The 57,434-nt window shown below is 39.8% G+C and overlaps 1 protein-coding gene across 1 annotated transcript; it reads right to left on the bottom strand.

The window, feature by feature from the left end:
• Positions 1-19,644: 19,644 nt before the first annotated feature.
• Positions 19,645-51,967, bottom strand: LOC107293370 (DNA (cytosine-5)-methyltransferase 3A). The gene is made up of 3 exons (XM_015822519.1): positions 51,734-51,967; positions 35,715-35,819; positions 19,645-19,941 (listed from the first exon to the last, which is right to left on the bottom strand). The coding sequence occupies exons 1-3, from the start codon at positions 51,800-51,802 to the stop codon at positions 19,645-19,647; spliced, it is 471 nt and encodes a 156-aa protein (XP_015678005.1). The 5' UTR covers positions 51,803-51,967.
• Between the last annotated feature and the right edge of the window lie 5,467 nt (positions 51,968-57,434).

The following is a 57,434-nucleotide window of genomic DNA, read 5'->3' as shown; positions in this document are numbered from 1 at the left end:
TGGGGCAATAGAAAATGCTATCCTAGAAAAAGGGTCATACATAGTTAACAGTCCAGCAGCAACAGGTCACAGGTCACTCCCCCCATAACAGTTTCAAAACCACATTGTACAGAAGCAAAGCATGTCTGGAGGTGTGCATGAGCAAATACAACTCTATGGCAGCGGGCACACGCATGGGAGGATGTGAATGCATGTCCGCGTGTGCACATCCACACGCCTAGCACACAAGCCTGGTATGAAGGCCACATGAGAGACAAGCCGCCTCCCCCCAAAACCCCAAAGGTGTGCCACGAACCTTGTCAAGCTGAGCTGCCGCTGGGTTATCAGTCTGTGGGAGAAAGGTAAAGGAGAGGAGGGAGTTAGCACACACAACCACAGCAATCAGCACCTCAGATGCCATCCGCCACCTGCCCCAGGTGCAACAGGGCAAATCTGATGGGCTACCAAAAGGCAAAGCTTTATGGTGCCACTTGTTCTGCTTGAGAAGGAAACCCTAATCCATCTCCTTTGCTCCCAGATGATGGGTGACAGGATTATAATGTGACTCACTCATGGCTCTTCAGATATATGCTATGTTTGTCCAGCACAATAGATGTGAGGTGTTTGCACTGGATGGAGCTGTTTGAAGATCAGCACATAACTATTGTGCTAAGTGTCATTGTATTTCTGCTTTTAATCATTAATGAAACATTTTCTAGTCTGATTTTTTAAAGAAAGGTATACTGTAGAGAACAACACTTATGATAACTTTAAAAATACTAACTCTCCCATCATTTCTTTTTCAACAATTAAAAAAAAGCTGAACTGTATAGTCATGTTACAGAACTATTAACACCATAATACAAATGTTAACGTTATAAATTATGTTGATATGTCCTATATCTTCTCAAATTTTCTCTAAAGAAAAGGTAACACTAGACTGCAGTGTTACATCTGTAATGTTTGTATTTCAGCATTAATAGTGTGCTAATATATTCACACAATAATGCTAATTTTTAAAACCTAATCTTTCTAAATACTGCTATTTTGACTATGATTAAAAGGGATTTCTGGATTTTTTAAAAAAAACTAAACATTATAGAATTATACTAATATTGTACTAATGCTCTCATTCAGAAAAAAATAGTCAGGAAATAATTAAAAGATTAATTAAAAGAATAGGGCCATTGAGTACGGTAGCACCCCTTTTATAATAAATATGCTAGGCTGGATTTTTCTAATTTGTCACTGCCTGTACCAAATCCCCTTAACAGTACGAAAGGCAAATGAGTAGACTAAAACACACTACAAAGATTATGTTCCATTTGCTTTTAACTGAAAGAACGCGAGCTTTTCTAAAATTCAAGAAAACACAGAAGAATTATGAGGAAAAGATAGAATGAGAGTAACAGGATAGTGGCACCGTGCTGATCTGTCCTAAATTCAACCCAAATAAGTATGCAAGATCTCTAAGCCTAACTATTGCCCTCTCAATGGAAGCAGTTCCACATTTTGCTCTGGCTATGTGACTGAGATGGTCTCAGAAGACCAGGCCATTAGGTCAGAAAGCAGCTTGAATTTATCTTGCAGTCTTGTTTAAGGACTGATGATGTGACAGTTATTCATGGCTTATGAGCCGAGAGCTACAGCTCAAATTACTGTTAGTCTAAGAATGCACTTCCATCTCAATGTGCCCTGCGGCAAGACTATTATTTTGGGGCACAGCAACGTCTTCTGGAGGACTGCTCCTTTAAATTAAAGATGTTCTGCAAAGGCTTATCAACAAAAGTCAGTTAAATTTGTACTGGACAACAGCCTTGAATAGAGTTGCATTGTCACACTATTAAAAATAAAACAGATGGACCTCTGGAAGGGTAGTAATACACTAAGAGTAAAAAAGAAATGAGAAAAAATGGATACAGAGGGACACGTATTTCGTGCTACCTGTGGTGCAAGTCTCAGAACAATCATTGAAGCACCATTTTTATCTGTGCTGGGTTACCCATCCTCTACTAAGTATCCTTTGTGGACTCCATAGGCAATGATTTCTAGGAAGTTCCTCTCCTAATCTTTGTGTTTTCATAACCAGGCTTTTTAATCTGCTAGCAACCTATGCACTTTAGGCTGCATGATCCAATGGCATGCTTTCTTCGAGTGAATATTGAATTAAACAACTGGTCGACCCACATATTCTTCCCTTCTTATGGCAGATATACATTAAGATCATTCCAGAAAGAAAAAAAACCGTATAAAGTTCCCATACATTATACATACTTTTCTATGAACCTTAATGCAAAATGTTGTCAGGATATTAATTTATGATATATGATATGATATGATATGATATGATATATGATATGATATGATATGAAATTATATTTATTTATTTATTTATTTATGAATGAATGAATGAATGGTGGCATAGTGGTTAGAATGCAGTATTGCAGGCTAATTCTGCTGACTGCCAACAGTTTGATCCTGACCAGCTCAAGGTGGACTCAGCTTTCCATCCTTCTGAGGTTGGTAAAATGAGGACCCAGATTGTTGGGGGCAATATGCTAACTCGGCAAACCGCTTAGAGAGGGCTGTAAAGCACTGTGAAGCGGTATATAAATCTAAGTGTTATTGCTATTTATTTATTAAATTTATATGTCACCCTTCTCACAGTTGGAGGTGACTCCAATATCCAATAAGCTTGGGGAATGTACATTCCGCAAATGTACTGTGTATATTCTTTGAAGAATAGGCACATTCTGCAGTCAATGCACGGAATCATCATAAAGTTCATTTTTAGTTTTGCTCCAAGGAGGGAAACTTTTGTTCATAGGCCCTACACTTTGCTATATTCTCTCTTTTCCCTCCCCCTTTTAATCCAGTGCACAAATATGACGCTCTACTTTCCAACTGTTCAGGTTTCCCCTGATGAATAGCCTTGGGGTGAGAACCAAGATTCCCTTCTTCTGAACAAATAAGTAATGGAAGAAAGAATAGCTGCAGCAGCTTTATTTTTCTGATGCTCATCCATTTTAAAAATCTGACACTGGGGGTATGATTGGTGGTGGAAGTTAGCCCCTTTTTTGCACTACTTCCCATAGCTTTTAAGCTTAGGAAAATATCTGTCCTCTTTCTTCTCCCCTCCACATCACTCAATAGAATGGCAGGGAACAGTAATCAGTGGGGGAGAACTGGGGGGGGGGGGGCTATAACTTTAGCTGAAGTTTTTTCTGTCCCCACTGCTCAGCTGCTCCCTGTCCATTAACTGAGCAAAAGAGGGGGAGATTAACTCTCTCCTCTCCCCTCACCTCTAATGCGTCTGTTCAATTTTTTTTCTTAAGTTTTATAGCAGTATGTGAAGAATGAAGGAGAGTAATTTTTAGCAGGATTGTGAGGAGAAAATATATTCAAAATGCAACAGAAACATTTATATTCCACAAAGCCTGTGGACAATGTAGAAACAATCTCCATGAGGCAGAATGACCAGTTATCTTATACATTGTTTGACTGTGTGTGTGGTGTGTGTGTGTTATTTTATGTATGTATGTATATATATATATATAATATTGTTGTTGTTGTTGTTAGTTGTGAAGTCGTGTCCGACCCATCGCGACTCCATGGACAACGTTCCTCCAGACCTTCCTATCCTCTACCATCTTCTGGAGTCCATTTAAGCTCACTCCTACTGCTTCAGTGACTCCATCCAGCCACCCCATTCTCTGTCGTCCCCTTCTTCTATTGCCCCCAATCTTTCCCAGCATTAGGCCCTTCTCCAGTGAGTCTTTCCTTCTCATTAGGTGGCCAAAGTATTTGAGTTTCAACTTCAGGATCTGGCCTTCTAAAGAGCAGTCGGGGTTGATCTCTTCTAAGACTGACCGGTTTGAACGCCTTGCAGTCCAAGGGACTCGCAGGAGTCTTCTCCAGCACCATATATAAAATATATCCTGTATAATATACAAATATACCCAGGAGTACACCAGATCAGAAAAACAGTTCAGTTTGGTATAGTGGTTAAGATGCTAGCCTAGAAACAGGAGACTGAGTTCTAGTTCCACTTTAAGCATGAAAGCTGGCTGGGTGACTTTGGGCCAGTCACATCCTCTCAGCCCAACCCACCTCACAGGGTTGTGCTTGTGGGGAACATAGGAGGAGGGAGAAGTATTAGGAAGTTACTTATAAAATAATAAAAATGGGATAAAAATCCAATAAATAAATAAAACCAAGTAGGACATTTGCTCTTAGAGTATGGTGAATAAGAATCTAACACATCATTGGAGCAAGTTCAGAAAACAAACAATCTGGTGAATAAATCAAAGAATTTGCAAATATGGGCCCTGAGGGTTATAATGCCCAGTATGTTATTTCTAGTATGAAGCTTTAAACTTAGGACTCTCAGAAGTGCCAGAACTAAGTTATGATTTTGCACAAGAAGTAGCAAGTGGTATTTTCTGGAACTGATCCACAAGTGCTGGAAAGGAAAATAGATACGCAAAAGCAAAAAAAATCATGTCTGGATATCAGCAAAACGAATCTCAAGCCTCAATATTTTAATCTGTGGGACCAAGTTTTCATGGATGAAAAAAACTCATCATATGTTTAGCCTGGAAATCAGGAAACCTTTGAAGGACAAGAGTCTGGGACCAGCTCCTGCAAAAAGAAGTATCAAAATACCACATGCTATTATGAAAGATGCAAGACAGTTAGTTTAGTGAGAGCTTTTAAAAGTGCATCTTAGAATCAAAGAACATTTCCTGTTCATCCCAACGCATCACCTAATTTTGACCTACCTCTGCACAACCATTAATAATTCAGTTGGGAACTCATAAATGTACAGGATAAGAAGAAGCCTCCCTATAAGCCATCATCGGTTTACAGCAATTCAATGTTTTTACATCAAGTGGCTTCTGCTGGCTGCATAGAGGACTGATTCAGTTAACTAGTTTCATATTTAAGTTTTACAAGCAATGGAAAGGTTTTCTGGTTAGTTTCCATGAAGTGTTACAGTGAAACCAAGAGTTTAACGGAACACATGTAAACACATAGAGCAGAGAGATAAGAAACTATGGCTTCCTAGCATACCAGAATCCTTTGGAATGCCAAATAACTGAGTCTCATAAATTAGTAATGCGCTCATTCATTATGAAGGCCTCAAGTTCATTTCTCCCCAGACAGCATGGATTCTTTGACATAGACCATATGTCATGGCTCTTGCCCTCATTCTACCTCTGCAGCAAGAATAAAAGTGACTAAAATTGAGATACAGATGCTGTACGTATATAATATGGATTCATACATTTCACATATTCTCTAGTTTGTCTCTCAGTGATAACCACCTGTTTTATTAGCTAAACTCTCCAGATGAAAGGATGCTGGGAAAGACTACTCCTTTCTTGTGCTACTGGAGGGCTGCTGCCAAAGCAGATAAAGTTTAACTAAGTGGACTACTGGTTTTGCTCAAAATAAAACAGGGTTAATAAACCACAATTCTAATCTGTACTTGAAAACCAGTCTCCACACATCCATCATAATCAGAAAATGTGTAATAAGAGGTTTTTTTTCCAATATTTGGTGAGGAATTACAGATGACTATCTAATTCACAAGTGGCTGTTTTGGTAAATTACAGATCTTCTTGCATTCTGAAGAGAAGTTCTTCATACTGATGAGAGTACTTCCCTCTGGAGCCCTCCTAAGAAGATTACAAAGCTCTTTTCAAAAGTTATTTGTCTCTTTTGCAAAGCAACTCTTGAGAAATAAGCTGTAGCTGTTTTAGAGAAGAAGGAGGTTATATGGCATCAGAATATTACTTTCTGTACAACTACCAGGGGATCAGCTGAGAAAAGGATCTTATCAGCAGCAAACAGGGTTGGCAAGCAAATGGGTGAAAGACAAGAATGTCACCAGTTTTTCAGGAGGAGGCCTCCAACCCGATTCTAAGTAAAAAACTAAAAATAAAAGCCCCAGCATACTTCAGAAATCCATCTGTTCCAACCTGGCAATGACAAAACCTGGACTGAGAATTGCTTATAATATATACCAAATTTGTTTAAATTAAGCTGTGATTTTTTTTAAACCATAGGATTTAGTGTTATTTTTCTCATAAGTTGACACAAGCCTCCAAAGAAAAGTGGGAGCAAATCCATGCAACAACTGAGGGAAATGGACATGACAACTGAGAGAGAAGACTGCAACCCCAATTTAGAGCCTAAGTTGGAGTCTAAGGATGCTGTCTAAAAGTACCCCTCACTACCCTTCCTTGAACAGAAACTGCTAATGAAATTCAGGCATCTTAGACATTTCATTTTAGCCTATTTTCAACTGTTTATACGTACAATGAACAGCAAGTTTGGACTAATGGTCAAGGAACAAGATTAGAAACTGGGAACCTGTGAATTCTAGTGCCACCTGAGGCATGATGTCAACTTTAGGCCAGTCATTCTGTCTCAGTCCCAGAAAGAAGATAATGGCAAGCCATTTCCAAAAATCTGATCCAGAAAACTGCATGGATTTATTCATGCAGACTGACTGACTTGAAGGCACACACAGACATACACAAAAATACAATTAAATGAAGCACAATGAAATCCAAGCCAACATTTAAAATTAGGGAAAAGGCAGCAAAGCTGGGACAACATGCATCAGAAAATTGAATTTTCTGCTTGCTTGCCCCCTTTTGTTTACAAGATACCAATTCAGCCCAGTTTCCTACTAGATAACATCCAAAGGGATCTAGCTTTAATGTTATCATTCCTGATAATTGCAGGAGAGGCTAGACCAGTTTGGGTAGACCAAATATATTTATTTGGGTGCATACATGGTTGGCTTGGTCAGGATCACCAACAAGCATAGAAGGGGAACAGAGACTCTACAGAATGGCAGTACATGAGAAAAGAGGATCTGTGACTCATCAGGATAACTTGTAGAGTAGGTAAGGACAGTTGGCTTCCAGCAAAAAAAAAAGCAAGACTGGAAGAACTTTCCACCAAGCCACCCAGCCCATCACGCTACATCATCAAAGCCCACCCACCTATTCACTAATTCTACAATAATTATCCTCATTTACATGCAAGCAAGTTACCTGGAAAGAATATGGATCAAGAACTTTTCAGAGTTCTGCTCTATGCCAGATTTCCCCAGAAACTCCTTATGCTCCTGTGGCATATTAAAGTATCCCTTTACACTGTAGAATCATAACTATATTTTGTAAAACTAATGTTAGGCAGGTACTAGGACCCTCCTAAGACTTTTCCCTCTATAGTCAACTTAGCCCTCCCTACATCCTTGGGAGCCACACATACTACCAGCTTTTTATAAATGATACCTATAAGAATCTCTCACATTCCAACTATCTTTTCAGCAAATGCTGAAGTGAATTCCTACCCCAGAGCTAGCCTTATTGCACAAAATGGCTTCCCACTTTATTGCCCAAATCTGAGGGAAATCACTCACAATTCTAGCAGTTTTCCTATGCCTCAAACACAACCCTTCACTGTACTATATGCATAGAATCATATTATTGTTGCTTTCCACTACAGTGTTGCTTCATAGGTTGGTCTCCTTTAAACCACCACCATGGCTTTCCCCACAGAAATAAATAAGCTGTAATATGAGGAATAAAAAGAAATATATATATATATATTCATACAAACTTGGAAATTCCTTATCAAGGGAAGAGGATAGTTTATTCTGTCATCTTCTTATCTTATTCAGCTGACCCAGCCATTTCGCTCACCAAGCCACACAATGAGGAAGCAACTGTCTACAAGTCTTAAGTCTCTAAAATTTGATGTATAATCCTGTCTCACCCAGTTAGTATCCATTTGTTATAAAGATTTGTTTATCTTCCATAGAGAATCCTGAAACTATTCAGAAAAGAACCTTGGGCATTCTCAAACCATCCACAGATCAATATCAAGTCCTTATGTAGATCTACCTCTCCTAATAATTATGTATTTTAACATTACAAATAAATACATATCCATCAGCATGAAACAGCAATCATTTCTCAAGAGGAGATGCTGAGGAAAAGTTAAGATCTCATTGGCATTTGGAGGTGTTCCTTCATAGCTAAGGACTTTTATACCGATGCGCCTCCTCACCTCCCTCTTCCACCTGGCCAGCCACTCATCCCGCTTCCTCTTGCTGATGTAGTAGGGGTCTCCAGCTTGGAAGGTCAGACGCTGAACTGGCCTCGGGCGAAGGATGGACTCACAACCCAGTCCTCCACGCAGACGGCCACGGGATCCCTAACAGAAGGAGGGAAATATAAAGAATGGCTACTTCAAAGCTAGCATGGACACATGTGTAGGGAAAAAATATTTTGGGTAATTAAGAAAGCTGCACCTATTTTGCTTCTGCTGGTCATGAGGAAAGTTCTGGTTTGTTTACTACTTGCCTAGTATTGTTTACTAAGCCAAAATGAAAGCTAAGATTCTCACACTATAATTCATTTCACGTTTCTGGATTTCCAATTCAGGGTGTGCGATCCAAGGACACAAATAAATCAAGTCTTAGCTGCATTCATGTCGTATAATGAAGAACAGCCATGGTAATGGTGTCCATCAAGGACAAAAAAAAGTGATCAGTTTCAAATCTTACCTATTTTTAGTTGTGTTTACACAATGAACTAGAGTAATTTTAAATTGGCTGGGTGTTAATTTGTGGTTTTGTGAGTTGTAAAAACATGAGTTGTATTATATTCATTGAACCAAATTGTTATATATATCAAAATGTTATTTCTTTAATCACATAGAGTTACATGAACATAGCAGCTATGCTTTACTAATCCTGATTTAGGATTTAGTGTGTTGTATAAATGAAAACATTTTAGGCAATCACTTTCTTAGACTCTCTTCAAATTTCAAATGTGATTGATAATTACAGTGTACCTCAGAACACTGAATGGAAGACTAGATTTCTAATTCATTTAGTCTTATAACCTCATACAACCCTCTTCTGCCTGACATTTCCAAATAAATAGTGGGCACCCAAAAGCTGGATATTTCAGCAGCAGGAGAAGCAAATGGAGCATCTGCACAAATCATGTTTTAGTCGCAAAATGCCAAGTTTTCTGAAGAAATTGAGACTAGAAGAAATGATTCTATGGAAGCACATTTTTTTACTGGCCTGTCTGGAGCAGACACTTCACAATAATCCTTTTCTACCATTTTCAGGAGCAGATTTTCAAGGTTACATTGATTTTGTTGAAGAATTGATTACAGGTAGTTCTCAAATTACAATCATTTGCTAAGTGATGGTTCAAAGTTACAATGACAGTGAAAAAAAATGATTTACAACTGACCCTTACACTTAACGACTATTGCCATACCCCCATGGTCAATATTCAGGCACTTGGCAACTGGCATCCTGAGGTAATATGATTGCTATTTGTGACCTTCCCAGCTGGGCTTCCAACAAGCAAGGTCAATGGAGGAAACTGGGATTCACTTAACGACTGCTTGATTCACTTAACTATGGCAAAAAGGCACTAAAATTGGGAGCAACTCACTTAACTGCTTTGCTTAGCAATAGAAATTCTGATCCCAAGTTGAAGACTATCTGTGCTGTTTATGTAGTGAAAGTACTGAATGAATGGGATAACACAACAGCCTCAACCAGTTCTGTTAAAAATGCAATCATTACCTTTGTGCAAGATGAGGTTTTGTTGATATTTAAGCTCTAAAAGGTTGCCCAGAAAATGGGTTAATTCAGTAACCAGGTTAAATATACTACTTGACTGAATCTGTGATTGTAGTTACTTTAGGGATCATTCTTTTCTATAAATTTGAAGATTGGTGTATTGTGTGAATATAGCCAATGAATACATACACAGGTAGTCCTTGACTTATAACCATAATTGAGCCCACAATTTCAGCCACAAGTCATCACAGCCGTAAAGCAAGTTACCACATGACCAGACCCAATTTTACAACCTTTTTTTGTGGCGCTTGTAAAGTGAATCCATTGTTTGCTGTGGGGTAGTGTTTGCTGGAAACTGGAAACGAACATGGTTTCTGGCAAAAATATTGCAGTAAAGGGACCACAGGGTGCTTCAAACAGTTGTAAACGCTGGACAATTTCCAAGTGCCCCAAATGCAGTCACTTTGGGAAGGGCAGACGTCAAAACTTCAAATCTGGATCAGTAGCTTTTTTAGTGTCTGGAGTAACTTCAGTTGCTAAGCCACCAGTCATAAATCAAGGACTACCTGTATGCTAATTTATTTAAGGGATGCAGAGCTTATAGGCTATTGGAGGAGGAACTCTGCGAGATGCTAAGTCTGGTCAGTTGCCTATCAAATAACAGAGCAAGAGGGGAAAAGAGACAGATCTTATTTTGCTTTGATGCACGATGCCATAAGTGATATGACATATTTTACCACAGCTGATCTATAGTCCATTTAGGCTTGCAGTGCCATTTCCTGAAGCCCAGATTCATGATTTCTTCTAGACTAAGTGAACGAACATTGTTCATGTAGTGGAACAAGCAAGGGGTTGTGTTTATACAGTCTATTTGGTTAAATGTGATTAATTGTGGGGTGGCTTATCATGTTGTGCAAATCCAGCCCATTTGGTTAATAGAAGAATACTTTCAGATGTGGTTTTTTCAGGTTTTAAACTTTCAGGTTTAACTTTTCAGATTGCTAAATTTTCTGGAAAGTTCTGAAATGCCCCCAAGCTTGATCCAGGCTGTTTTCACTACAAATCTATTTTTCTCTTCCTATATGCACAATAACAGAAAATGAACAGAATAAAATAGCAACAGAGCAGCAAGAACTGTTTGTTCCATGCTGCTTTTTTTGTTTTTTATTCTCTTCTACAATCTATCAATTTTGGAAAAAAGCAATTGCCTTAAAACAAAAGTTTCAGGTTACAGAACTTATACAAATCTATTAGTACTTCACAAGTATACAGTTTGTTTATAAATGTGTTACAGTCACCCAATTCTGATGGACTTTTGCACATGTTATGACTCTTTGTCTGTTTGCAAGGGCTCTCTCCAATTTGCTTTGCAAACCCAGAAAATGGGAGAACACAGAAAGCAGGTTAAGCATTTTGTAGGAATGCAGTCTTTGAATTGTTCTCAGCAGCTGCCTGCATCCCTTCTCTTTCAAAGTCAAAGAGAACATTCTGGAAGTACCGTATTACAAAGGCATTCTATTTGCCAAAGGAAGGGTGAGGCGTTCATGTTTATCTATCCTTGGATACTGACAGGATTCAAAACTATTCTTGCTTCACTGTTGCACAGCACAAACTCAGGAGTGAGGATGCCTATAAATATGAGCAAATGTGAAGAATATCCTGAATCCTGCCCATTTGGCCATCTTTATATCCTCCTAAAACTACAGCAATGACTTGGAGCACAACAAATGGTTTAGCCTTCAACAAACAGAATGTTTTACAAGACAAGCTAACTTACCTGCCTTCACTGAATTAAGAAAGCGACTGGGACCAGCACACTACAAAATTGAGTGCCTCGGGTCACTATGTGATCTATATCCACTAAGGGCAGACATAGTTAAAGAATGCTAATTTTTATAACTATCGCATAAATGTGCAATTCAGCTTCTGACTTATTTTCCCATAGAACAACTGCTGCCTTTGGAATAGAAGTAACATTATCCTCAACCCATGAAATTCTCATACAATACTTGCCTCCATTTTTAGTGAGTTGTAGTGGTTTTCTTCCTTGTCTTCTTTGCCTAAAAAAAAAGAAAGAGAGGTTAGAATTAGTATGGGGCCAAACATATGGTTTCTATTGGGATCAAATGTACTTGGAGCACTTTACCTCCAACATAGGGTGTCTTGGTCATATCAAATAATAATATGGGACTACCTGCATATCAAATGATAATATGGGACTACCTGCATATTAAACTCCTTTGAGCATCAGAGGTACTGTTTTCCCAATTATTGGAGTAGAGTAGAGTAGAATAGAAAATAATAACACAAGAGTTTCAGAGTTAACACTGAAATACAATACAAGTACTGTAGTCTACACAACCATTCCTTTTGGCCAAGATTCTCATATCACAAGTACTCAAAACATCCATTTAGCAAAAACTCTCAGTAACATGCATTAAAATGTTTCTTCTTGAAAGTTCAACTTTTATTTGTATTTATTATTAGATTTATTTTTTACAACTCAATGTGATGTACATAATGCTTCTACCTCTTAGAATCTAAGCAACTAGACAAAGTCAATCAGCCAGCTTTCAAGTTAAAGAAACAACTAGAATTCCCAGTTGACAAGGTCCTAGTCCAGCACCTTAACTACTATACCAAGCTGGCTCTCTTATGGAAAATTTGATGATGATTTCCACCTTGAACACTCTAATTGTCAGTTTCTGTTTCTCTGGCATAGAGAGTCTGGATTAATGTAAGATGGTGGCCAGCTGGTATGAAACAGAGCCAAGCTCAGTTCCTACCCCGTTTAAAAATATTACTGTGTGAATAGTTTATATGATCACAGCAAGGAAGAAACAGGGCCTTTGAGCTTTTGGGGCTTTGAGAACAGCCTTGATTTGTATGCTGAGCCTATCCTGCATGTTAGCTAGTGAGCCTTAAGTACTGTGCATAATATAATATTCCAGGAAAGACATAATGTTTCTTCATACTTGCAGGAATATAAATTGTTATTGGAACAATTAAGGATACTATGGAAAGCAAACTGTGCAAGACAATTAAGAAAACATTCTCCATTCTTGTCTAGGGGGTACAGGATGCTAAGCTAGATTCATATTTTTGGAATTAGAAGGATATTGATCGTTCTTTTCTACATATACTGTTTTCCTTTGTCCTTCCACTCTCCACTCTCCTCTTCCTGGAAAATCCTGGAAAACTAGGATGCTGTTTCAGTAGCTATGCTCCTGCTCTGGAATATCTTCCCCAGTCACATTCCCACTTGACTGTCTTCAGCTTCAGTGAAGATTCTCTGTCCCACAAGTTTTCAAATCTTTTTGTTTTGTTTTGAAACCTGTCCTTGTTCTTTTTATATTTTTCCAGGTTGTGAGCCTTCGTTCTGCAGTAGTATTATAAAGAATTAGTCATTGGGCAATAAAGTCAAGGTAGTCTTCTTAAAGTCGAGGGTGAATCCTAATGATTTCACAATTTCCTTGGCAACAATATGGCAGGGGACCACCATTGCTGTCTTTTGGGTTGTTTTTTTTACTGTATACTTTAGCCTCCAACTGTGATACCCCGAGGTTCTCCTATCCAAATACTAAAGAGGTCCAAACCTATTTAATTTCTCAGCCCAAACAAGATAATCTGGTTTCCACCATCTGATGAGACTTGTTGGGTAGTATACAGATTAGAAAAGAAAGAAAATAGTAGTAATAAAGTTCCAATAGATCACAACAAGATACAGGCAACTAAAACTATATTAAAAAAAACCTTGTAGGGCATTTTGAAAAACCACCAGGTGGACAGAAGGAAAAGGGAAAAAACAGGGCTGAAAAGTCAATCAATGGTGTGGTTAGAAACTGTAAGAGTAGCTGCCAGAAGAGATCATCCCACAACAGGCTGTTACAGCAGGTGTAACTTCGAATGGTTGCTAAATGAAAGTTTGTGATCTGATGACCCTCTGTATAGCCACTGCCTATGTCAGCTAAAAATGAGGGGAGCTAAAATCTGAGAAGTACTTGGTTAAGGAAGGAAGCTACGTTTCCTTTCATTTCCTTTACAAATCGCTGAAACATCCCAAATTCTCCTAAATCAATTCATTCTGTTGAAGAAAGTACTAATCATGAGTAACAGAAGCATCCAGATCCCACCTTTTCTGACTTTGATGCCTTCATCTCTCTCTTTGTTCTGGCATCAGTCAAAAGGATTTTGCAGTGCAATGGTTAGAATACTGTATTGCAGGATAGCTCTGCCATAGTTCAATTCAGACCAGTTCAAGATTGACTCAGCCTTCCATCCTTCCGAGATTAGTAAAATGAGGACCCAGATTATTGGGGGCAATATGCTGACTCTGTAAACCTCTTAGAGAGGGCTGTAAAGCACTATGTAGTGGTATACAAGTCTAAGTGCTATTGCTATTTTTAAGTCATGGAACTATCTGACCCTTAAGGAGAGGCCCTTTCACAGAGAACCTTTTCCTGCAGTGCTGCAGGATGCACAATCCGTAAAGATGCACCTCTCCCACCAAAATATTCATTGTCAATTGATGTTAGGGTTCATCTTAGTAATCTTCGTACTTTACAATTTTAAAAATCTTTAGCTTTTTTAACTTAGTAGATTTAATAGAATGCTTGCTATACAAAACGATAAGGTATAACTTGACTAAACAAATGAAGTAAATAAAAGGCTGACAATGTTCATTCTAAAGAGCTGAAGAGCTAGGAAACACAGCTCCCTTCACTTGCTGGGGAGCCTCTTAGAAGGCTTGGAGAAATACAGGGGAGCACTCAGGAAAAGCCCAGCATGCAAATCAGGTCTGAGGCCTGTGCAAGCTGGCAAATACGATCTAACATGGGGAGGGGAAGAGGAAAGAGCCCCATTCTGTCTCCTTTGTCCTGTGCTGAGTTGGCTCGGCCTATTCTGTTCACCTCTTGCTACACAGTGGTTCTCAACCTGTGGGTCGGGACCCCATTTGGGGTCGATTGACCATTTCACGGGGGTCGCCAAGCAAGGCTGTCCGCCATTTTTTTCCCCCTTTTCTGGCGGGTGCCTTACCTCCCTTGGGCTGGGCCAGCTGGTGGTCGGCCTGCTCCGTCTCTGCCGCTTGCCAGCTATGCCTTGGCCGGCGCAGGGGGCAGAACCACGCATGCGCGGCGCTCCCGGGCAGGGAAAGTCCTCGACTTACGACCGGTTGGGTAGTCCTCGACTTACGACCGGTTTAGTCCTCGACTTACGACCGGTTTAGTCCTCGACGTACGACCGGTTTAGTCCTCGACTTATGACCGGTTGGGGTCGCGGCATTAAAAAGGTTGAGAACCACTGTGCTATGACATCTCTTGCTATTTACCTCTTGCTTGTATCTTTTTCTTATGAGCTCACCTCCTTGCAGGCTTACAGCAAAGTACCATAGCATCCAATGTACTATTTTGGCTATGGGGAGAAGGGACAGAATGGAAAGCAGACTTGAGGGGCCTCAGAAAGGGAGGAAAAAGCCATGTATCAAACAAAACCACATAGCTTATTCAAAAATGCATAAAAGATGCAGGTGGAAAGAGGGGGATGGTAATGACTTAATGGTCCATTCCAACTCTATGATTTTATTAGCTAGGGATGGATATTGAATCTGGATAGAAATTAATGATGTCCACCAGATGTGAATTACTTAAGAGTTCAGAATCAGATACTTTTGCGTTCCTCTGCTATGGGGCTACACTTTATTTTTAATTGACAGCACCTCAATGTTAGCATTTTAACTGGGAATTGTGATGAGTTCCCTTTCCTCTTTTTAATGTTTTAAATAAAGGGTTTGTTGGATTTTTGAATTATTACATCTACATTTTAAATACAATTTTATTTACTGTTTTAAGATGTCTCACTTTTGAAGTAATGCAAAACCTGCTTTAATCAATACAACTGCACTATAACCACAACTTTGGCATGTCTACCCCCTTTGGGCCAGCAAGCTCCACATAGAGAATCTCACTTTATTCAGATCAGGCCAGACAACACTGCAGCAAGAGCTTAGAGTTTCTGGAAACTAAGCATTGCAGCCAAGCCAAGCATTGCTGAGATGACATATAAGCAGCCAATAAGCCAATTGGCAAAATGCCTTGACCAAACTCTACGGTCCTGGCTTTATTTTTTTTCCCCCTAGGTCTAAAATATTTGAGTGTATAAAAGACTGTTGTTCACCTTTCTTATTTTTAAAACTAGATTTCAGGTTATTTTTGTCTTAATGAAATACAATACATTCACTGCCCTTGGTCATCTTTAGCCTGCCATGTCTTTAAATATCTTAAGAGCATCAACATTTCACAACTTACAACAGCTATCCTTTATTTCACCAAGGTGCCTCCCATCCTCGCTCCTTCCCCATCCTTTGAAAGTCCCCTCCCTTTTCTTATCACATGTCTTTGAATACTGGGATGCCTGGGGCTGACTTTCCAGAACTCAATATTCTAGGGGACAAAGACATTCTGGAGGCACACCCCAAAACAATTCTGGGATCGCTTGGTAGTTCTGACCTGCCATTCGCACTCTCCCCCTTTGGGATCCTCTGCTTTCAGAGTTTGCATCTGGCAAAAACTCAGCCTGAAGGAGGCCCCTTCCCAACAAATGCTCTTGGCAGGGCAGCAGTCAAGAAGACCCCTCCCCTTTACAGGCTTCCTGCCAGCAGGAAACATAAGCTCCCTGGGAACATGGAATTCGCCACTCTTATCCATTCCACAAAGGCTGTCCCTTGGATTTTGGGGGCAGGCTCACCCAAAAAAGAGTGAGGAGGCAACAAAAACCAGACTGGAAAGACAAAGCAGATTCTCTTATAAAGTTTGAGGAAAAGTGGAGAGAAGAAGACAAGATTTGTTTAGCCCACCCTTAACAGAGGTAGCCTCACCTTGAGAAAAAGTGGGCTGGCCTCCTCAAGGACAGATTTGGGATTTATTATTTGTCTGAAATGGTATAGGGTCTCCTGCTTGAGCAGGGGGTTGGACTAGAAGACCTCCAAGGTCCCTTCCAAATCTGTTACTCTGTTAAATCAGAAGTGCTATGTTCTTGCACATTTCCCAAATACTTCAGGGACAGAAAGGTGAGGAATTTCCTAATGAGGGAAAGAGGCAGATCTTCCAATTGAAGCACTGGGGCTTGGTCTGTACTTGAATAAGAGACATTTCCAGTAAACTGTACCAAATCCTACATATATCCACATTCATTTCCATAGTAGTTCATTTCAGCTGTCTTTCAATTCTCAGACACTTTGTAACCGAACCAATCCTGCATGGCAACATTCTCACAGCATACAGTTAGTTCTCGGCTTATGACAATTGGGACCAGAATTTCCATTACTATGGTTGTTAAATGAATTGTGCCCAATTTTAATGACTTTCTCACCATGGTTGTTAAGCAAATCACTGCAGCTGTTAAGTGAATCACTCAGTTGTTAAGCAAATCTAGTCTTCCCCATTGACTTTGCTTATTGGAAGCCAGCTGGAAAGGTCACAAATACATGCTGGTGCCAAGCGCCCAAATTTTGATCACGTGACCATGGGGATGATGTGATTGTCATACGTCTGAGGACAGGTCATGTCACTTTTTTCAATGCCATTGTAACTTTGAACTGTTGCTAAATGAATGGTTGTAAGTCAAGGATTAACTGTATGCTAAAAAAAATCCAACTAAATTACTTTCAAATCACACTTTGGATGCCTTAGTAGAAATAGTCTCCTTGGAATATTCAAGCTTTCCTTTTCTTGTACATGCCCTCATGAACACTCTCAATTCTTCTTTCCACATGTTGTAATGTCTCCCCCATTTTTTTTCTTCTGTGAACTCATGCAGACATGTTAGCAACACCCCCAAAGGCAGCCATGCTGCATCTACAATTATTTGACTACCATGTGGGTTTTAGAGCCAAGTGCTGCATCAACAGCCATCTACTTTCATCTGTTCATCTAAAGTACACAACCAAACCTGTCAACTTTAAAACCACTCACCTGGGTTGAGAACCCTGATACTGGTAATTCCCAAATGTGAAACTGATCTCTAGGAACAATAAGCATTTTGGAAGCCCTGGGGATGGAAACGATGTTCCAGATTCTGGAGAATCTTTACAATAGGCTTGTTCAAAAGAAAACTGAGATATATCTCAGCTATTCCCTCACAGAATTTCTGACTGTGGGAGGCAAAGGAGAGTGATTGCAGTTCACTATATTCCAAGCCAGTGGATTTCTTATCTTACAGAATCATAGGGCTGGAAGGGACTTTGGAGGTCTTCTACTCTAACCCCCTGCTCAAGGCAGGAGCCTCATACCTTTTCAGTCAAATGACTGTCCAGTCTCTTCTTGAAAACCTTCAGGGAATGACCCACAACTCCAGGAGGCAAGCTGTTCCATTATTCTCACTGTCAGGAAACTTCTCCCTAATTCTAGGTTGGATATCTCTTTAATAATCTTCGGTCTGTTAATTCTTGTCCTCAAGCCCTCAGGTGCTTTGGAGAATAAGTTGATTCCCCCCTTCTCTCTGACAGCCCTTTAAGTACTAGAAGACTACTATCATATCATCTCTAGTCTTTCTCTTCATTAGACTAGACATACCTAGTTCCCTCAATCATTCATCATATAGTTTAGCCTCTAGATCCAATAAAGGAGAATATTTGTAAACTCAGGATTGAAAATAGGGGACCCTGGTTTCATTACTCAAACTAAGTAACATTAGTGCTAGACTGATCACTAGCATTGATGATGTTACCTACTTTGGGTAATGAAATGTTTGCAAGAAAACAACCAAGCTCAGAGAGCACCAAGGAACCTCCAGATCCATTATCATCTTTCCTGCTGTCCTTTGCACATTTTCCAGGATCTTAACATTTTCAGAAATGATTTTCTGAAAAGTCACCCACCTATCCATAAGATGACACTCATACTCAGCAATCCACAAAACCTTCCTAAAATGAAATGGGAAGAAATACTCTTCAGAATAACTTCTACCAGATGTTCACTAGAGAGTCCATGGATTACAAACTTTTTCTAGATATGCTCTAAGGGAAACATTGGATTTTCAAGAGCTCTTATTGGATGGGACAGAGAAGCTCTTGGATTAGTGATGGCACACTATCAGCAGAAGGAGAAATATTGGTTTGGGGTTCTCACAGGCAATCCTGTACTCAATCCTACAAAGAGAATTCCCATCAGCATTTACTTCAATAGAGATCACAGACAAAGAGAAAAAACACTTTCATTCCTGTAAGAATTTCTAAGTCAGACCTACTTTTTTGGCCTGAACAAATTAAGCAAGAAAGAATTCAAACATTCATATTTAATCTCTTTTGCATAGGATAAACTTGGCTTCCTAATTTGAATGACACCTGTAAATATTTGCACATCAGACATTGGCTCAGGAATCAGTCTCGCCCCACCCTTGCTTCAAGGCAACTGCATGCCTTCCTTTATCTTTTTTATTAAAGCTTCACACATATGTTGATCTGTTCATTCATTACCTTATTTTTTTTAAAAAAAAGAAAGCAACACTTTTTAAATTGCAAAGTTGTTTTGGGGGCTACTTAGTGATTTCACAAGACCTTGTCAGTTATTACTGTTAGCAGGAAGGTTCTTGTACAAGTTGCAGAACCTTGACCACTGACAGAAAAAGATACAAAATGCAATAAAAACTGCTCCACAGCTTTAAGATATGTGACATACCGTCAAGCTATAGTTCTGTGACAATAACCACAAGAAAAGAGAATAGATGTAGCTCAGGGTTGAACTGTGAAGTCCTTGGTGGTCTCTGAGTTTGGCTGTTTGCCTGCTGACATTTTGTTACCAGACTAGGTAATATTATCAGTGCACTAGTCTGGTAATGAAACTTCTGCACAACAACCAAGCTCAGAGATCACCAAGGTCTCTACACATCTACAAGACTCCAGGTCTACATCATTTCTTTCTTTGCCATAGATAGCCTCACTTAAACCTCCTCTGCACTGTTCGCTTAAGTTTCTAGGATGTGAGAGTTTGACTAATCCTATATGATAGTTATCCTTGATACCTTAAACTGTTTCCTGCTTAGACTACAAGAGGCTGATCTGACACTTTCTGTTCACCTTCACTAGTAGGTGGATCAGGACTGTCCTTGGGGGTGCAGCGTCCGTTTTCCAGGGCCCGTCCCATCTCTCCTTCTGGCGGGCCACTGGGTTCGTTTTCACTTCGCTGCCTGCCCTTCAGATCGGTGATAGTGCAATTCTCAGAAGCACCCATCTCAGCATCTCCATTGGGCACTTGCTCCATAGGGCTGGTGTTGTGGGTAGGTGGGGGGCACTTGGGTGCTGAAGCTGTGTCTTTGGGGATTTCACTGGTCTCCACCTGAAAAGGACAAAAGCAGGAAAGAAAGAAAAAAGGTGTGAAAAATAGCTGAAGTCATTCACACCTATATCTGGAAGAAGACCCCAGGACAAAAGAAGCCATCAAGCTTCCATAAATCCCATCTAAGGCAAACCTTGACAGATTTGTGAAGGAAGCCCTGCTGTCTAATGAGAAAACATTTGCTTCACATCTAAACAAGAACAAATCTTCCTGCACCACAAAGAGTAACAAACTGTAGCATATGCTTTTGCAAACCAAACCCCCACCATTAATTGCATGGATTGTTATCCTGAGCTGTCAAATAAACTCACACAATGTAAGAAGAATAAGAAAGAAACTACTGCTAGCTGTGAGATATGAGGAAAAGAAATTCAGGAAAAAGAGGTAGTATATTTATATGACAATTACATTAAAGATTAAATGTAAGCACATTGTAATAATTTGTAAAGTGCTGCCAATAAATAATTTGCATTGATAAATTGAAACAAGGTGTATTTTGAATTACATTTGAGGTGAATAAAGATTTTCCATGGGTTAAAATATGTAGAAATAATAATTTTTAAACATCTTTTATCAAATCTTACTGATAAATTATCTACAACTGTATGTAACTAGAGGTGCCTTGGCCCCATGTGATGATAATTTCCCTTTTAAGCTCTTGCATAGGGCTCATTTTTTAAAAAACAGCTCAGAAAAACAAAACCACTGAAGGTAGATGATTAGATTTATGTTGGGTTTATGCTTTGTCAATTGTAGTAACTTCCAGTCTGTTTGGGGATTTAAAGTACTTCTTATAACTGTGGCTCTATGAGGGAGATGGGCAGCCTCTAAATATGATAAATAAATAAACTGTTAAAGCCCTAAATATGTAGCTTAGGACCAGATGATCTGAAAGACTGATTTAGATTTCTCTAAAAAGCTCAATTTAAAAGTCCCTGTGAAATTAAGGAAGAGATTTCTTTACAGCTACCGCTACCGAATCTTTTTAAAAAATGGGTATTTATGTTTGTTTATAATAGAGAATAAAGTTGAGGAATGCCCACATTTCATAAATTAATGATTGATGGATAAAAGTTAGACTTGTCTTCTGTTGCTGCCTTTGGTTCTGAAACACTGCAAAAAAACTTCATGGCTTAGCAGTAAGAGGTCTCAGCAATCTTTAAACTGAATAGGCACAGTTTAAGCCCTTAATGGGGAAAAAACAGTAAGTAGTTCTTGCACTTTTATGCAAGGGAGAATACCGTCTAGATCCATTGCAATTGAGAGAGAAACAGGATTTTGCAAGGTGCAGGAATAGCAGTGTCTTGTCAGCCTAAAGGTATTGCCTCCTATCTGAACACGACCATTGGAAAAAGAAAAGAAATGGACATGTTAAGAAGTGTTATTCTTAGAGGATGCTTTGATAACTCCTTTTATCACTAACCATTTGTTTCTTTCTCTTAAACTTGTTTTCCTTTGGATCTAAACTAGATCTTATGAGGAAATAAACCGTTTGGTGTTACTGAAGTAGTTGCTTGGTGTCAAGAGCCAAATGGGATTCCCCATCTATACAATATTTATTTCTGCAGTAGTTCCATGGGCTCTCTTCTTCTCTCAATCACCTTTGCTGAAGCCAAGTGAATTAAGATCATCTCAAAATCACATTTTCCTGCTGCTGGTCACAGATTCATCTTGCACAAACATCACCTGCATACTGTCATTCTGTTTCAGCCCCAATTCCTTCCTAGAGACCTTCTTTTGCTTCTTCGTATTTACTAGGTAACTGTTAAGTTATTAGGCTTCCGGAGAGGAAGGAATATATGGCTACATACTCTACTAGATATTCAATCTTGGCAGAAATTGCAATTTTTTATCCCACCTTTATTTCAAATCAGTACACAGCTAATACTCCTTCCTCCACCTATTCTTCCCACATCAACAATCCTATGAGACAAGTCAGGTTGAGAAAGTATAACTGGCCCAAATCACCAGCTGGCTTTCACACCTAACCTGCAACTAAAACTCATGGCTTCCAGATTTCTTGCCTGATGCCTTAACCACTAGATAGGAATTAAATAGGATTCTTTGAATTAAAAGGTAAATTCATCAAGCCCAACCTTCTGCTTAATATTTTGAGATAGAAGGCTAGCCATTCATTGCTTGAAGACCAACAGTAAAGGGGAAGATATCATGACATGCATCAAATGGTTGATCAACATTTCTTTGTCATGGTTAGGATGTTTTTCCTAATATATAACCTGAATCTATGTAATGGAATGACTTTGGGGGCCTAGGGATTGATCAGGCAAGAGACGGGGGACCTCACAATTGCTTAATGGTCAGAGAAAGAAAATTAGGAAAAATCCACCCTAATTGATTAAAACAGTGGTAACAAGTTGTACCTTCGGTTTTGCAAGATTCTGTTAATGTACCTTTACCACAAAAAAGATTTAGCTCATCTAGTTATGTTTCTTGTCTGGTTTACCCAGGAGGGCTAACAATCTATTATTCATTAGTTTCAATCCATTGGTTCTGGTTTTATCCTCTTGAATAAGAAAAAACATTTTCCTTTATATAACATTCCTTTAGATATCCCCCTGCTAACTGGTAACAAAGCAAAACTACAACAAATTTTATTTTGACTCAGTCTTCCCAAAGAGGACATGCACTCCACCTAACAATGGTCAAGAGCAAAATCCGACTTGTGCTTGACAGAAATCCAATTAAGAGACATCTATTGATATCAATATCCAAGAAACTTCTAGATAAATTTGATTTAAGTACCCTGAAAATAATGTGGTGATCACAGGATGTCAGCATAGATTTGTCCAGATTAACCTTGTCCTTTTTTGACAAGATAACTTCCTTAGAAGATCATGGGAATGCCGTAGAGATAGTGTATTTTAACTTTAGCAAAGCATGTCACAAAATACTCTATGACTTTCTGATCTGCAAGCTAGTATGAGCTGGATGGCATATCCATTTGGTGATTCCCCAGTGGGTATGAAAACTATATTCAAAGAATGCCAAATAATTTACAGCACACTGGAGAGAGGTACCAAGGTGGGTGCAATAGTGTTTGATCCTCAGACTTGTAATCTTCAACATGCACATTAATCTTGGATAAAGAGGTAGCGAGAACATTTATCAGATCTGCAGATAGCACAGATATGACTAGAACAGAGGTAATACTCTTGAACACGAACAAAATTCAAAAAATTGTTAAGTCAGGGAGGGGGACTGAAAATAATGATGAAATTTAACAGAAATAAATAATTCAAATGGAAAAAAGAAATAAAATCCATTGGTATAGGATGAGAGACTCTTAACTGGTTGAAAAGATATGTAAAAGTTGACATGGTGAGGCAGAAAGAGACAGATGGCAAAATGCTTCAAGGTCAATAAATGGACAGCTACACTTCCACTGACTCAAAAAAATGGGAAAAGACCCAAGAAGCAAATCTCAAAAGTTGCCAAGAAAACTACATGGATTCGTCCATATAATAGCCAGGAGTCAAAACTGACTCAAAGGAACAAACGTGTATATATACATGCACATGTACATATATTCAGAAACATATATATTGGGCAGGATTCCTAAATTAGACTGAGAACCTCTTGTATGTATGACTCTCTAATTTTCTGCAATAAATTTACTTATCTAACCTTCTTGAGTCTACTTGGGGGTGAAGAACAAAGTGAATAAATGCTTACCTAGTATGAAGCCTGATAATTGATTTTTAGATGCATCAGTAAAATCAGCGACAGTTTGGCAGAAATGAAATCAAGAATACTTTGTTGTTTTGTTCCATTTTTTCCCCCCACAAAAAATCCTTGAACAATATTTTGGGGCACGTAGAACAGATGCTGCTATGCGGCATCTCCATTCCGTCATCTTCCACTCAGCAGCTCCCAATATTGCATACGCTACCAGTATTACCAGCAACTTTCCTTCCCAGTATGACATATCCCACTGCCCTCTCCCCAGGATGCACTCTACCCTTTCACAACAGAGTTGCCACCACCAATAATCCCAGCACTTTCCTTGTCTCCCTTTGAGCATTGACAATGTCTTTAGATTTTTCTCATTATCCCCACCACTCAAGAAACAACATTCTGATTCATATCCAGGACAAACAGGACAAAACAACCCCCATTTCATTTTATATATGGGTCCAAGCACTGAAAGCATATGCATTTTGGTTTGGGCATGGTCCTTCCAAAACCAGGTGTTTAATGAATGGAATGATTTATGCACAGAATGCTTTATACATCCTTAGAAGCAAGTATACTTAGCCTTATGAAACAATTACTGAGGATAGATCTGGGGGAAAATGACCACATTTAAGTGCCTTAAAGTGTATCATAAAGGATGTTAGTACAGAGTGCAGAACATGGAATAATTATCTTCAATTAAAAGAGGAAGGCAGATTGTTGTTGCCAAGTACAGAAAACTTTCTAATTGTAAAAGCAATTCAGTAGAAAAGCAAATCATTGATTGGTGAGACTGAAACGTCATTTTTAGGAATGCTTTCATTTGAATTCCTACAGAGATTGAAGCTAGGCTCAATGTCTAATTCACCCTTTCCAAGAGCTCTTTCCCAAAGCCTTCTTAAACTACTATCCACATGAGTGCATTCAAGGGCAACTCACCTATCAGCTGCCTATCTGTGCTACAACAGCACTATTCAGAAACCAGGTCCTAAAGGAGCTAGCTCAGTGTTTCTCAACCTTGACAATTTTAAGGCATGTGGACTTCAACTCCCAGAATTCCACAGCCAGCATTGCTGGCTGTGGAATTCTGGGAGTTGAAGTCCACATGCCTTAAAATTGTCAAGGTTGAGAAACACTGAGCTAGCTGATAGGTTCCTTTTGAACACAAACTTAAGAGATATTTAAGAAAAATGCTCAGACATGTTCAAAAGCAGTCAACATTAGCTGAGTTGCAGAAAGAATGAAACATGAAACAACAGACAGCAGTTTTCTCTCCCACCTTACAATGCTGACATAGACATGATACCACTGGTCTAATGGTTGTTTGGGCTGATCTAAGCCTTTGTTCTGGGGATCTTATGAACGGAGGAGGAAAGCAAGAGTTGAAATAATTGGCTTATCCCATTTCCCAACGCAGAATGGTCCTGGAAAACAGTGCATGGATACCAGAGGGCAGGGTACAGTACCACAGACTAAAATGGGCGATACTAAATTGATCTCAACCATAGGTGTTATTTCTTTTGTGATATTGACTAAGTGGCTAGTAAAATACCTTAGATAACAACCAAGGCAAAACAGCCATAGCTTGATGTCTGCTTAAAGGGGAAAACTGTATCTTAACTCCAGAAGAACTAAGGATACTTTAAGCTGCCTCAGGTATGGGTTAAAGATGAAAGGAATGCAACTTGATGAAGACACAATAGGGAAAAAGTTATTGGGATTTGTTCATGCTATAGTTAGGAGCAAGTGGGGAAAGTCCCAAATTCTGTAATTCTATGACTTTGTAAGAAGATGGTCTTTGACTTTTGGGCAGGCTGCTAGTATCTTCAAATAACTTCCATGCTTTTGAAGTTATGCTGCCCTCATTTCCTTTCCCTGTTGTTTAACACCATTTGCTATTTTAAATTTAGTGTAATGGGAAGGAGATATCTAGGATATACAACATATCCTACACAACACAACCCATAGCAAGCACTGAAAAAGGTTCCCAGGATAACAGTTATTCTGGATCATGTTCTAACAACATAAAAGGAGATAAACTCTTAACAATTGCTAACCAGTGAACTCATTAAATAATATCTGCCCATCCACACAGTTCTACAGGCAAAACAGAACCAGTTCAACAGACAAAAGTTCTGCCATGGCGGTTACCACTTTTTCTGATAAAAGAATGAAGAGTTTCAACCATGTTCACAAACTGTTAACATTTGAGAGTAAAGGAAACAACCTGTGCCTTCAGAGATCCCATAATAATCTCTAGCGTGACATTCTGTCTGTCTGTCTATCTAATCAATGTATACCGCCACCTATCTTGCTAATGCAACTATGGGCGGCTAACAACTCATTAAAACAATATTAACAAAGAGTTTAAAAATGACATTGATTACCCAGGATAAACCCAGACAAAACAATCAACAAAGCCCTCTAAATGAGCCATCTATCCTCTGACCCCCAGGTCCTGATGCATATCTAGGTTCTTCAAAGCTTTATGAAAGGGCGGTCAGGTCAGGGCCAAATCTAATCTCTGGGGCTGTGGTCTTCCAGAGGGCAGTCAGTGCAAGAGAAAAGGCAGGCTTCTGAAGTCCCAAAAGTTAATAGCCTTTAATTGAAGGGACCTGGAATGTGCCCTTCTGTCAAATCCAGTAGGATGGATAGAAACAATTAACAACAGGGAGTCCTACAAATAATGCAGTCCCATGACATGAAGGGCTTTATAGGTGACAACGAGCACCTTGAATTCCACCTGGAAACACACTAACAACTAGTGCAGTTTACATAGCAGAAGTATAACATATATCAAACTGTGCCTGTAATTCTTCATGTTGCTGAATTCTGGACGGCCACAGCTTATGGATGACCTTCAAGGGTAGTTCCATGGAAAGTGTGTTGCAGTATTCCACTTGGGAGATGGAGCATAAGTGACTGCAAGCAGTTCTTTCTGGTCCACAAAAGGATGCAACTAGTGCACAAAACAAAATTGTAAAAAAATCTGCCTGTCCACAGCTACCAGCTGCTTTTAGAATAGGGAGTTCAGAAGGATCCCTCAAGTTATACACTGGTGCAACCCTCTCCAGAACCAAAGATGAAAATTTAGGGATCCTAAATTTTGCTACGGTTGAGCTGAAGCCTGTTCTTTCCCATCCAGACTCCCTCCCCCCCACCAAAGAAAGAACCTCTACAGCATTACTTAACCTGGGGCAATGATGTAAAACTGGGTATCATCAGCATACTGAAGATATCTCACCCATGACATCAGATGACTTGACCCAGTGACTCCTTGTAGATGGTAAACAGGAATGGGGAGAACATCAAGCCCTGAAGGACCTTCCTACCACTCCACCCCACAAAACTGACTAGAACCAGCCCCAGAGAAAGGAAAAGAACCAGTGTAAAAATGTACCTCCTAATCCCTGGAATCAGGCTAGAAGGATACCATGATTGATGATATCAGAAACCACTGACAAATCAAGAGCCAGGATGCACAGACACTTCCAGCCTCTTCCACCATCCACAAATATAGTTAATGATGTTCCAGTCTCATGTCTAGGTCTGAAACTGTACTGAAAAGGAACCAAATAATGTATTTCCTATGGGATTTCCTGAAGCTGCTGTACAACCACTACTTATACAATGATAGTTATCCAAAATCATTGCCTTGAGCAATAGCTTTTTTAGGAAGGGCTAACCAAATGCCTCTATATAAGCAGTGGTGGAATTCATTTCTCAAGAACATGATATCTCACAACATGATATATCCAAGGAAACCTTAGCTCACCAGGAGAAACCTGGGTCCAACACAGGTGGCTGAGCTAATATTTTCAAAAATCCTGTCCATTTCATCAAGATCCAATTGCATCCCAAATAACCAGGCCAGACTGAGCTTCAATCATCTTCATGGGTTCTATCTCAAGGCTATGCTAAAATGTTTCTAGCAATCTTACCCTATCTTTGTGAGGAGGGAGAAGCAACACTAAATCTGAATATTAAGAAGCAATTATTACACCACATATGTTTAAGCATATTAATGTGGACAAAGTAGTAGACTGAAGTGGTGAATTCCCAACATGCACCTATTAATGGCAGCTATATAACACGGCTCACCACAGCTTACACAGAGACCTTGCAAGGGAATTTCCCCTACTCTCTCCATCGCTCTAATGAGATAAACAGAAGTAAAACTAAGGCCTAAAAAAGCATATTCTTCTAGAGAGAAATGTAGGCCGTGCCCTAAGTATGGTGGCTTAGGGAGAGCAAGAGACCAGAAAAGGATTTTGGATATTATGACCACTGAACACCCTGCAAATTGCCTGACAGCAACTGTTCCCCTTCCCATCTATATCACCCATCTCTTTTACAGGATGTGGAAACAATGCTGAGAGATGCTGACATGCAGTCATAAAGGGCTTCAAATGTATACCAGTCCAACATTTTGTGTTCATACTAGCAAACAAGCAAGTTCATGACAATGATAGAGCTGGCAGCCTGCATTTATACTGGGCTTGCTGGACCTTGAGTGGCAACATTTGAAGGACAGAACAGCACTCTACCAATCCCCTCGGTTTCAAATGGTAGTAATCCAGGATAAATTGAATCTCAGTGTTAACAAGCACTAGGACTAACAAACGTCCTTGAAGAAATGCAGCAAAGATTATCTATCAGCACCCAATCTCATAGAAACTAGAGTTTACAACCACCACCTTGTGTTCACAGGCAAAATATGTGCCTGACTGACATCCAATGGAAAAAATGCAATGGTAAGCTTAATAAATTATCTGACCCAGTAAACAGTTTTTCATTAAATTTGAGCCAAAACTGTGCAGAAAAGTAGCATGCATTCTGTCAAGCACTGAAAACAAGATGAGGGGCTGGGAACAGGTGAGGCAGACAGCATATCTCAACACTGTCCCAAATCAATCCATGAAGCATATTAGTTTAGCCAGCTTTGCTAGCTGAGGAATTCTAGGAGTTGAAGTCCACAAGTCATAAAAGGGCCAAGTTTGAAGACTCCTAGTTTAGAAGGTTTTCAGGTAGGATTATAAATGGATAAACCTCTGGATAGCTGCTATCTATCAAAACAAGGAGTAACAGCTAGGCTGCAAATGTCTGACTTCTACTCTAACTCAGGCTGTGCTACAATTTGTGAGACCAACATGCTTGCTAAAGCTAGGAGTATGACCCTGCCTATGCAAGTCAGCTTTTACCCACAAAATGAAAAAACAGCAATAAGGAAGGTGGACCCATATTTGATTACTGCTAGGCATACATTGAGGCCCAAATGGGTCTATCAGGTTCTCACACAGATCTAGCATCGAGGCAGTTCTAGAGCTAGACCCAAGGAGCAAGCTGTGATTCACAACTTGTTTAGTCATGGTGACAGCTCCATGTCCTGTGCCCCTATTACTACTTAATAGTATTATTAAGCAGTATTTTTTTCACCAGTCCTGTTTCACTCAGCTGCACTAGGACTACTTGTGGCCTTAAGCTTTTTGTGATGCTATTCCAGCTGCGCTCAAAAATCTTCCTACTCCCAACACAAGGCCCAGGAAAATCAGTGTAGACTAAGGTGATGGAGAAAAGGCTAGCAGTCCCAAATTCTAAGCGACCTTCAGCCACTGTCACTGAGTGACTTTGGGCTGGTCGTTCTTTCAGTTCAACCTCCCTCACGGTCTTGTTATAGGGAAAATAAGAGGAGAGAGACTTGTTTGCTACCTGAAGCTCCTGAATGAAAGGCAAGCTATATATTAATAAAGCCTTGTGTCTTGCCCTAGTGACAAATGAGTGTGTGCGAGGTAATTGTTTCCTTGTGATCTTTTAAAATCTTGTTAGTGTTCCTGAGAATGAAACCTCCACAAACTCAAGAAGACTGTCAGTGTGTCTTACCCGGCAGCAGCCCTTGGGGTTTCTCCCTCCAACCAGAAAGGAAAGGTTCTGCACGCCACCTGTCCACACCAGCTCCTAGCAGTGCAGGTTTCCTGTCCTGCTTTGCAGAGGAACTGGCCCCCTCCTTATCAAAGACACACTTCCTCAGAAACTGAAACAAACACGCAGGCCCCAGAGGAACTTCAAAACTGCCATGCATTGGTAGCAGCACAGATAATATCCAAACCAAAACTCAACTTCAACTGTGGATGGCCTTAAAATCCAGAACAGTCTGCTATTGTTCTTCATATTTTATAAACAAGGAACTGCGAATCACAAAAGCGCCAAGAATTTCAACTCAGGCAATAAACTAAAATAGGCTATGTTGTGGTTCAGTTTGCTATAGGGATCTGGACATTGTTACCGCAATCATTTTGTTTATTTGCTTAGGCATAGCAGCTTAAATCAACAGAGCAACTTGCTTTGTAAACCCAGGTTTGGCATGTTGTGTGAAGTTAGCCACAAGACGTGAAATGAAATTGTCCCAATAGATACTTTAGGGTCATGGAAAAGTAAGGATGGATGTGGGGGTCATTTTTAACACTGAGCAAAGAGGCATTTTTAAAGAAGGAAGAGAAGTTAAACATATGTTGACTGAGAGGGAAGAAGAATTGCTCCCATGTGTGCAATTCTGTAGGTGATGAATAGAGGAAGGACTAAAATAAATTTCAGAAAGCACAGATTGATTCATGGTGACTCAATAAATGCTGGCAAGCTGAAATCCAGCTCTAAATCCGCCTTCCTATGAGCCAATAGTTAAACTTTAAAAATAAGATGGAACACTTCTTGTTTGCAAATGAGCAGAGTGGGAGAAACACATCAGCCCATGCTTGTGAAGTCAGTGGACTACAGGTAGTCCTCAACTTACAACCAAGGCCATAAATCGGGCATGATTCCCTTAACTGTCTTGCTTAGCAACAGAATTTTTAGGGTCAATTGTGGTCATACGTCAAGGACTACCTGTGGCTGTCATTTATGAGAATTCAGACTTGATCCCGGATCAACCCCACACATCCTGGTCCCCTTGCACGATTAACCTGCTTGCTCTGAAAGTGACAATTAGATGAATTTTTTCTGTCTTTTTATTATACTGCCTCAGTGTTTTTGAAGGAGAAGGCTTGGGTCCATGTTATATGATTCTGCAAGGTGAACACCGTTCTTTGGCCAAACACAAGTGGCCTCTCTGAGGTGCAATAAACTCTTTCTCTTTCTGCCATGGGTCTACAACTTCAAAAATCATGGAGGAACCTCAAGGTATCACAAAACAAGTTTCTTGGAGTCTATTAGGTTAGGCATGTCATAAATTGTGCAGACCCAGACCACTTCTGTCTTAGAAACAGGGACAGACTTCAATTGTTCCAAAGATTCCCTTATTATCCCTATATATTACTCAAATAATGAAGCACAGGCACTTGTTATTAACAGGAGGAAAACTTCTGCCATCTTTTAAATTTTTATAACTGTAAAGTAGAGCGATGTCACCCCCATTTCCAAATGGAAAGGCACAATACTCAAAACTTATTAAAATGGATCTCAAGGAAATACTCATAGACATTTATCAGCCCACATTCTTGCTCAGCTGAAAGATGGGCACTTCAAAGCCATGTAAATGCAGTAATAGTAACTGGTTTAACTGTCTTTTTTTCCATGTAAACCTTGGTACCACAGAGACATTAGAGGCTGCGTGCAATAATCCAGCTCTGTCTAGAGATGGTAGAAGTTGATAGGCCACATGAATGTTTATAAGCTAGCCATAGACATTATCTGTGTTACTTTGATTGCTATTGTCTCCACTTTTTGTTTGGGTAGGCTACAGAAGATCAAGTGATTGAGGCTTGGTAGGCCAAGAAGCTGTCTAAAATTTGGAGCAATACAGCAGAAAGTTAGCCAACGTAAGGGCAGCAAGAAAAGGCAATGAAAGGGCCATTTCCAATGTTCAAGTTGAAGCTGCAGAAAAGTGGCTTCTCCTCAAGCTGAAAAGATCTTCAACAGTTACTAGAATTAGTTCTACTGCCAATTTTTCAAGTAACCCATGCCTGCCAGCTAATAGAGACAGCTGATGCCCCTGTTTCTACTGGACAGAAAAAGCTGAGCCAAAGTTAGAACCTTTCCCCACTGTCAAATTAAAAGTGCTCTCCACCCATTCTTGAGTCACCAGAAAACTATACAGGTATGAAATCTGTCGCCCCATTATGGACCCTGTCCCTCCTATTGCATCTATTCCAAGTCACCACCAAAGGGAATAGCTTTTATAACACATGCAATTTGCACAAATAAAGATGTTTAGCTGATTCCTTAGGCCTTGCGCTCCTTCTTTAGCACACCACCTACCAGCAAGAGTTATTTGCCGCTAAATTATTTATCTGCAAACCATAGTATTGTACTTCCAGATTCCTCAAGTTCTGTTTGGGCAAGATGAGATTGCCCACACGGTAAATATTTTCCACCCATCCTTCTAAACTCCTGGCAGCTGAAATCTCCCCACCCCTCTCAACATTTAAATAATTGTATCTGGCCAATGAATTCTTGCTCTCATATAGTGTTAGTTTCTAGCAACACATGTGATTTTCTTAACCTTTCATTGAATTATTTTCCCATTTTACCAACAATGTTCCCAAACCACAAGTGCCCCCCCCCCAAGCTACGGCGATAAGCAGAGATATTGCTGCCATACTGTAGACTCTGTTGTGGGAGTCCTTAGATCCTTTGGAGTCAATTTTGACTCCTGCCAACTTCCTGGACAAGTCCCTGCAGTTTCTTGGCAACATTTTTCAGAAGTGATTTACCATTGCCTCTTTCCTAGGGCTGAGAGGGAGTGACTGGTCCAAGGTCACCCAGGTTTGGTGTCTAAAGTGGGACTAAAACTCACAGTTTCCTGGTTTCTAGCCTGATGCCTTAACCATTACACCAAACTGGCTCTGTCAAAGTGTTGGAAGCCAGATTCTTGAAAAGTAAAAATGTGGAACATTAGAGTGTTGGATTCTGTGTCAAAAGCATCAGACTTCCCTTCACTTGTCCTTTATATCTGATGGTTCTGTGTAATTATGTGAATAGGGCAGGCCACTCTAGATACTTCACCTGCCCCACACCTGGCCTCCCAGAACATTTTCATGCTAGCCCTTTAAATACAATTTGGGGATCCAACCAAGCAGCTGCATCCATTCCAGTCTCTGCCTCTGGCAGCAGAGAGACAGCAGTCTGGCTGTCATCCAGCTCTCTTAGTCCTTTCCAAGCCTTGCAGCAACCTTGCTTTTCCTCCCTGCCATGTCCATAGCAATCTCCCCACCCAGGCTGATTCTATTTTGGGAAGCTGCCAGCAACACAGCAGCAGCAGCAGTTCTTCTCTGAGTGGCCTAGCATGTGGCTGGTGGCCAGCTTCCTTCCCTGGCCCTGGCAGCAGTGCCAGAGATCAGGTTGCAGCTGTGCAAGGCAGAGAACTAGAGCAAAGTGAAGGAGTCTGTAGAGAGCCCATGGTTAAAAGGGCAAGCCATTCCCACGGCCCAACTGGCAAAAGCAGCCTTCTGGGAAACAAATCTGCACAGGTCCCAACTGGATCAGGAGTTCTCATACCAGAGATCGGAAGGAAATCCCAAGCACAGGATAAAAATACTAGAAACCTTAATGACATTCTGCCAACAAGGATGGAATTCTCTGTGACAGTAGATGATTTTCCTGCAGTATACCAACATGTTTTTTTTTTATCACCATGAACTTTAGTTTGCTCGCTTGAGAAACCAGGAGCACTTGATTCTTCTCCAGTTGAGGTTCATGGGAGGATGAAGAAGGGTGAGGAGGAGTAGACAGTCCTCCATCACAAGTATCCCCCCTCCAGGGATAGCATTATACTCTTCAGGGTCATTTAAAGATCTAAAAACCTGCATTTGCACACATGAAAAGCCTAACTAGTTTTAACTGGAAGAATTGTAGTTTAACATAGTGGAAAACCTAGCTTGCTTAGTTTATGGTCTAATGGATTAATGGATTAATTAGCAACTCTATTAAATGGAATGCAGTCAAGCGTATTTTGCTTGAACTTGATCCTGAAAGATACATTTCACCCATGCCTTTTTCTATCTGTTACTGCTTATGGTCTGAGCTAAAAAGCTCTGATCAATTGAAGAGGCAATAATCAATCATTGCATGGACCAGGTCACAAGCAACATATGAGAAAGTGGAAGTGTGCCTCATCAAGAGCTACATGTATGCCCCTAGAGTTCAATAAATCAATATACATAATAAAGTTATAAATAGCAGATGAGGGCATAAAACCACAGTAGATCCAATATAAATCTTACAAGCAGCAGCAAAAATCAATCCCATTAAAAATGTAAGATATGAAGAAATAAAATTGGTTTGACTGGGCACAGGCAGCTAAATTAGGTTCATATGAGGTGAATACTCTAGAGAAGGGAGGAACTGTTGGTGTGTTCATACAACATCCTTAGGCTGGATACAACATTACCATTTCCTGGCTTTGCAGAAAGAGTGAACTATGAATCAAAAATGAGAACGGGTTAGTACCCTAAGGTACTTTCCTATACAGTACATATGCATACAGTATATGTACAATTTAACCAATGTTAAACTAATCTAGTTTAGCATGTTGTACAAATTATAGAATCATCAGGTAGAAATAACCTTATAAATCCTCTAGTCCAACCCCTATGCAGTTCTAGGCAACTATCCTAGTTAATCATGTTTTGGTAAACACAGCCTATCAGTAGAGGAAGTTCTATTCCAATTTGCAACAGAAATAAAACCTTTCATAGGTACCGTGTTAATCCCAAAGGGGTATCTAAAGAAGTTTCAACATTTTGGCAAATTTGATCACTTTACGCAATCTGACACTTAGATATGTTGAAATTCTACCCTCCTTATCTCCAACTTATACAGGGAGCTAACCACTGGTCAGCAGTTTAAGAAACTTGTGTGCACAGAGATATGCATATATTTATTGCTATTTTCAGGCAACTTCAATTCCACATCCTACATAATGGCCACTAAGCTTGGTTAGTTTTAACCTTGGCTTTGTTTTAGTTTGCGTGTTGTGCATATGCAACTCGTGTTTGTAATCCAACTTACTGTCCAAACCCAGAAAAGGTGTTAGGTCAGCAAATTGCTGAAACTCAGCCAGTGTCAGTGATGCATCAGTTTATGAGCCAAGAACATGAACCCTTTTACTAGAAATAACTGAACCGTCCAAAATAATTCTTTGCAATTTTCCTAGAGGAGTTTTGTTTCTAATAAGAGCAGCTGGGTGCTTTGCCAGATGTCATAGGCGTGTCCACACAATACCCAGCCAAGAGGTGTTTGCAGACTGAAGCTGCATGTATTCAATCAATCAGAATAGAACTGGAAGAGACTTTTGAGGTTTTCTAGTCCAACCCCCTGCTCAAACAGGAAACCCCATACAATTTAAGACAAGTGGCTGTCCAGTCTCTTCTTAAAAACCTCCAGTGATGAAACACCCACAACTTCTGAAGGATAGCTGTTCCACTTGTTAATCGTTCTCACTGTTAGAAAGCTTCTTCTTAATTCAAGGTTGCTTTTCTTCTTAGCAATAGCACTTAGACTTATATACTGCTTCACAGTGCTTTACAGACCTCTCTAAGTGGTTTACAGAGTCAGCATATTTCCCCCAACAATCTGGGTCCACATCTAACTGATCTCGGAAGGATGGAAGGCTGAGTCAACCTTGAGCTGGTGAGAATCGAACTGCCAAACTGCTGGCAGCCAGCAGTCAGTAGACATAGCCTGCAGTACTGCATTCTAACCACTGTGCCACCACGGCTCATGATTAGTTTCTATCCAATTTGAATGGAATTACAAATGGAATGGAGTTACAAATGGAGTTACAGGCATCAATGACAGCATGTATTTGTGTGAGTGCATATGGATCTTTGGCTTTTCTGTAGGCAAAAACATATAGAGTTTCCCAGTTGCTTTCTTCTTGTAGCTGTTCACCTCCAACAAAGGCCACAAAGCTATTCTTAGAAATTGCTGACTCTAGAAACTCTAGCTTTAGAAAGAAAGTACTGAGAATTTAACCCAACTCTCCCTTATCTGGTTCTCCTATTTAAAGGCCTCAATCAGAGTAACTTCCCATCCACACCCTGGGTGACTGATCTTGCAACTCTGGACATGCAATGGCTTCCACTCACCACTGGCTGTTTCCGTTTTCTACCAGGTCGCCCCACTTTCCTCACAGGGATTCCTGGATCTGGCTTCTCCTCCTTGTTCCGATTCTCCTCAGGATCTTCTTCTCCCTGTTTTCAGGAGAGAAAAAAAGAGAGAGACAATGTTCTTCTTAGCTATTGAGCCAGGAGGCACCTCAAAATCCCCTGTGCAAGGTTTTTTTGGGGAAAAAAACCTTTGTTTTAAAGGCGCATTGTCTCTTTTTAAAGAAAAGATTGTGCTCCTACCTCTGGCCACCTTGTTCCTTTCCATCAGCCTCACTAGAGGCCTGCTCCATTTAGAACACAAGTGCTGAGTTTGAACTTCTTTTAAAGCTACACAAAATGGTGTCATCATGACATTTTCTGGTAGTGACTGTTTAACTTTGTGCTACATTTGCCACATTTGCATCACAGGCAAATGTGGTCCTTCTTTCAACCCAATCTACCTCATGGCAGTTTGACATGCCTGTTCTAGATCAACCTTTTCCTTCATCCATATTGTTAACACAACCATACCCTTTTTCTTTGTATCATTTTATATATATATACACATTTCGCCACTGACTGATGCCCAGATTGCTTTGCTAAATTTTACCTTGGATGCTTCCAAACTGGCAGTTTAATTCATTATAAGCTTCATGTGAAATTTCAATCAATTTCCCACCCTTTAGTCCTTATACACACACACCCAATATGTTCTATCCATGCTTGGGAAAGTTACAAAACAGTGTAGGTTGTGAAAGTTCAGCTCATATACTATATTTAATAATCTATTTTTAACAGATTTGCCTTATGATATTGGTAAGGCATAATTTATTTAATTTATTGCATACTCACACTATAACAATTTTATTATAAAATATGAATGAAACAATAACTTACAGCTATTGATGCTGCCAATTTAAAGAGCAGTAAGACAGTATATTTTACACATTGTTAATGTGCTGTATATATCTGGCTGAGTATGGTACCATTAACTTTAAATATATATTTAAGTGTTTGTAGAAATATATTAATTCTCAGGGTTATTATTTGTATTATTTTCAAAAACCAAACATAGTGTTGTATTATTCTTGTTATTTGAAAAACACAAACAATAGGCTAGAGTCTTTGAAGTGAGGGGTTTTATAAATCCTACAACTAAATAAAAAAAGTGCCATATTTTTTCTGATGATCAGAAAACAGCCCAATCATTAAAAATACCAGTCTAAAGGATCAGAATGGGATGAGGAAAGGGTATAAGGAATAGGGGGAAAAATGGAAATTGTGGTGTTTAGTGAGTTTGTTCTGTAATATGTCACTGTGTCCATTAAAAACATTCTTTTTGGCAATGACAGAAGAGTAGTGCTGAGAAATTTGAAAAAAAGATAGAAGTAGCATGGGAAACACTCAGAATAACATTTTGATCATGCTCAGATACCCTGTAAAAAAATCACATGAACAGAAGCCTGGCTATGCTATAATGGGATAGTATTCAGAAGCAAAAACTGCACTGCTACCAGTAGCTTTTCTGCCTTAGTTGACTTTTTCATGAAATGAAAAAAAAGTTATTTGGCGCCAATAACAATCATCCCGTCTGCCTGATTTAATTTTCTTTGGGTCTTCTGCAAAGTTCTGCCCTCACTTATAAATTTCCACATCACTTTTTTTTTTTTTTTTGTCCTTTGAGTCAGGCTCGACTCCTGGTGACAGGAACAAGGCCACACAGTCATTCAGACAGCAGTTTTCAGAAGTTCCTTCTTTTATTGCCTTCCTCCTAGGCCACAGAGAGAATGACTGAAACTCAAGGTCATCCAACTAGCTTTTGTGTCTCAAGTTTCTCCACTCCTAATCCAGCACCTTAACCAACCCGCTAAATCCAATCTGACTCCCAAAAGAACAGCATAAATCTGCCCCTTGCAGAAAGAAGTAATTTTACTTACCAGCTTCCTTTTTAAAGCCACAACTACTGCAAATTTATTTTTATTTCTGTAAGCTGAGTTTTGCAGTTTCAGCAATGAAAAGTTGCAGGCTCTTGCTGCATTGCTACTTTTAAGATATGCTGAATTTGCTTTAATAGTTATCCTCACCTTCTTCAATACAGGGTAGTGTTCCCTAGAGATGTTTGACAGAAGCTTTCTTCATCCCCAACCCAGAGGATGGTGAAGGGCAATTTAACCTCATGTACCTACACTTCTATAGTTATATCATGAGGTTTTGTCACCTTGATTAGAAAAGAAAGATGACAGAAACAACTAGAAAAGATATGCATATTAGAATATATCAACCTTATTGTAGTACTATATCTTGCAAATAGAATTCTTTATTGGCCAAGTGTGATTAGATGCACAAGAAATTTGTCTCTCATGCATAAGCTCTCAGTATACACGCAAAACAACAAAGTAATAGTAATAACAAAGGATAATAATAATAATAATAATAATAATAATAATAATAAAAATAATACCACCAATGTTTTAATTAAGTGCTTATATGACTATAAGCCACACTGTAGAACCCCTGCCCTGGATACAAGGAAAGGGCAAAACACTATTTATTAACAATATTTTTGCAATATTTGATTATAAAAAATAAGATTAATCAAGGAAAAACTGCTTTGGCTTTAAAAACTGCTTTGGCTATAAAATGCTAATTGGTAATTAAAGTGAACAGGAAGCCATTGATTAAAGGAATAGAAATTACATTAAGTCTCTGAGAAAGGAACAAGGTGGAATCTGTTAGTAGCACTGTAGCAAGAAAAAGCTTCAAAAGGCCATTGCCAGTTGGCATGGATAGATTGGGGCTGCAGCTGTATTTTAGGACATGAACAGCAGAAATCAAGCCTATGAAAAGATGGAAAGGCAGCAGAGAAGACTCAGAAGTGTAACATTTTGAGAAGCCAACTCTACTGCATTTTCTGTACCCTACCTATAAAGCATGGCTATGTTAACACAACTTGCTTAATCAAACCTATTACAAACCTAGTAGTTGCACTCAAGACAACATGAGTTATTTTGGTGCAGAATTTTTGTGCAAATGCAGTTGTGCTTTGTAAACATAGTTCATAGTTCATTTGATTAATCAAAAATTAGTTTATCATGTAAATCTAAAATATGGGTAAAAATCAGTAATCAGGTTAAGATTGTTTTATGAACACAGCTGTATTGTTTAGAGAGGAATTGCAATGTTTCTTTTACTTTATTTCTGAAGGGTATTAACAATAGGTCAGCATCTCTCCTTACCTCCAAGTAAACACCTCTTTCATCCGGAGAAGTACACTTGCTCTTGACTCAAGATGCCATGAAATATATGGCAATTATAGAAGAAAAGATGCCAGTAATTTCTGCCTTAAATATTGGTGTTGATGCTGTTTCATTCAGGCCTCTGCTAAAACCAAGTGAACAGACTGAATCCCATTGTGTGAATAAAACTGATTCAGAAGCAATCCAATTCTTCTGTTTTCCCAAAAATAAGACCTATCCCCCAAAATAAGCTCTACTTAAGATCCCGCCCACTCCATTGCACCTGGCTGCATGAAGTGGGGCAAGGCACATGGTTAAAAATCAAGCTAGGGCAGGGTTGGGGGGGGGGTGGAGCTGCCCCACACACCCCACACCCACTTACCTTAGGACAGTTGCAGCCAGGCCCCCCAAGCCCCAAAACCTGCCTTCCCTTGCGGGCCCACTTCTGCAGCCACTCACCGCTGCTCACATGCATTGCCACTGGCCACCTTCTGGAAAGGCCTCTGCAGCCAAAAAAACAAGCTCCAGATTGACATGCGTAGCGCCCCCGGCTTCCATTTTGCCGCCAGAGGCCTTCCGGAAAGGCCTCTGCAGCTGAGAAACGAGCTCCAGATTGAACGCACGGGGCGCCCCCTGGCTTCTGTTTTGCCACCAGAGGGCTTCCAGAAAGGCATCTGAAGGTGAAACAGAGGCCAGGGGCAATACACGCAAGTGGTGGTGAGCAGTCACAGAAGTGGGCTGCCAAGACGAGGCAGGTGTTGGGGCGTGGGAGGCCTGGCTGCAGTGGTCCTAAGGTAAGAGGGTAAGACATCCCTCCAAAATAAGACCTGATGCCTCTTTTGGAGGCAAAAAAAACCATAAGGCCGGGTCTTATTTTTGGGAAAACAATTTTTAAGTCCATCTAAATTAATAGCCACCAACCTGTAGGCCATGGCGTCTTGACCACTGGGCCACATGAGTACTGGGTAGTGCACATGCCCGTGTGTGCATGCTCACCCCACTTTGCGGCACCATTGCCGCAAGTGTTACGTGGATGGTGGCAGCACGACAATCAGCAGGCAGGCCGCAGCGTGAGCCTCACACAGGCCGGTAGCATGATCTTCACACCGGTGGTGGCAGCGCCGCGAGCCTGGCAGCGCCACAAGCCTGACACAGGCGCTGGCATTGCCGAGAGCCTCACGTGCATGCTCACGTTCCCCATTTGTGTGATGCACATGGTCGCAGCCTGTTTGTGTGCATGCGCACCTGTGTGGCTACATTCACATTTGCTCACACATGCGTAAGGCCCCTGCCTCTCCCTCTCCCACCAGGCCGCCAACCCAGAAAGGTTGGGGACCCATGATATAGGTGATAGTAATGAATTCATGGAGGAAGCGCAGTGAGGTCCAGCAATGGCTACTAATCATTATGGTATCATGGAACCTCGAGATTCAGAAGCCTTCTTTTTTTGTTAGATGGTTGAGCTTTTCTTGATTTTGTTGTCCAGTTTCAGTACTGGGTTGGCATCTCACACGTACTTAGTTCCATTCTGCATGATTCAGGAATCATTTCATGGTTGCCCATGTTCTACTATCTATCAAACAGTACAGACAGAAGACATAGTACAAGAGAAGAAAACAACCTAGAGTTCTCACTTGAGATATAATGATCAATATGATGTAATATCTTATTTTATGTGAAGACTTAGCTTTCTGGAGGCTCTAATGCTGGGAAAAAGGAAGGAAAGAGAAGAGGACAACTAGCAGAAAGATGGGTAGGGCCAGTTACAGTGCCAAAGAGCTCATGCTGGAAGAAGGACCACTGAGAGACAGAGTCAACCTTGCATCGGCAGCCATATAAATTTTCTTAAATAAAAATAAAATAAAGAGCATTGATTTAATGGTGCATCGATCAAACAAAATTAAAATTTCTTTTCATTCTACAGAAAATAAGTAATTATAAATACTGAAAAAAGGAGGAGCTGGCACTTTATTTGACACATTGTCAATTTCCTAGGAGAGAAATAGTTCTGTGTCCAAAAAGGTCAACTAATTGGTAAAGGGACATAAAAAGGGAAAACAGAATGTAAAAGGGAACATCAGGAGTCCTTTCATCATGTGACTCCATGTTTTAAAGCAGGGGTAGTCAACCTTGGCTCTTTTATGACTCGTGGACTTCAATTCCCAGAATTCCTGAGCCAGCTAAGCTGGCTCAGGAATTCTGGGAATTGAAGTCCACGAGTCATAAAAGAGCCAAGGTTGACTACCCCTGTTTTAAAGTATCATTGGTGGTTCCATTTCCTGCCAGCTAATTGTGCTGCATGGAAAGGAAAAGGAAGGTAAGAAATCAACCCTTGTCCTGAGAATATAGTAAAAGTCAGCCACAGAGGCAGAGCTATGTATGTTGAGAGACATTTTGCCAATCAAGAATAGGGCGAATGCAAGGTAACGCAGACCGGAAGAAACATCCCTGGATTCTACTACTATGTGCCACAGAGATTCATATCTGCATGTTTAGTCTCCTCCACTCCAAATGCAGCAATGTTGGTTATAAAATTGTCAATACCTTATTATTTCACCACCCCTGCTCACAGAGGGATTTTATATGTAATAAGGAATGGTGGCTAAGCACATCGGACGATTCCTTTTCTTGCTCCAAGAGACTGAATATTGTAACGCTGTTTGCACTCTCCTTCTCTCGATTGGAGGAAGCCCCCATTAGCACAAAATGACTTCTCTATATACTCTGCCTCTAAAGATTGGCAGAAGTGAAAATAATTGTGTGTTGGTTTGAAAATGCATTGGCGCTATGAAGCTGTGGAAATGCCCTAAGTTACTGTTCTTAGTAGGTTAAAAGTCCAGGATTCTCAAAGGAAAAAGCCCCTTCTTAAACAGAGCACCACTTGCTCAATCATCCAAAGCTAGACAACCTCTCAAGGAGATTCCTCCATCTACAAATATACAACAGCGGTGGTCCATAAACTATTGATGATGGTAGTTGGTGTGATTTCAAAACAAGAATGACAAGCATCCATTCTCTTTTCTTTTCCACTAATGTGCGGCATTTCCTTCCAGATGGATCTGTGACTCATCCATACCTAAATTATTAGCTCTACCTGTGATTCAGATTTAATGAATGCTCGATTATCTTCTCTAGGGGTCCTCCCTCCCTTTCTTCTTCAATCTTACTGTCATTACCAAATAATCCTATAATACACTTATACCCCCTTGCTGCAACTATTAAGAAAAAGTTTTGCTCAGAAATAAGCTTGTACAAGGCAGAACATCATGAAGCTCAGCTCTGATCACTTAGCCCTTCAGAAACCCAAAGCTGCAATTTTATTCTTTACTATTTTTCTGCTGATAGGGAATGTGAACTATTTCTCTTTCCCACTTAAAACTAAGGAAAACACACCACTAGTGTTTAAGAAATGGCCAATTTCTCACACCATGATTGGGGGTGAGGATCCAAGGATCACAAAATTCTGCACACTTGCTTGAAGGATCTCCTCTTCCTATATCAAACTGCCCATTTAGAGCCAGCAGCAAAAAAGCTTCCTGCTTGAGTTATGCTGATGGGAAAATGATGTAGATCTGCACTGTTGTAACCCATGACATACTTGCTTAGTTCCTCTCTATTAAACTTTCACACCCCAAAATCTGATCTGTTCTGACAGGATTTTGCCTTGCCAAAGTAATGAATTCTCACCGCTGACTTCATTTTGTTTCCCCTGTGGAAATCAGTGCATAATTTGCATTCTTTAATTATTGCTTTTGCTAAATATTTTTGTATTTGTATTAATTTTTCAATTATTTCACTCAGATGCCTCAAGCAACTTGTAGCTGGAAAGTAGAATAAATGTTCCTTAAAGGAATAAATAAAATAATGTTGCAATTTTATGGTTATAATCCTAATTACTAACCCCATTTTGGAATTTTCATGAATCAAGGAGAGCGGATAATTTCTATTCAACTTTAGAAACCATAAAGGAAAAATTCTCAATAATGCTTTAACACAACTATTTGATGTATTCTGCAAGTCATACATGGAACTGACTTTGAAGGCCAGCCAAAAATTGATTCAGAAAGTGTCATGCAAATTATGACTATTGTCTACAACATCTGCTTCCAGATTTGACTCAACTTCCTATATTTTTCCAACAAACATTTGAAGTGTGATACTTTATACTTTGTTTAGATAAGTAGGACATCTCAAGGTCCACCTGCTGTCTTTTCAATATTGTGCAGAATAGTCATTCTTCAAGCCTCCCCACTGAGTGAGGTTAGGTTGGTGCTAATTGAGAATCAAGTCCTTCTTCCAGTGGCAATCCAGCTTTGCAAATTGCTCTAAAGTATTCTATGTATTTTGAAACAATTGGACTTGTGTGAGTCCACCTCCTGAGTTATTTATTTGATAAGGAGACAAAAAGTATATGCCCTCATAGCTTCAGATTTGAAATATATTTTCTAGATTCTAGGTTCTTCCAGGATATGATAGTGAAATTATTAGCAAACAGCTTTGCTAATAATCTTGGTTGGAAATTAGTTGGGAGAAGTTCAATCCTGCTAGTTGTCTTGAAGCTCTCAGCAATTTTCAATACCATCAATCATGGGATTCCTCTGAGCCATCTAATGAGAATTGGACTTCTAGAGCTATTGTTCTGCAGTGGTTCAAGTCCTTCCAGTTGGGATGTACACAGAAGGCAGGGCCAGTGGACTATTTGGCACCTATATCATTATTCCTTGGGATTATATCTTTGTTTTCTACGCTATTTAATTACTAAGGAAGGACATTATTATGCTGATGGCACCCAGCTATACTGTTCCCTATTTTTTAACTCCAAAGAAGCAACTGATAGCCTTGAATGCTTCCTAGTATAAATAATGGTCTAGATGGAAAAAAATATGAAATTAAATCTAGATAAGCCACCCAGAGTCATTTTGGATAGCAAGATGGGCAACATATAAATTTAATAAATAAATAACTTAAAGGTATTGCTGGTAAGGAAAAAAAAACTGGACTTTAGGATTGAGATGAAGCCTTTTCTAGACAGAATTTCACTCGGACAGAAGTTTGAAATACTCCCTAATCCCTAGCTGGCACTAGATTTGTAGGTGATGGCTTTGATAATTTACATAATTACATCCAGTATACCAATTATCACCCTTCTTCCTCCTGACTTATTTACTCCATCTCTGTTGTGTTCAGAACATTTCTTCTCTGGTCTGCATTGAAACTGATAAGGGCAAAAAACCTTGATCAGTGTTACCAAAGCATCTTTGGATTCCTATTAATTACTATGATTGATATCCCTATATTGATATATATTTGAGGGAGAAACTAGAAAATTTCTGAATATTATGTATAAGCTTGTCAGTCAGAAAAGAAAGTAGTGTCAGGTGAGGGAGCTCTGGATGTTGATAGTGATCAATAGCAATAGCATTTAGACTTATATACGGCTTCACAGTGCTTTACAGCCCTCCTCTCTAAGCAGTTTACAGAGTCAGCATATTGCCCCCAACAACCTGGCTTCTTATTTTACTGACCTTGGAAGGATGGAAGGCTGAGGTCAATCTTGAGCTGGTCAGAATCGAACTCCTGGAGTGAGCAGTGAGTTAGCCTGCAATACTGCATTCTAACCACTGAGCCACCACGACTCAAACAGATATTTCAATAAGAACAGAGAATGAAATGTGAAGAAGGTCCGGATTTCCAGGTCTTTACCAAAACAATACAACAAATGATACAAGTCTATCCACAGATCATTCTAAAAACTTAGGAAGGCTGAAATTATGTTATGTTTGGTTAAACCATCTTCCAGAGCAAATGTTTAATCATTTTTTAAAAGCATTATTTTCAAAGTTTTTGAAATGGGTTCCCCATATTTCACGTAATCACAACAGACATAAAAATCAGAAATACCTTAATGATATCTGGAATTAAACAAAGATCCAGCAATTAAAGAATTAAAGCAGGTGTAGGAAGGATGCTAATTTAAACAGGAAAAAAACTATAAAAGGCATAGAATTAATCCCCACACCTCTTACCTTTTCCTTGATTAGCAGTAAGCCAGCAATGCTGACAGACATAACTGATCCAGCTTTCTTGATATGTAGTTTTAATTACTATTTTAATTACAAATTCTGAACAAAGGAAGCTGCTTATACTTTATTGGGCCTGTGGTCCATCTAGCTCAGTGTTTATTAAAATCTTTTGCTCTCAGGACCCCTTCTCACTTTTGAAAATTATGGAGGATCTCAAAAGAGCTGCTTGTATGGTTTACACTTATTGATATTTACCATATTAAAATTTAAAAATGATACATTCACTGCTGATACTGCTTCTCATGATTGTTTCATGAGATTTTAATATTGTATTATTTTTCAACATAGGCTGGCAAATAATTTTGATTTTGCGCACACTGCAGGAGGGTCTTGGGAGATCCCCAGGGGTCCTAGGGCACCCTTTAAGAAACCTGGTCTAGCTTATTATCTCTTTTAAGTGCCCAGGAATCCTGGGAGATGTAGTCCCAAAAAATCTGCAGGACTTTAGGTTGGTATGGGCTCATCTATACCCACTGTTCTAAATCTCAGATTTTTTTTCCCATCACTAATTGAAACTGTTAGGTACAAAGCAAATATTCTATCACTTAAGGGTGTTCTCTGTGCTTAGTTGTTTTTCTGCAGATGTTTCATTACCCAAACTGGGATGCTAGGACTGATGATGTTATCTAGTTTGGGGAAGAAAATATCTACAAGGAAACAACCAAGCTCAGAGAGCACCAAGGACACCTCATTTCAAATCTAAACTACAAATATTCTTTTATTAGTACTCTATCACTTATACCCTACTCACATCTCAAATCTACTTGATCACTCTAATTCAGGGGTGTCCAACTCGCAACATCACGTGACGTGTCGCGACATATCGCGACTTTTTTCCATTGCTGGCAATGGGGTGGGCGCAGTTTTGGCATGAAGCATCCGGCCCTTGGGCCAGCAGTTTGGCACCTCTGCTCTAATTACTTCCTCATGACAGCTAAGCTATAAAAATAAGTGTCTACAAATCTGAGTCCTGCAATTTCTCCCCCCAAATCCTGGTTCTCACTCTTTAACACTGTTAAGCGGATCCTCACTGGTGAACAAAGCACAGGTAAGTTCTTAGTAAGCAAACCTCCACCAAGCAGCAAAAGTGCAAAGTTCACAAAACAATAAAAATAGCAGATTTTGCATATGTATAATGCAAGCTGATTTAGCGAAAATAGAGATAGTTTAAGATATCACGTGAGAAAAGGTTTGTTACTACAGTGATTAACATGCAAATCATTTAGAATTTTCAGCAACAATAGCATCAAGCAGAACTTGCTTGATGCTTAAAATTGCTTCAATTAGTGCAGAATTTGGAAATTAATATTTTAAATTTGTTTTATTTAGTTATGTACTTATAACATTTATAAATCTTGTTATCTTCTTAGTAGGTTGCTAGAATAAAATGCAATGTACATATCATTAAAATTTTGTACAACACAAAGAAATGGAGAAGCAAATATTACAGTATAGTATTTAAGAACATTTATCAGCAGGTTTACTGTCTTTATAGCCAATATAATCTCCTCAGTAGGAAGTTCCTCAAGTAAAATGCCACTACCGGAAAATTTTGTCTTGAATACACACCAATTTATTCTTTCCAAATAGCAAAACATAAAACACACCTTCATATAAGAGGTAATAATTTATGAACACATTCAAATGGAAAATAGTCCTTTATTTCAGAATCAAACCATTTTATTTTTAGATATTTTTTATTTTATTTATTTATTTATTTTATTTTATTCTACCCATCTTGTTTCAAGGCAACTTTTTAGGGATTGGTAGGCCAAACTCAGAACTATAAATTATGCCCAGAAGCAAACATTCATTCCAGTACATCAAGCCTGCACAAGGTATGGACTATAGGCTGCATGTGGCTCACCCAAAAACTTGTATTGGCATTTTTTTAAAAAATCAATAAATCTACTGCCCCCCCCCCCCAACATTGCTGCCATCCTAAAGAACAGGCTGCTGACTTTACTGACTGCTGCCTCAGAAGACACCTCCACACCTCAGTGACATGGTCAGTTCATCACTGCATTGCTCGCCTAGCTGATCAGCACACTAACTATTCCTTTGCGGCCTGCAATTCTTTTTAATATATTAATGTGACCCTTTCCCCTCTACAAGTTGTGCAGGCCTGCAGTACATTATATGACTCCCCCAAGGACACCCCTGACAAGATACCTAGATTTTAACTAGTTGTTGTTTCTCAATACTATTCAGAGGCAGCTTGATATAGAGTAATCTAAAATGTAATACTGGCCAAATTTTTCTATGCCCAAAAGCACAGGTGGCAGACTAAATGGAACTTCAACTGGGACACAAGTGTTCCTCAACACTCTTGCTGCATTCCTTTCCTTTCAAAAGAACCGAGATATTAAAAAAACATATCCAAATAGACCATATGATATTTTAAATTATTCAAGGATTATTAGAGGGACCACGTCTTCCCAATGATATCTGCTCTTCATATCAGATAATACTACTACTAATACTAATACTAATAATAATAACAACAGTAATAATAATAAAGTTTGAAGGTACCATGGAGGTCATCTAGTCCAACCCCCTGCTCAGGCAGGAAACCATTTCAGACAAATGGCTGTCGAGTCTCTTCTTAAAAACATCCAGTGTTGGAGTATTCACAACTTGGGGAGGCAGGTTGTTCCACTGATTAACTGTTCTAACTGTCAGGAAATTTCTCCTTAGTTCTAGGTTGCTTCTCTCTTTGGTTAGTTTCCATCCGTTGCTTCTTGTCCTGCCTTCAAGTGCTTTGGAGAATAGCTTGATTCCCTCTTCTATGTGGCAACCCTTGAGATATTGGAACTCTGCTATCATGTCACCCCTCGTCCTTCTCTTCATTAAACTAGACATACCCAATTCCAGCAACCGTTCTTTATATGTTTTAGCCTCCAGTCCCCTAATCATCTTTGTTGTTCTTCTCTGTATTCTTTCTAGAGTCTCAACATCTTTTTTACATCGTGGTGACAAAAACTGGATGCAGTATTCTAAGTGTGGCCTTACCAAGGCATTGTAAAGTGGTATTAGTACTTCACCTGATCTTGGTTCTATCCCTCTGTTAATGCAGCCTAGCACTGTGTTGGCTTTTTTGGCTGCTGCAGCACACTGCTGGCTCATATTTAAGTGATTGTCCACTAGGACTCCAAGATCCTTCTCACAGTTGCTACTATTGAGCAAGATACCACCTATACCAGGGGTAGGCAACCTTGGCTCTTTTATGACTCATGGACTTCAACTCCCAGAATTCCTGAGTCAGCTGACTTGGGAATTCTGGGAGTTGAAGTCCATGAGTCATAAAAGAGCCAAGGTTGCCTACCCCTGACCTATACTATACCTGTACATTTGGTTTTTCTTGCTTAAATGTAGAACCTTACTTTTTTCACCACTGAATTTCATTTTGTTAGATAGTGCCCAGTGTTCAAGTCTGTCCAGATCCTTCTGTATCTTAAGCCTGTCTTCTGGAGTGTTGGCTATTCCTGCCAGCTTGGTGTCGTCTGCAAAGGTCTAGCAGAAGAGACTATTGTAGGTTCTGTTTATTGGAGAATATCATCTCCAGGTGGAATCTTTTTTGATACTGTACCTGCCCTACAGAACATCATTCCCCCCAAGGTAAGGCTAGTCCTGCCTGACCTTGGCGGCCTTCCAGAAGATCCTGAGGATTTTGCTTTGTCATCTGGCCTGAGGATAAAAGAGTGGTGTAGAACCCATAAAATGGTTGTACTGTTTATGAGTTACTGTACTGGACAGATTTAATTATTTTAATGTTTTGTATTATGTATTATTTGCATTCTGTGTTTTTTCGTATTGTGTATGTTTTAATTGTAAGTCATGTAAGTCACAAATATGACATGGGCAGTTACATAAATTTATTGAATGAATAAACAAATAAATACATGCTACCCGATTAAGGACATTTAATCATTCAGTATTTCCACAAATGCGATATATTTATGAGACTTAACCTAACGTTCCAGATGATCTTTCCCATAACACATTTATGAGACAAAACAGTTCCCTGTAAAATTTCACACCCCAGAGGCTAAATAACATTCCACAAGTACTGTATCCTTGGACTGCTCAAGGAAAGAAAAAAGTAAAGTCATCTTGAAGTTGATGATTTACACCAACACATATCCATCTACTTTTGCCTCGTGGGTTACTTTTTGAACTTCTCAATTTAGTCTACAACCCTGGAATTCTCAAGTTGCACCCTTATCCAAGTACTAAATGTGTTCAGTTTTCTAATTCTACCAAGATCACATGTTAGTTGCCACCTGCTACTATAGTATCCCAAACCACAAGTGCATTGAGCAAAACCATCTGGAATATCCCTCCCTATCACATTCCAGCACAGGACCATTATCAGGACAACAAGGCAGTTTCCATTCTTAAATTGGGCCTAAATCCAAATAAAAAATTACGCAGATTCCATAATTCTTTAAAGATTACATTAGCTGCCTATTTATATTTTGAGTGAATGTAAGATGTCTGGATCAACTTTTAATGCACAAAAATACAAACATTGGAAAGAGAAGAACTTTCCATTCCAACCTGCCTTTTGTCAGCAGCCACACAGATGTTGAGGACTTTTGGAGGTGGAGCCCTGATTTTGGAATACTTTTCCTCATGAAAATTGGCTGGCACAGATATTAGGCTCGTCCTTTATTTGATTGTTTCTTATTTGTTTATCCAGAAACCAAAGCAACATAATTGTACCTTCTCTTCCATTTTTTTTAATGAAACCTCTGAGGTAGATAATTGGCCAAAGTCACCTAGTGGTTTCCATGGCTGAGAGTAGACTTGCATCTATTTCTCTCAGGTACTAGTCACCCTTTATATCACATCAGCTTTCTGGCAGCAACCCCAGAGTAAATCCTATTTGTCAAGATTGCTGCCTCTCTGATTTATATTGATGGTGTTTAATACACTGGGATGAACAATAATGTATATAAAAGCAAATATATAAAAAGTTAGGTTGATGATACCTTCCAGTAAGTCCTGCTTCTGCCAGCCTCTGTTTCTTTCCTGGAGCTGTCTGAATCATAGCCTCAGCAGCCGTACTTACTGTACATGCAGTCTCCTAGGCAAACTTGGTGGGATAAAGAGATGGCAACCCTGTCAACCACAGGGCACATAGTGTAAGAGGTGGTGACTCACAGCACCACTGAATGCTACTAGTTCAAGGCCTTACAGCTTTGTGGGCTGGAGTTTAATCTAAAGGACACTGAACTGTGCCATATTCAGATACTCGCTGGGAATCCCATTTCCATTTAGCTTAGATACACAACACTCTGGATCAGAACCCCACAATCTGAAGTTCTTATAACAATTCCTTGCAATAGGTTATTTCTAGATCTACCATTTCCACATTTATTTGAGGTTAATTGCTCTACCTGCAACAATGTTCCTCCCATCATGCTCCCTCTTAGCAAATCCTTTCAGCTATAATGCAAACTGACACAAACACATTCTCACAACCACTTCACCACATCTCCACTCCCACAAGCAGTAACTGAGATTGTTTTATGTTCCTCAAGGGACAAATGTCTAATTGATTCTCACAATCTGCATCCACTGCTTTCAATTTACTGGTGTCATCAGAGGTCAAAGCAGGACAACTAAGTCAATACATAAATGCAGGCTTTACTCAAGATTTCCTCCATGTTTATACTACATGTTGAATTCCATAATTGGCTCTACTTTGCCCCTATGTCAGCAGTCACAGAGATGAGACAAATTGCTTACTTCAAACACCCCTATCACCCAACACATGCTACTCCGCTGCTTGGTGCACTCATTTCCTTGCAAAGAAAGCACGCAGCAGTGCCAACTCCTACATTAGGATAAGCCTAATTATCCTCTTTCACTAGCCTACAGTTCTCAACTCAATCTGACTGAAACAGGCTTACCTTCATATATCTAATCTTTGCAAACCCACACTCTAATGACTGAGATCTTCCTTCACTTTCCTGGTGTGCATGACTGACAAAGGAATTTCTGTGGATCACCCTGAAAGCTCAACAGGCAGGTCTTCTCGCTCAACATGCTTGCCCTAAGCATGCTTAGAGGATGTTCGTTTCATCACACTTTTCCTTCTCTCTGAAGCATCAAACATGGATATAAAATAATCTTAAGTGCATCATCAACAAGTGTGAATTCTCCCTTTCCTCCTATTCTGCACCATTTCCTCTGTAATTCTCATCTAATTAATAGATATGAAAATTAATCACAGCAGAAAATTCCATCCCTAATATTTGGATTAAACAGATGCCAAACATTCAGCACTTTAGTTAGAGCAATACGCAGATGGTGCACATGCTACCTGTGCTATACAGTTTTGCACAGAGAAGTAAATAAATACTGCAACAATTCCCAATCACAAATTGGCCTCACACAACATATTAAAACTCTTGACATGCTTAATTAAATCCAATTCCTGTATTTATGGAATATTCTAAGCACAAACAAACGAAGCATATTAATGTGATAACATAACCTGCTCACACAATTGTGGGATTCCCATACTATGTCGAGCCACAGAATACTCTATCCTGCTTGGATTCATGTTGTGTGAACCATAATTAACCTAGATAGTCCATAATCTAGATGGCCCATAAGGAGATATATGGGCCATCTAGCCATAGGAAAGAGGACCAGCAGTGATCCCAGCCTCCACCCGAAATTTTCTTACCTTGTGAGCATCGACTGCCTCCCGGTCCGCAGAAGGACTGCTGGTGTCAACTGGCCCATTAGATGGCATTGTGGGGAAACTGGGGCAGAGGCAGCTGCTACAGATTTTTGCTTCTGGGGTTTAATTTACAGAAAATTCCAAACTTTACCCCAAATTGAAGAGGGATAATGGAAAAGCAGGCCAAGGCGATAAACCAATGCTCCCCCTCTGTTGATGATTCTGCTCTGGTTTTCCTGCCACCTGCAACAGGAAAAGAGAAAGACGAAGGTGAGGCCCAGGCACACAATACATGCACGGAAAGCCACTTTTGAGGGCCTCTCCCCACTTGCAGGCAATCATTAACAAGCCACAGCCTTGACTCAGCCAAACTGGGCCCCTGGTTCTTCAGCCCATACAGTCTCAGCTCAGCAACAGAAGATACACCCTCCTCTTTCAACTTCCCCCAGTCCAGAAACCTTCCCCCTCCTCTGCAATCCCAACCATACTTCCCTTTCCTTGCACAGCAGCACCTGTTGCTACAGGGAAAGTTACAAATCCAGAACAAGCCTTCTTGTTGCAGCCCCCTCTGGTGAGAACTCTTACAACCTCTTCTGAGGAACGAAGCTAGCTCCAACATGGTGGGGAAGAAAGGGAAGAGAATAAAATGGGGTGGAACTGCACTCCAACAGCACTTTCATCCTGTGTGCCAGGTGCAAGCAGTGGAGCTTTCAGCAAGTCACTCTCCCCAGATCCCCAGCAAGCAAACACAAAAAAAGTCAATGCACAGGAGAAGCTAGCTTACCGCAGCACACACAAGCGGCTCTCGGTTTGAGTCTTGTGGTAACTTTGCTTTTTGCCAAACAAACTAGGCAATAGTCCAGCACCAAAGAATCAACAATCTTGGGACAAGCCCAAGATTCCATCACACATAGCCACTGGGCAGCCTCTAGACCAGTGTTTCTCAATCTTGGCAACTTTACGATGTGTGGACTTCAACTCCCAAAATTCTCCAGCTAGCACACATCGTAAAGTTGCCAAGGTTGAGAAACACTGCTCTAGACCCTCTGCAGAAAGCTTAGATGCCTCCTGCCTCCTAAGAAAGTTCCCTTGCTTTGACTGCCTCTATGTAAATGGAGATTCTGCTCTAAAACCTTTGCTGTATCTAAGACTCATCCTTCCAGGCAACGTGAATCTACCACCTTTTCTCCAACACTTCTGCAGCAAATTATACCAACATCCAGTAATACAGAGATTAATATATTTATACACAGTGCTGGATGAAAATGTAATATGCCATGTATTCCAACTTACATTCATTGTTACTCAATACACGTACATGCTACATAAACTATCAAGGCAAGTCCTCCACTCTGAAAAGCCATTGTGTGCAAACAGAACTGTAAGACTCAACATTTAATCAAAGGAAATGTTGAAGCCACACAGGTGGTCCTTGACCTCTGCAGTATTTACCTTTGCCTTCCCAGACTGCTCTTTAGCACATTTTTCACCATTTGTCTACCTGACAGTACTATTTATGGGATCTATGAACAAGGGCATCTGTGCTGCATGCTTAGCTGCCAGTTGCCTCTCAGCCAAAGCTGATGATGGGCAGGGAGGAAAGGGTGGCACCTTATTACAAGAAAGAGAACAACACTAGCCAAGATTTTCCCAGCCAAAGGATTTATCCCTTCCTTCTAGGAGTCTATTTTAGTGGCATCTGAAACATGCTTTCTCTAAAACACATACACACTAATATGCCCATCTATGTGCGAACACACTTGGTATTTTCCAGGATCCCTTGCATATTTTGCTCTTTCCTCGACATTCTTATTCCATGCAAAAGACCAGCATGGTTCCCATGCAACAATTTCTTGTTATTATCAAATTGTATTAATTTTTATCAAAATATAAGATACAAAGGAAAATAAAAAGTAATAAAAACCTAGGGGAAGGAAAAAAGGAAAAAAGAGAAAAAAATGTGGGTCGAGAAGGGAAAAAGAAAAAAAGGCATTGACTTCAAACTCTCTTTGGAACAGTAGAAGATAATAACATTACAACCTCAACTTTTTACTTTTATACGATAGTATATACTTGCCATTTCTATTAACAACAAACCTATCTAATCAACAAAAACGAAGTCAAAACGAAGTCATTTTTCTATAAAATTTATAGAACTTTTATATAGAAATTCTACAATTTCTATAAATACAGTCTATGCCCTCCATCCACCAAGCCATAGAAGGACCAAGGCTATCAAAACTGCAGCCAAGGCTACTGTACTGCTGCAGTAGGAGCAGCAGTTAAGTCCCTCTATGCTACAGGAAAGGTCCAAAGGGAATAATCATTTAGTCATCTACCGTTTTGAAGATAAAACACTTTTTCTCCAAAACAGGCACAAACAAACAAGCAGCCCCTATCTGTTCTGGAGGAGCTACTGTACCATTTCCCCTCCCTCAGCCCAACTGCCAGCATAGTGAAAGTGCACAGATTCCCCCCCCCCCCTGGAAAAAGCAGCAGAGCTCTGTACTGATCTCCATCCAACAAGAGGTGCTAAAAATAATCAGGCACAAATCAATCCTGTAAAAAAAAAAAAAAGGAAAGGCTGGACAGAAGAGGTCAGGTCCACCCAGAAACTCTTCCCAGAGAACCCTCCTGTGGGCCCTGCTGCCAACCACCCATTAGCAAGAAAGGAGATGCTTGCTGCCCCCTCCTATGGCTGCCTTTCAAGTGGCATTGGAGCTGATAGCAAGCCTCAAAATCTTACCACACTTCTTTCCCTTCTGGACGTGCTCTGCTCCTTGCTGTCTGCAGTGCGGTATTCTTCCAGAATCTACTAACAGTTCTGTCAAAGCCCCCTCTTGACTAGCCATGGTCTTCTTCCCACTCCTGCTCACTCACCAGAACCCACTCACCAGAGCCCGCATAAGAGGAGGGGCTGTTGCCCAGACAGCTCAGCTTAGTAAGCTGGAGTAGGGAAGGGCTCCTTCACTGCACGACTTGCTCCCACACAGAAGATACTTTGCCAATCACTTCAAAGCAGCCTCTAAGGACATGGAAGGGACATGCAGGAGGAGCATGCCCAGCTGTTCTAGCTGCAGAGGCTGCACAAGGATATTTATTTTTATCAGCCACATGGAAAGGAGAAAGTGCTTGACAGGCCTCTGCACCTGCTAGCTCTCCCCCAACTGCTCTCTGGTAGCCAACTAATGCAGAGAGGCTCAAAATCAAGGCAACTGATAATTCAGGTGATACTAGGAGAGCCTGCTAAGAACTTTGCCCATTGAATACAGAACAAGTGCCATTTTTACTACTTCAAAGAGTTTGTTTCATACACAGAAATGCCTTCTCATAGGTAAGCCAGCATACTCAATGGTGTACTGTGGTGGGAAAGTGCAGAAGAATGCAGCTTTGGGATATTTTCGGTGCATGAATGACTGTGATTGTAGATTGAAATCACGTACCTGCTCCTTCCTTTCAATGAATTAATAATAGCATTTTCACATTCTACTATTGTTTGCAACTGAATAGAACCACGGAAGTCAGAAAGTGAGGAAAATGTTCAAGCAAAGACACGTTTTCTTCTTCTGCAATGATCGTGCTATTATACACTGATGTTTCAATGGAAAAGTTTTTGTGCAAGGCTACTTGCTTTTATGATTTAAAGAAAACAGATTTATTTCAGCTGGTTAAAAATCCTTTTTTGCAAATGCAATCTGTTTTATAAACTGAATAAGGCTTACCCCGGAAAGTATGCATTAAACTGAAGCCATTCTTATTATACTTCTAACAAGTGAAGTATATATTACAGCTGTTTGGCTTGAGTTATAGTGTTATTGTTAACTGTTATTGTGCATTTACAGGTATGGGCATGCTTAAATGCACAGCACAATGTCAGAATGAGCTCCTGCACTTGGTAGATTGCTTACTCTAAAACAGCAAGGCAAAGTGGATGCTAGGATAGGCAATCCCCCACTCACCCCTCCCCCAGTTGGATCCAGCACCCTTACTGGAAACATTAAACATTAGGATTTTGAGGGCACTGTAGGAGAATCAATAGTGGCAAAAAATAAAAACACATCTGGTAGCATCTTTTCTGGCTAACAAATGTTATTAAAATGCATTAGATCATCAGATGCATAGAGTTGCTGCTCACAAACAGCAACTTATTTATTAAGCCTCTTAATAAAAGCTCTAAGTTGGAAAAAGTGCTACCAGACTTCTTCTAGGTTCTTGAGGTAATGCCTGAAAACAAAACAGACAACAAGATCCCCTCTTAAGTCGCCCAATGGCTATACAAAGGAGCAAAAAATAGTGGTACCAGCAGTCCATAGCAAGAAACAAATTAAAAACCTTGTCTGATGCAACTTTGGCATTGGAGCAAACATGATTTCAATCCTGCTGAGCCGACAAGACAGGTTCAAACAGGGGCCAACTCTTATCACTTCCCTTCAGCACTGAAAATTTGGAAAAAACCCTGATCTAAAGATTCCTTTTAGCTATGGTGTCACACTTTCTTTTCAAACTCCATTCTCTTTTTAAAGCCATCACACCCAGTGCGTAACACATTTTATGGCAGTGTAGAATATATTGTTAATTATATGAAGGGTGAAGATACTCCTTTTGCCACAAGCACTCAACCCAAGGCACCTTTCCCAAATTACCTAGTGCAGCTACATATCTTCAACCAGCCTTGATTTTATGGTCTCCTGATGTGTATCCAGTAACAAATAGTTTGTCAAGGCACAAATGGACCCAGAATATGTGCAGCTGTGCTAATCCATCTCCACAAGCAGGCCTGTGCACCAGGAACACCAAGATAGGCCTTTTTAAAATCAATTTCTGATAGGAATACACATACAAATGTTCAGGTTGTGGTTGGCGTTTAATTCTTTCAGCTTTCTGTATTGGCCATGGTTTAACAACTAGGGTGGGTTTAAAAATATTTGGGGGACAAAACTGTTATTGTTCAGCTCTCATCAATATAATCAGTAAGCTCCCTATGAGAGTATTTGGTTAAACATTTTGAAAACTTGTTTATGTTCCATATGCTTTATGTTCCATATGCTATTCTTACTTTTGTTCTTTTTACCATTTGAGCTAGTTTTAAAATATTGTTATTTTGGTCTGTTTCTTGATCTCCCTTTCAAGGAAACAGGATATGAAAATTTTATCCTAATAGATGGAGAGATATGCAGAAAAATATGGAAGAAATGAAATCACAGTTCAAAAGCCAAGACGTGCCAGAAGTCCAGGGCCACATCTTCTATAGCCACGCACTTTTGTAACCTTTTGTTTCCTTCACCATCTCTCCCCCCTTTCAAATTTTAGAATAACGAAGAGGATTTAAATCACCTTATTAAATGCTACATATGCTATATCCATCACATTTTACTGTAGGGTCCGTGACAAAATACACACTATCCAGGATATGCCAAATCTGAATCCTGTGTGCTCAACAGGTCATTCCTGGTTAGGCTTTCAAAAGTCACTCATGGGGTAGATTTACTCCAGGTCTAGCCAATGGTACTGCCCACACTGGTAAAGAAACATTTCCACACAGGCCATTTGGGGAGAAGAGCCTTTTGTTTTATTTTTCAAATTTAGAAACTACCCATCTCCCTCAAAGTAGGACTCCACAGGTTGCAGAAGTACATTGGTCTGTAAAGGATGTTTATGCACTCCTTAATTAAGCCCAATAGGATTTTCAAGAGCATGTTGCATC

Source organism: Protobothrops mucrosquamatus, unplaced genomic scaffold (genome assembly GCF_001527695.2).
Source record: "Protobothrops mucrosquamatus isolate PMUCROS unplaced genomic scaffold, P.Mucros_1.0 scaffold1598, whole genome shotgun sequence".
Lineage (NCBI taxonomy): Eukaryota > Metazoa > Chordata > Lepidosauria > Squamata > Viperidae > Protobothrops > Protobothrops mucrosquamatus.
This window is presented reverse-complemented; position numbering and strand designations above follow the sequence as displayed.

Coding starts and splice junctions, on each gene's coding strand:
- LOC107293370 (XM_015822519.1), bottom strand. CDS start 51,802: ATGCCATCTAATGGGCCAGTTGACACCAGCAGTCCTTCTGCGGACCGG. Junction 35,820..51,733: donor AGGCAGTCGATGCTCACAAG/GTAAGAAAATTT, acceptor TCCTGAAAACAG/GGAGAAGAAGATCCTGAGGA. Junction 19,942..35,714: donor GAAAACGGAAACAGCCAGTG/GTGAGTGGAAGC, acceptor TGTCCTTTTCAG/GTGGAGACCAGTGAAATCCC.